Source organism: Pseudorasbora parva, chromosome 3 (assembly GCF_024679245.1).
Source record: "Pseudorasbora parva isolate DD20220531a chromosome 3, ASM2467924v1, whole genome shotgun sequence".
Classification (NCBI taxonomy): Eukaryota; Metazoa; Chordata; class Actinopteri; order Cypriniformes; family Gobionidae; genus Pseudorasbora; species Pseudorasbora parva.
This window is the reverse complement of record NC_090174.1, coordinates 6,289,378-6,361,466: the sequence shown is the minus strand read 5'-3', so window position 1 is coordinate 6,361,466 and position 72,089 is coordinate 6,289,378. Positions and strand designations below refer to the sequence as shown.

The 72,089-nt window shown below is 37.3% G+C and overlaps 3 protein-coding genes across 6 annotated transcripts in view; 2 read left to right on the top strand and 1 right to left on the bottom strand.

Annotated features, from left to right (window-relative positions):
* zgc:175280 (cationic amino acid transporter 2 family protein) overlaps nt 1-23,314 on the top strand; it is a 28,276-nt gene extending 4,962 nt beyond the window's left edge. The window contains exons 2-13 of one of the 3 annotated variants that reach the window (XM_067439903.1): nt 47-182; nt 3,342-3,712; nt 4,233-4,388; nt 5,250-5,412; nt 8,241-8,377; nt 11,902-12,124; nt 13,573-13,709; nt 13,962-14,064; nt 16,468-16,586; nt 19,516-19,682; nt 22,189-22,297; nt 22,557-23,314. In XM_067439903.1, coding sequence (XP_067296004.1) covers nt 3,343-3,712; nt 4,233-4,388; nt 5,250-5,412; nt 8,241-8,377; nt 11,902-12,124; nt 13,573-13,709; nt 13,962-14,064; nt 16,468-16,586; nt 19,516-19,682; nt 22,189-22,297; nt 22,557-22,714 — 1,842 coding nt within the window. In that variant the 5' untranslated portion in view covers nt 47-182; nt 3,342 and the 3' untranslated portion in view covers nt 22,715-23,314. The remainder of the gene's footprint in view (nt 1-46; nt 183-3,341; nt 3,713-4,232; nt 4,389-5,249; nt 5,413-8,240; nt 8,378-11,901; nt 12,125-13,572; nt 13,710-13,961; nt 14,065-16,467; nt 16,587-19,515; nt 19,683-22,188; nt 22,298-22,556) is intronic. The other 2 variants (XM_067439904.1, XM_067439905.1) reach the window with 2 other exon arrangements.
* Nucleotides 23,315-25,859: 2,545 nt separating this feature from the next.
* zgc:152816 (uncharacterized protein LOC777712 homolog) lies at nt 25,860-54,688 on the top strand. Its single transcript, XM_067437678.1, has 19 exons — nt 25,860-25,985; nt 29,104-29,669; nt 32,840-32,954; nt 33,350-33,396; nt 33,502-33,618; nt 35,372-35,497; nt 35,609-35,770; nt 37,102-37,223; nt 38,956-39,298; nt 39,621-39,705; nt 41,996-42,012; nt 42,139-42,261; nt 42,923-43,048; nt 46,781-46,921; nt 47,024-47,154; nt 49,280-49,397; nt 49,683-49,812; nt 51,995-52,116; nt 54,369-54,688. Exons 2-19 carry the CDS (start codon nt 29,145-29,147, stop codon nt 54,417-54,419), a joined length of 2,601 nt encoding a protein of 866 aa, XP_067293779.1. The 5' UTR covers nt 25,860-25,985; nt 29,104-29,144; the 3' UTR covers nt 54,420-54,688.
* On the bottom strand, nt 54,459-70,256 carry tagln3a (transgelin 3a). 2 transcript variants are annotated; one of them, XM_067437682.1, is made up of 6 exons: nt 70,087-70,256; nt 69,811-69,870; nt 69,411-69,628; nt 65,575-65,749; nt 61,900-62,002; nt 54,459-56,992 (listed from the first exon to the last, which is right to left on the bottom strand). In XM_067437682.1, the coding sequence occupies exons 3-6, from the start codon at nt 69,600-69,602 to the stop codon at nt 56,809-56,811; spliced, it is 654 nt and encodes a 217-aa protein (XP_067293783.1). In that variant the 5' UTR covers nt 69,603-69,628; nt 69,811-69,870; nt 70,087-70,256; the 3' UTR covers nt 54,459-56,808. The 2 variants fall into 2 exon arrangements, with proteins under 2 accessions (XP_067293783.1, XP_067293782.1); XM_067437681.1 differs by lacking the exon at nt 69,811-69,870 and having other exon boundaries at nt 70,087-70,251.
* Between the last annotated feature and the right edge of the window lie 1,833 nt (nt 70,257-72,089).

Below are 72,089 nucleotides of genomic sequence, written 5' to 3'. Positions count from 1 at the left end.
GTACATGTCCTCTTCAGAAATCACACATTTCTTCTAAATGTAACAGAGTCTGTCAAAAATTACACGTGAAGGTTATGGACACGTGAGAATGTACAGGAGGAGCTCTGATATGGACTGTGCTCAAGAACTCTGCAGCCACAGCACTCACACCTTCACGCACCGCTTGGAATCTACACATGCAGGTACGTTTCTTGATTACTCCTTTTAGGAAGATGCTGTGAATAACGTGAAGATTCCAAGTTGGAACGTTTGGATATTCCATTTTGTATGCTTCACTGTCATAATTAAGGAGACGCTTTGTGGTTCTGTTTTAGTTAAGAGTGAATACAAACACATTGTAACAATATTTCATGACCGGCATAATTCCAAAACTAAAATGATTTTTATATGAAAAAGAGCCTTTTGTAAGGCATCATGTTGGTTTTACAGAGTTTACAAGTTCCCATTATATAGGAGCACATGTACATTAGTTTGTTTAACCGAACATCATAAAAGCAAGATAAGAGTATGTATGTGCTTATAAGGGATGGTTTGAGATAAGTAATATGACTTTTGAACACTAAAAATCAGAGGAATGATATGTAAACTATGAAAGATCAGGCCTTTTTTTTTTTTTTTTTTTTTTTTTAGACATTTAGACATTTTTAGGCACAGGCTCTAAGCGTTTTGTTCCATAGCCTTTAATATATTTTAAATAGTAATTGTACCCCCCACCCCCATTTCCTCTCCTTTTTTTCATTTTCTTGTCGTAGTTTTTAATTTCTTTTTATGTATGAAAGGTGGTATGCAAATAAAACTTATCATTATTATTATTATCGCCTGATAACGGAAGCACTATAAGTCTTCCACAAATGAATGGAATAAGAAAAATGAACGGTTAAAAATTAACTAGCCCTTCCACTGTGTCCCACCCACAGAGAACTTGTGTGCTTCTTTAATTGCCTTTTTCCCTTATCACATATTTCAGTAATTATCATAAATTAGGTATCAATTGAAAGCTTAAGAAAATAGTTTACCTCAAATTCTGTCATCATTTACGCACCCTCGTGTTGTTCTAAACCTGTAAGAATTCATTTGTTTTGCTGAACACAAAAGAAGATGTTGGTAACCAAACTTGATGGACTCCATTGACTTGAATAGCATTTTCCCCCTGCTAAGTCAATGGGGTCCATCAACTGTTTCGGTCGCCATATTCGTCACTTCTTCTTTTGTGTTCACCAGAAGAAAGACATTCATACAAGTTTGGAACAACTTAAGGGTGAATTATAACTTCAAACCCTAAAAATTCATCCAATTGGACATTACATGAAAACAGTACTTTAAAACATTTTAGCAGGCTACATTTTTGTAATATTAACTTCAAATTTGGTCAGACATATGGCTTTGGTTTTCTAGCAATTTCAGTGTCCAAATTATTTAAGAAAATTCACATTTTGTATAAATAAATAAAAAATGTTTAGTTCAGTTTTTCTTTACAGTAAATGTAAACGTATATAACTTCTTTGCACTTTAATTGTTGCTTTTTTCCTAGGTATTAATCCTGGGTGCTTTAAATATACATAAAGAAGAAAACAAGAAAAATATTTAGCATGTTTTAAAATTTAAATTGTACTAAGAAAAATTAACTGATGGAAATTCAAAAGAATGGTTAAAAAAGAAAGATAAAATATTAATAAAACACTATCCTGCTGTATTATTTCTTTCCTAATTTTCTATTCATCTTTTGTTTTCACTTTTATTGTTGGTTTTTATGTTTTTATGTCTTTATGCTTTTTTCCTAGGTGGTTTATGGTCTGACCTATAAGTACTTTGAGCTGTATTTTATGTATTAAAGGTGGTATATAAAAATTAAAAATGTATTATTATTATTATCTCCTGATAACAGAATGACTGTGCAAATGTAAGACTTAAGGCAAGGAATGTTTATTTCATACATGGTGCTATTAGAGCAAAGAAAATTAACAAAAAAAAAACTATGGTTTAAAAGAATGATTAGTAGCCTTAAGAAAAATAGAAGTGTTAAAGTGCAACACAGTGCTTAATTAGAGAATGCATATCTGTTTCTTTTAAGTACACTATATTGCCAAAAGTATTGGGACACCCCTCCAAATCATTGAATTCAGACCATCATCACTTCCATGTCCACATTGGTATAAAGTCAAGCACCTAGGCATGCAGAAGCTTCTACAAACATTTGTGAAAGAATGGGTCGTCTCAGGAGCTCAGTGAATTCAAGTGATACCAAGATAGTTTGCACCTGTGCAATAAGTCCATTCGTGAAATTTCCTCACAACTAAATATTCCCTAGTCAACTGTTATTGGTATTACAACAAAGTGGAAGCAATTGGAAACAACAGCTATTATTTGCTAAGCCACATAAAATCACAGAGAGGTGTTAGCGCATACTGAGGCACACAGTGCACAGAAGTCGCCAAATTTCTACAGAGTCAATAGCTACAGACCTCCAAACTTTGTGTAGAGAGCTTTATGGAATGGGTTTCCATGGCTGAGCAGCTCATCCAAGCCTTACATCACCTTACACAAGTTCAATGCAAAGCGTCAGATGCAGTGGTGTAAAGTACGCTGACACTGGACTCTAGAGCAGTCTTCTCTGTTTGGCTATCCAATGGACAAATCTGGATTTTGCGGTTGCCAGGAGAACGGTACCTATACTTGCCTGACCGCATTATGCCAAGTGTAAAGTTTGGTGTAGGGGGGTTGGGGTGTGGGGATGTTTTTCAGGGGTTGGGCTTGGCCCCTTAGTTCCAGTGAAAGGAACTTGTGTGATTTAGCACACCAAGACATTTTGGACAATGTCCTGCTCCCAACTTTGTGAGAACAGTTTGGGGATGGCCCCTTCCTGCTGTGCATAAGTGCACAAAGCGTCGGTCCATAAAGAAAGACATGGATGAGCGACTTGGTGTGGAGGAACTTGACTGGCCTGCACAGAGTCCTGACCTCAACCCGACAGAACACCTTTGGGATGAATTAGAGCGGAGACTGAGAGCTTCAGGTGTTCTCGTCCAACATCAGGGCCTGACCTCACAAATGCGCTTCTAGAAGAATGGTTAGAAATCCCCATAAACACACTACTAAACCTTGTGGAAAGCCTGCCCAGAAGAGCTGAAGCTGTTATAGCTGTAAAGGGTGGGCCAACTCCATTTTAAACCTTACAGATTAAGAATGGGATATTATTAAAGTTCATGTGCATGAAAAGGCAGGCGTCCCAAACTTTTGGCAATATAGTGCTGTAAAACAATACATCTGCTATAAACATAATTCTAAAGAGTGATAAGAGCGATAATGATTTATTACATAATCACCTATTTTATTTGTCTCAGGATGCCCTGTAACGTGGTACTGTCCTTTTTGAAGAGCCTATCAAGGCGAAAGCCCCTGGAACCCGATGGCGAAGAGTCCAACTTTAAGCGTTGCTTAAGCACACTCGACCTAGTGGCCCTCGGGGTGGGAAGTACACTTGGGGCTGGAGTCTATGTCCTTTCTGGAGAGGTTGCCAGAACAGTGTCTGGCCCCAGCATCATCGTGTCATTCTTCATTGCGGCAGTGGCGTCTGTGTTTGCGGGGTTGTGCTATGCAGAGTTTGGCGCCCGGGTGCCCAAGACAGGCTCTGCCTACCTATACAGCTACGTCACCGTCGGAGAAGTGTGGGCCTTCATCACCGGCTGGAACTTACTGCTGTCATATGTCATAGGCAAGAACAAACATTATATTCCCAACACTAATTGACAAAGGATCCCTGAAAATTCTGGGAATCGATGTTGTAATAAAAAAAAGTGTTATCGATTTGACCTTCCGCTTTGATAAAACATCCTGTACCTGTTTCTGATGCCTTGAAACACACAGCCAAGACACATGCTGTTACATAATGTAGCTTCAATATATTTTAAGTATAATCACAATTTATAGACGTAATATTGCAGAATCAAACAGGGCTCTGATCAAACAGGGCTCACAATATTGCCGAATCCTCAAACAGGATTCTTTCCCAGAAGAATCGTAAAATAGTAGACCGTTGGCACTGAAGCTCAAAATGCTTTTGGGAAACGCAGCCCTTGATCAAAAGCATTTCACAATCATTTTTTATCAGGGATATTAATCTAACAAAATGTATTTATGTATTTCATGATTCACTAAATAATTATATGGCCTGTAAACTTGCTTATCAAATGCCTGTATAAATGAACTGCTTGATCTGAATGACTTTATGACAGGCACATCCAGTGTGGCCAGAGCATGGAGTGGCACTTTCGATGACTTGATTGGAAACAAGATCGGCAGTTATTTGAGTGAAAAAACACCAATGAATTTACCTGGCCTCGCTTCCTATCCAGACTTCTTTGCTGCTGCACTTATATTGGTTTTGGCAGGCAAGTAAGATTTACAGTCAATTTATTGTAGTGTGTTATGCTAAGACACTGTAATTCAGTTCAAGATATGAACACAACAAAATTATTGTTGGCTTAACTTTAAAAAAGAAAGTTACCTGGCTGCCTTGAAATTTTGAGTTTATTCAAATTAAAAATTTGAGTTAAAGGGATAGTTCACCCAAGTATTAAAATTAGCCCATGATTTACTTATCCTCAAGTCATCCTAGGTTTATATGACATTCTTCTTTCTGATGAACAAATACAATCAGAGTTATATTAAAAAAAGTCCTGGTTAATCACACGCAAAGTGTGTCCATCCATTATAAAAGTGCTCCAGGGGTTAATAAAGGCCTTCTGAAGTGAATCGATGGTTTTGTGTAAGAAAAATATCCATATCTGACACCTTATAAAGTAAAATATTTAGCTTCTGGCGGACCTTCTGTATTCAACGTACAGAAAAACTGGTGCGACGATGACGTTGGAAGTAGTGTAAATGTTTTGAACTGCGAGAGACGTTACACTTTCTGCTTCAGTTGAATACAGAAGGCGGTTATTAACCCCCCGGAGCCGCCGGAGCACGTTTATGATGGATGGATGCACTTTTTTGGGCTTCAAATTTTGGGCTGCCATTATAATTCTTGGCTTAGCCAGAAAGAAGAAAGTCATATACACCTAGGATGACTTGAGGGTGAATAAATTATGCGATCACTTTTGGGTGAACTACCTCTTTAATACAATGAAGGAGATTGGTTTAATTCATATAAACTCAAAATATTAGCCTATGTTATCTGAAACACATTAATTTGATTTGACAGTTAATAAACATGAGTCAGATTTGTGTTAATTGTTGTAATTTCTCAGGTGTCCTTGCATTTGGGGTGAAGGAGTCTGCCATTGTCAATAAGATCTTCACAGCTGTAAATATTGTAGTTCTGGTTTTTGTCGTCATTACTGGATTCATCAAGGGTGACATTGGGAACTGGCAGATAACACAGGAGGACATTTTGAACTACACAATAACCGCGTATGTTGCTTTATGACATTTACAAAGCATTTGTGTACATACAGTCCATTTACATGATAGCTGTGTTTTGCAAATGCAATAAAACGGGTTTCAAAGTGCAAGTTTTTAAAAATGATACCATTATTAGCTGTGTCTCATTTCAGAAGGCTGCGCCCTCTGGAGGTCGCATTCGAAGGGTGCATACGTCATAAGCCCGTCTTATTTCAAAAAAGTGAGTAGGACACTCCAAATGCGACCTTCGAATGCATCCTTCTTTCACAGGATTTCGGAGTGTGCACGAGGAGTATCCTTCACGGCTGGAGATAACCCACAATTCTTTGCGTCTCCGTTAACAACCGTCATATTTTTTGAAAAAAACGGCACCACCGCCAGATACATGCGAGCGTAGGTGTGGTGTTTAAATTAAGTAGTTCAAGCTTTTTTCTTTTTTTTTTTAAGCTCTATTACCTCAAACAGATAGTTGTGGTAAACAGGATTACAACTGTTTAGTGCATTTTAAACATTTAGAACAGTCAAGACAAGAAACATTTCATAGTCATTTTCATAATTTTCATTCATATAACTGGCGTGAGAGCGCAACGAGGCTGAACGTGTTGGCATAGCAACGTGATACTTCCTGCCTGTGTGGCCTACGAAGGACGTCTCGTTTAATTCTGATTGAGGACACGCCGTATACTGCATCCTACACAGGACGTGTCCTCCGGAGGACGCAGCCTTCGAAATTTAACGAAATGAGACACAGCTACTGTCTCATTATTAGCTGTGTCTCATTTCGTTAAATTTCGAAGGCTGCGTCCTCCGGAGGACACGTCCTTGACTATGAAATGTTTCTTGTCTTGACAGCAATGTACTGTTCTAAAGGTTTAAAATGCACTAAACAGTTGTAATCCTGTTAACCACAACTATCTGTTTGAGGTAATAGAAGTTAAAAAAAACAACAAAAAAAGCTCGAACTACTTAATTTAAACACCACACCTACGCTCGCATGTATATCTGGCGGTGGTGGCGTTTTTTCATATAATATTAAAAAAAATATGACGGTTGTTAACAGAGACGCAAAGAATTGTGGGTTATCTCCAGCCGTGAAGGCTGCACCTCGTGCGCACTCCGAAATCCTGTGAAAGAAGGACACATTCGAAGGTCGCATTTGGAGTGTCCTGCTCACTTTTTTTTAAATGAGACGGCCTTATGACGTATGCAGCCTTCGAATGCGACCTCCGGTGTCATGACAAATCCTGTCCGCCAGTGAAATCGTGTCAGCTGGTAGCGGTTTTAAATGCCTGATCAAAAGTTGTTATACATGGTTCTGGACAAGCAATTGATTAAACATAAACTATGAATTCATTGCCATACTAAGTACACACATACGCACGCAAAACATTTATTTGAAATATGTAATTGATTGAGCAAAAACATGTTCTGAATAGGCCTACAGGGTTTTTAAAGGGGGGGGGGGGGGGGGGTGAAATGCTGTTTCATGCATACTGAGCTCTTTACGCTGTTAAAGACTTGGATTCCCATCCTAAACATAGTCAAAGTTTCAAAAACTAATGTTGGACGTTTGATGGAGTATTTCTGTGTCAAAAATACTCCTTCCGGTTTCTCACAAGTTTCGGAGAGTTTTTTTCGAGTATGGGTCGGCTTGACGTTAATAGAGCGGAAGGTCCTTGTATGGGCCGTACGGGCTCTTCTCCCGGTAGGGTGCGCGCGCGCATCACTAGCGCGAGAGAGGAAATGCACGCTGTAAACAGTCTCTCAGCTGCAGATCCAGTCGTCCGTGAACACTAATGTCGGTTATAGTCCGCGCCGCGCTCCACTTCATTCCTCCACTTTGACATTAAGCGACTTCAATGCTTCAGCACCGCATTCCGGGAAGGCAGCGCTGCATTTGAACCGATTTGAACGCAGAAATGCTTCAGTCGCATCGCAAAGTGGATCTCCACACTCCAAGAAGTGTGTTTTTGACGGAGCGGTCCCAGCGATAAAGGTTCGGTCCTGCTTTGGAAGCAGCCGGTGAGTAAAACTGCTTCAAATGTCTGTGCTGTGCTTATCGTCGCGTATGTAAACATAAGTAAACGACAAGATCGCGTGCTTCGTCATTCAAATGCGCTAACGGACTTCATTGCTGTTCTATGTAACTTATAACGTTACACTAGTCTGACTCTGACGTGCAAAACCGTTTTGCTTGCTACTAAGGTTTGGTCGCATACAATAGTCCATAAACCGAATCATGTCATGTTGACAGGCCTCTAAATACAGTACATACCACAGAGACGGACGTCCTGCTGTTGCTGTTTCTATTTCAGCCTCCGAATTAGATTCTGGATCATATCTATTAGCTGAGATAGCTGAGATGGGTTTCTCCACGCTTGAAGACGTCACCGCTTTGCGCATATGTCATTCTTTAGCTCCGCCCACTCGATACGCCTCCAGGCGCTCGTTTTTTTCCGGAAAGACTGGGTACAGCCCATATTTCTTTTACAAATATAATAAAACGAAAGACTTTTCGGAGATATGAAGGATGCAATACTACTCTATAGGTACTCAAGATTGACATGAGATTGACTGAAACTGAGTGTTTCACCCCCCCTTTAATAGTTTTCGAGGATCTATGTGAACGGGGATCGTTTTGTCAATGGTGCCCAATTTGTCAAGGATTTTGTTACATCTTTGTCATGTAAACGTACTCTTAGATGCATGACTCAGCAAAAAAATGTAAATTGAAAAACTGAAAGCCTGTTTGAAACATTTGTTTCTTTTTCATATAATTTGTATGTTTTTAATTAGCATGCTATCTGTAACATTGAAACATTGCTTTTTCTGTTTAGAAATCTGTCAGTTTCAAATGAAACTTTATCCAGTTTTGGAAGTGGAGGATTCTTTCCCTTTGGTTTTGAGGGAACGTTTGCTGGAGCTGCTACCTGTTTCTATGCCTTTGTGGGATTTGACTGCATTGCAACCACAGGTAGGCCTACTTCTGGAAGCAAGATCTCCATTCACTTTCTCCATAGGGACACGGCTTTTTAATGAAACCTTTAAAGACAGCCCTATACTGTGAATACAGAAGTTCATTTAAAAAAATCATTTAAAAAAATGGCCGTGATTTTAACGGTAAAAAGACTGTAAAAATGCTACAGTAAAAAAAAACTGTTAATTGGTTTACAGAAAGTTTCAGAACTATAATATATAACTGTAATAGATTGAACCATACATTTAATGCAAGTTAACAGTACTGTTAAATTTACAGTTTTTGGAAAACTGTCAAAAAAAAGAATGTCAATGTATAATTTACATTTTTGAAAATGTATGTTGTACTTTCTCATCACCACAGAACAGATATTGATTCTTCAATAGTTTGGTTTATTAACATTCAGTTAATGAAATCTGTAAAACCTAAAATCTGTAAAACCTATAATGTTGCTACCATATTTTTTTTTACAGCAAAACATAATCGAGTTTGTCTTGCTTTTTCTGTTCTCAAAATACTGAAATATTTATATATATGTACAGTATAAGCATATTTTGCAATAAATTTAAAATATGTGGTATCTACAGATATAATCAACAACTTTAATTGAATAGTTTTATTTTTCTCTGTCATTTTTTATTGGATTATGTCACAATGCTTTATGGGATTGTAGTTCTTTCACTAAAGCCATAAAGTACAAAAATCCTTAAAAAAAAAAAAAAAAACACTTTAGAAACCAATGCCGCTGAAAAAGTAAATAAAAATTCTGCTGTACACACCCACATGTTCCAAAGGCAAATGCTGCTCATTTTTTTCTGCGGAACACACACATCATATATTTTAATAATCTTTTCACACTTTTCCACATAATTCCACAGTGACTGTTTTTACTATACTATTTAATATTCAAAAGTCTTCTGATGTCATACTGTATAAGAAACAGACCAAACTAGAAGCAATTATTTACTGATTAGCATCCTCTCCATAAAGGTTTTATTGTGAAGAGGAAGGTTTGGCCATTATTAGATTCTCTTCCGCATTTAGGGCCCTATTTTAACGATCTGAGATCCACTTTTTGGGCCAGGCGCATGGTCTAGGGTCTCTTAATGAGCCATGGGTGTGTTTTGGGCATAATTTGCAATAAACCAATCAGAGTCTCATCTCCCATTCCCTTTATAAGCCATATGCGCTCGCACCATGGGAGATTCGCTATATTTACATGGTGGAATTTGCAAGCGGAAAAACTGAACGCTTCTCCATAAGAGGAATCCTTTTATTTTTAATATTAAAAAATGTTTGTGTGGTGCTGCGGAGCGCTGTGTGTGTAATAGGCAATACTTGTTTTGTACACCGCTTAAAGGTGCATATTACTAACACACTCTTTAAATAATATATTGCGACATTGACTTTACACCAGGTTGTTGTTGGTCAATGGTGCTGTCGTTTTGAGTTTCTCCAAATAGCAACCCACCAACAATACGCCTGAACACACCTGATTTTCAGACCAGCACATAATCGAGTTTGTCTTGCTTTTTCTGCTCTATACTTAAATATTTTTTTATATGTATATGCATATTTTGCAATACATTTAAAATATGCAGATGGGTACAAATGCATTTGCTATGTAAATGGCCCTAATTAAATTTGCTATTTAAATGTGGTGCTGGATGTAAAAATGATAACTTCATCGGGCTGAAACTAGCAAAAAACCCTTGTGATGTGACGCCCCGTGTCGCATTGCACCGGGTGTATAGGGCCCCTAGGTTCCAAAAATGAATCTGGCCTAAAGTGTGTGTCAAAACTAAGAAAACAAAAGGTTCACACTTTAGATTAGGGTTCTATCCTCACTATTAACTACAACTTTTTCCTCAATAAACTCCTAATTACTGCTTATTAATCACTAGTATGGTAGTTGTTAAAGGTATTGTGTAGAATTAATGGGTGTTGAATATGGCCATGCAAGGCATTAATATGTGCTTAAGTAATAATAAACAGCCAATACCTTTGTGATATGCATGCTACTTAACAAGTAAATTGTGAGAATTGTAACTTAAACTAAAGTGTTACCAAAAAATGTAAATGTATGGAATGGGGAATGACATTTTAGAGATCCTGCAGTGAAATTTCCCATTAATAATTGATACTTTGGTCCGTTCATCATGCAATACCTCAGAAGTCTTGAAATATAGCATATAAATATTGACTTGTGTGTATGTGTATATATACAGTACAGGCCAAAAGTTTGGACACATTACTATTTGTAATGTTTTTGAAAGAAGTTTCTTCTGCTCATCAAGCCTGCATTTATTTGATCAAAAATACAGATTTCTTTTTCTTTTTTTAATATATTATGATATATTATTACAATTTTAAATATTTGTTTTTCAATGTATTATACTTTAAATTATAATTTATTTCTATGATGCCAAGCTGAATTTCCAGGACCATTCCTCCAGTCTTCAGTGTCACGTGACATCCAGTCTATCACATGATCCTTCATAAATCATTCTAATATTCTGATTTATTATGAGTGTTGGAAAACGTTCTGCTGCCTAATATATTTGATGAATAAAGGTTCAAAAGAACTGCATTTATTTAAAATAAAAACATATTTTCAAATAATATTAATTTCCTTTACTATCAATTTTTATAATTTTAACACATCCTTGCTCAATAAAATTATTGATTTATTTCTACAAAAAAAAAAGAAAGAAAAAAAGACTGACCACAAATTACTGACTGTAGTGTATATTGTTTTTTACTTTTTATTCATCAAAGTATCATAAAAAATATCACAGGTTATGAAAAAATATTAAGCAGCAGAACTGTTTCCAACTTTGAAAATGAATCATCATATTATAATGATTTCTGAAGGATCATGTGACACTGAAGATGGGAGGAATGATACTGAAAATTCAGCTTTGCATCACATAAATAAATTATCATTTAAAGTATAATAAATTGAAAAATTGTAATCATTTATCACAATATTGAATTTTCTTTCTGTATTTTTGATCAAATAAATGCAGGCTTGATGAGCAGAAGAAACTTCTTTCAAAAACATTACAAATAATAATGTGTCCAAACTTTTGGCCTGTATATATATATATATATATATATATATATATATATATATATATATATATATATATATATATATATATATATATATACAGGGCCGTTTCTAGCCTTTCTGGCACCCTAGGCAAGATTCTTATAAAGACACTGTATATATATATATATATATATATATATATATATATATATATATATATATATATATATATATATATATATATATATATATATATATATATATATATATATAAATACAGTGTTGTTTATAAGAATCTCATTCTTTCATGCTATATATATATATATATATATATATATATATATATATATATATATATATATATATATATATATATATATAGCATGAAACATGGCAAGAATGTCTAATTCAGTCTAAATGTGATTTGTGTGCTTTTATTTTAAATCTCTGTCTCCTGTATCTATAGGCGAGGAAGTACGAAACCCTCAGAAATCGATCCCTATTGGAATTGTGGCTTCTCTTCTCATCTGTTTCGTGGCTTATTTCGGAGTTTCGGCTGCTCTCACCCTCATGATGCCTTACTACCAGCTAAATGTTCAGAGTCCCTTACCCGTAGCCTTTTCCTATGTGGGCTGGGATCCTGCAAAGTATGCTGTGGCTGTTGGATCTTTGTGTGCTCTCTCAACAAGGTAAAGCAACACACATGGCCTATAAAGCACTTACAACACTAGACTCCTACTAGGATTATATAGATGCTCATGAACCGAAAAGGAAGTGTGTCCATCGGTTTGGTAAAATTAGCATCATAAAGTCAAATGTAGTATGGCTAATGCAGAACTCTATGACTGTCAAACACAGTTGTCAAGGATGGATGTTGATGCAGGATACACCAGGACAGAAGTTAATTATTTAACACCTGTGTTGGAAATCCAGGTTGATCATGTTCTCTATATGAGATACATTTTTAAAAACTAGTTTTTTTTAAATATATTAATAAATTAAAATGTGCACTATGTAGTATTTTTTTGCAGTAAAATATCCAAAAACCACTAGGCCGGTGTTATATATTTTGTTCAGTTGAGTACTTATAATATCCCAAATGTTTCCAACTATTTGTAAATTGTGAGAAATTGCTATTTTAACTAAGGAACGGGACGTGTCAGCATAGCGTTTGAGCAAGTCGCCTGACAATCGCGTCATATCTGCGCTACCCTTGGTTTTATTCTGCAGAAGCGCTTTACTCTTAGCAGTGTGAAAAAGTGTCACAGCAGCGCCGAGCGAACGCACAGAGTAACGTCATGACATCATTTTAAACACACTTAAATGTGTCTGATATGATGAACAGAGCTGCTTTACCTTATAATCATGACCGGAAAAAGCGGAAGTGCGCGCGCCCGGCGACTGTGTCCCGTCCCGTCATAATAAACGGTACTCGCGAGCCGTGTGTTTGTATATCAATCGCTCCAGACCACACCACATCAGCTCCACACCACTCGCATCCATCAACATGATTTCTGCCTGAGTCCTATTTTCCACCGGCTGTGAGGTGAAGACCACATTTCCCAAGATACTTAGCTCACACATTTTTGCGTCATCAAACTACGCCATTGTTTTGAATAGGTGCCCTCCAGTGGACGGAAAGTTGCATAGTGCACCTTTAAACAGAGATTGCAATATATTTTCCGTCCCTATTATTGCATACGTATACTGTTTATGAGTGAAGCTGCTTCTCAAACTAGAAAAAATGTAGGACAGGACTTAATTTTGTTCATTGTGATTTGATTGATTGTGATTTGCTATTGGTGGATCTCATGTGAGTGACAGGTTGCCCCGCCCTCATGGCAGAAAGCACGTAATCAGAGAAAAGAAGACGCTGCAAGATTGAGGGAAATTTATTTTGATTAAAGATATAGACACATAAATTAAAAATAAATAAATAAATATACATATGATATAAAAAAAATAAGAATTGTCCATTTTTATTTCATGGTGCCTTTAACAAGGGCCTTTTTGTTTTTGGGGTTTGACTAGAATAGGTTTTCATGGTTGAACTAACCAACTCAACCAGACCCGTCCCTATATTGTACGGGGATTTTTAAAATGAGTAACATTGTGACTTTTCTTCACTATTCAACAGTCTGCTGGGAGCCATGTTCCCTATGCCCCGTGTGCTTTTTGCTATGGCCAGAGATGGGCTGCTTTTCAAACCACTGAGTAAAATGAGTTCCAGACAGAGCCCTGTCATCGCCACACTTGTTTCTGGAATAATAGCAGGTAATTCTGTTTGAGAACACATCCCAGTAATACACCAATATAATAGTAACTAATCTAAGTGACATACCTTAGACACATAGCATAAACATCTTTAGGGCCTTGTTGCTAAAAAGGCATGAAGGGCTGTCCCAAAGGTCATTGAAATTGGATACTTAGAACAACAAAAAATATTATTTCGTGTACTACATGTACATTTGGTTGTCTTGAAGTTTTGCCTCTGAAATTTTAAAAGTGAAATATTTGTGATTTTAGCAATAATGGCCCTGGTGTTTGACCTGAAGGCTCTAGTAGACATGATGTCTATTGGAACGCTCTTCGCCTACACCCTCGTCGCCATCTGCATCTTAATTCTCCGGTAAGATACAGATAAGATACATTATAATACAAAGAATAATCTATGAATGGTATTATAGATTGTACAATATTTTTTTTTACCCAGATGTTGTTACAAAGCACACATAAAATACATTAACACTGAAATATGTTAATCCTGTAAAATTCTGACATATGAAATAAGAACAAAATATATATATTTTTTTAAATGAGTACCATATTTGATACATCAGGCTTTTATGCCTCACTTTTATTTGTGAATACTGAACTTTATTCAGAGGCCCAAACTGAACAAACAAATACACAATTTGGTGCAGTTGCTGACATTTATATGGACAAAAGATAAAATTCTGATAGCTTGTAATATAAATCACTGAGCACGTTTACCTGCAGAACAATACGCTGGTAACTCCCAAAAATTGTCCCGGTTTACATGCAAACCGATATCCAGGCATCGCAAGTAAAGGCGTTTACATCACTTCATTAATAAATCAGGTTATTTCCCAGGAGTGACTTAAAAAAACGTAATAAATTGGGTGTCTCATAGACTGTAAAAAGATATGGACGTAGTGCCCATGACGCCACCTGTAGATTTCTGAAGAGCATTTTTGAATCCCAAAAGCGTGCGGAGCTGGCTGTTGCCATCTTACCAGTGCGTCACTCCCCGATAACAGAATATGGGCAAAGAAGAAGGGCGTGAGTGGACTAACAGACAGCAGACAAACAGATAGTAGTGACAGCAGTCCACCTGTCACTAAAGTAGTTATGCTCTTTATTATGCAGAACTTTAAAAAATGTACCCCTTTCAGAGTTGTAAAGAAGGGCAAAATTTGCTATATAGAACAAAACCAATTTTTGTACCAGGCTGTAAACATATTTTTTTTATTCAGTAAAGTTGGCCATTTTAACATGGGTGATGTATGGAATTGACTCCCTCTTAGAGCCTGTCTTTAGCGGCCAGTCGATGAATTGCAGTTTAAAGGGTTAGTTCACCCAAATTTCTTTCATTAATGACTCACCACAATGTCGTTCCACGCCCGTAAGACCTCTGTTCATCCTCGGAACACAGTTTAAGATATTTTATAATAAAGTCGACTTTATAAAATACGACTTTATTCAGCATTGTCTTCTCTTCCGCGTTTGTTTTCAAACCTCAAATAAAGAATCAAACGGTCATGATTCAAGATTCGGATCGTGTGTCAAACAGGCAAACTGCTGAAATCACGTGACATTGGCGATATGAATCACAAATCAATCTGCTGATTTGCGACCGTTTGATTCTTTATTTGAGGTTGGAAAAGAAATGCGGAAGAGAAGACAATGCTGAATAAAGTCGTATTTTTTGTTATTTTTGGACCAAAGTGTATTGTCGACGCTTCAAAAGAGTCTAACTAACCCACTGATGTCACATATGGACTACTTTGATGATGTTTTCATTACCTTCTGGACGTGGACAGCAAGTGGGCATACACTTACATTCAAAGGACAGAAAGGCCTTAGATTAAATATAAAATATCTTAAACTGTGTTCCGAGGATGAACGGAGGTCTTACGGGTGTGGAACGACATTGGGGTGAGTCATTAATGAAAGAAATTTCATTTTTGGGTGAACTAACCCTTTAAGTCACATCCGTGTTGGCTTCAAGAGAAAGAAAGAACTAGAAAGGTTGCTGCTCAGTCTGACTGAGAATTATATTTGTTATGCGATAGTAGTGATGTTAAATGAATCTTTTTAAACATAACAGTTTTCCAACATGTCAGTGTGAAACACAGACTTCTATATTTTCCTCTCATGCAGTTACAGATGCAGCATTTTCATGGTATACTTCGGCTCTACGAGATAATACATTTTTATATTTTTTTGGGTCATGATGAAACCTTTTTTATTTTTTATTCAGGAAATAAGCTTTCATATGAAGCTTATGACCTTACTCCAGTAAAGGAAACAAGGAGTACTTATACACGTTCCTCAAGCCTGATGTATCATATTTTATATTCATGATTTTTCCAAAATAATTATCAATGGATAGTAAACCTAAGTTGCTTCAGCCCAGTAATTGTTCATCTTGAAATATAGCTAACAATAGTTATACTTAACAAAAGATATTCTAAATAAATAAATATGTCACATAATGGAATTGATGCTATCAACAACAATCCACATTGATTTTACACTCCTATTAATGTTATATTGAGGACATAAAAAGTGAATGACAACTAAATACAGCAAATAGTCCTCCACAGTATACTCAATAATTAGTATTTTCCTCAAAAAGATTTTTGCATTGGTAGTACTGACAATGTGCAGTGCTCAGTAAACCATTGCATAATATCCAGAGCGAACAAAAATATTCAGACAGCAGTTTGATGTAAAAATGAATAGCAATAGTAACAGTTGTGCAATAAAAGTACTCTTGTCCATGCAGGTACCAACCAGAGCCAGGCGAGATGAATGAGAAAGTCCAGAAGTGGAATCCTTTTTGCCCTCCTAAATATGCTTCTGCTACAAGCTCTAAAGCTGTGTCTCTGCTTACTGTTCTTACCGGTGAGTTTCGGCTTTTATCATTTCATGTTTGAATGTGCAGTGATGTGTATAAGTATATATAAGAGGAGCAGAGGGCACACCACAACTATGGCGAAAACAGCATAGAGAAACAATATTTTTTCCCCTTACTGATGAACGGTAAAAACTTTGACAGCCAAATAGAATCCATCCTGCTTTAAGATCTTGAGTATTTAAAGCAACAGACAACATTACTTCAGGTAGCGTGTGCTTAGAACAAACAGGATTATATCATTTTTATAGTTATGACAGTCAATCAGAATCCATCCTTCTTCAAAAAGCTTAAGCATTTAAAGCGGCAGACAAGAAAAAATCTCAGGTTACAACTGTAACCCAGGTTCCCTGAGAAGGGGAATGAGACACTATTGATTCCCCATAGCGTCAATACCAAGACGCAGATTCAAATACCCACAATGCCATGTTGAGGGAATGCCTGCCTCACTAGGCTGTGAATATGTACAAACATAGTGGGTGTAGCATAAATCGATTCTACGATACGCTCAGCTCTTACTGGCTTACATCCATTACACTCACCCCCCTAAAACCTCACTTCTATATGGGTCATGGCACCACATGTAACCGGTTTTATTCGACCCGCTCTGAGTGGGATTCAAACCAAAGTCTTTGGGGTGGGAGGTGGGCACGTTAACAAGGATGCTAAAGACTGCAATGTCTGTTAAACCCCAAGGAAGCTGCAGGGGAGCCCAAGCCGTACTTAAAGATCCCAGAGTAACTGGGGGAGGGCAGCCCATACCCTTACTTGAACCAAGGCATTCTACCCAAGACCCCCTTTAGCTAGCATTCCATCTTTTTCTTTTAGTACTAGACCATAGTATGGGACAGAGATCGCAAGGTAGGATGCCCCGCAGGTGAACTTACTATACTTCTTAACTTTGTCAAACCAGGGCTACAGTAGAGCACCCATCCAAAAGGGAGCATACATCCCTACTTCAAAACCCAACAGTAATTGGGGAGGGAGGTAAATTAAAGGGTTACTTCAGCAATTAGCATATGGCTTTGTATCAGTAGAAACCCTGGAGTATATTCAAATGATCATAATGATGTAGTGTCTCTTCTCTAACTGAACTGATTTTATGAAGATGAACGCGGTGGTGAGAAAGTGATCAGTGATTCAGTAGTGGTGGCTTTGGGAGTGGCTTCACAGGGCAGCGAAGCATTTTGGGAATTGTTGTCTTTCATCCCCATGAGACAAAAATACATTATCTGTCTTTTCTCAGTCTAGAAGGCAACAAATTCAAAAATAATTTCACATTTCTACTACATTAATGGCCAAATTTAAATACAGATTCATCTTTCCAGCGCTGAAGTACCCCATTAAGTTGAGGGAATCTATACTGTCCTACACAACTCTGTCCTACACAACTCAGGGACCCCCAAAGAGAGATATATCTCTAGCCTGACAAGCCAGACCCACATCAAGATGTTTGGTCTGGAAACTCACCATAGACGGGGCTCAATCCGAGGGGCGGGATAAACGGTTGTCTTTCAAACTCCCTCTGCACGCGATAGGATAGCGCTACACCAACCAGAGCAACGAAGGTGAAGCAGAGCTCGCTGACTGATTAAACATTCGCTGTATCCGGTCAGCTAAACTACGAACACATCTTCCCGTTCTTTGTTCCTTTCTCAGAGAAAAGCTTAACTCCAAGTCTTCCAGAGTCGCGGTCAGAGCTGATTCGAAAGACCGCCGCCGTTCGCCAGTTTCTGTGTTAACTAGAAGCACGCAAACGCAACTCGGCCGTCGTCATTATGGCCCCGCCCGCCGACTCTATACATGATGTGATTGGGCCGTCCAGATTTTGAGGAACACAGCTCAGAATGGTATTGAGAGTGCCTAGACGACACTTGCGGGCAAATTAAATTTGCTCCCGCTAGGGTGCGTCTAGATTTCTAGGCTAATATATCTCCAGAAAGCTGCTGACTGAGATATAGAAGGAATAAAAAGCTTACACTTTTATGACAGCAAAGGAGGAGGATTTCTAATAACATGCCTCGTTATTAATTATTAATAATGCCTCAACTTGCTCTGCATCTAATCCCTCAAAATTAAACCTGTCACATTAATCAGTCAGGTCGGAAGCGGCCATTGAGTGGCTTGCTGAACCGACATGAAAACACCCGTGACCATGAAACATCAGGAGAAGCACAAAATTGAAAACTTCCATCAGGCTCCTCCCTATATGCTCTGCTTACATTCCCAGCAATCGATCCCATCCTGCCGCCTTGGCAGCTGTGGGACCCGAGCCGCGAGGTGCAGACACATTTGACTCTCAAGAGAAAGTCAAGGATGGGTGAAGCTTCCCACAGTGAACGAATCGCAATGAATGGATTCAGCTCCCTTGAGAGCCAATTGCACTCCGTGCAAGTGCTTGATTCTTATCTCTCTAAAGGAAATCAAGCACTAACAGAGCCTCTTACCACAAATGCATGCCTTCATCTCCCTCAAGAGCCGAATGCACTCAATGTATACATAAAAATTTTATCCCTCGGGGGAAAATCAAGCAAGAACAGAGCTACTTACCACGAATGCAATGTAATGACCGAATCCATCCAGCACCCTCGAGAGTCGCACGTGCTCCAACGGACTCCTATCTTCCACATGTATACCAACAAGCAGCTCCTGAAGACAAAAAAAAGAGAGACAAAAACAGATGACTTGTAACTGAGGCTCCCTTTTATACTCACAAGAGCTCCACAAATTGTCATGGACTACCGTCTGCCAATGATTATATGTGTTTGTTTACACATCCCTCAGACACTGATCATACTGATGGCATGGATGCTAATATAGTTTTTGAATAAAGATTTTTTTTCATCTTTTAATAGTTGTAGTTACTCAATGGGTATTTCAATGTTTTAATATTTCTCCACTACTTAATGTTCTTTCTAGTTGTGTTTGCGGTTATCCTGAGTGTGATCATCACAAAAGGTGTCCAAGCTGGTCTGATTGAGGAGTGGTGGATGATTCTGATTATCACTTTGGTTTTGGTGGGATTTATCATTACTATCATTATTATTTGGCGACAGCCGCAGAATAGGACCAAGGCTGCATTTATGGTAAGTTTTCACTGGGTGAAAAAGGAACATTTTTACTTTTTAAGTAATGCATAAAAAAGATGTTGCAGCAGTCATTCTCAACTCGTTTTGCTTCAGAATCCAGATTTTACATTTGAGAACTCAATACAGTGCCAAAATTGCTGTAATTAAACTTTACTTGTTTATCAAAAACTATACATTATATTAAAAATACATTGAATTCAACTTCAGTCCTGGAGTGCCACTGTCCTCCTGCATAGTTTAGATTCAGCTCTAATCAATCACAGCTGAACAAACCAATCAAGGACTACAGCATTACTAGAAAACTATGATCTTATTATTGGGAAATACGAGGGTCCAAGGCTCTACCACTGGAGACCGCATAATGGCTAACTTTGATCAGGTGTGCCTTGATAACCAATCACATTACAGCATATAGGAACTCTAAGGCCCCATTTAGGCTGCATTTACACTGCAGGTCTTGATGCACAATTCCGATTTGGTGACTATATCCGACTTTTTTGACGACCCACTTACATCATCTTTTAAAAGCGACCCGTATCCGATATTTGCATTTACATTGTACACTAGTGAAACGGCCCAAGACGTTCTTAACCGGAAAAGGAAGTAAAACGCTGCGATATGCAATGGACGCAGACAAAATGATTATACAATGTTTTGCTTGTCCGTCCCTTTCTCAATGACGTATGATTCGCATTTACTGGGCAATATCCGATTTGACTGCTTACACGGCAGACGCAAATGCACGTATCCGATTCAAATCGGATTTATTGCCACATATGAGTGAGGCCTGAATCGGAATTGGGTCACTTGAACCATGCAGTGTAAATGGGGCCTTACACTGCATGGTTCAAGTGACCCACTTCCGATTTTTTCCTCTCATGTGGCACAGATCGGATATGACATGTGAACGTGTAAGCAGTAAAAAAAAACGCATGAATTCCGATATCCTCAGATCGGATTCAGGCCTCCCTCATATGTGGTAATAAATCCGATATGATTCGTATGCGTGCATTAGCGTCTGCCATGTAAGCGGTCAAATCGGATATTCCCCAGTAAATGCGAGTCGTACGTCGTTGAAAAAAGGATGGAGGCGAATGACGTCAACTCAGGTGGACACAAACTGCGATCCAGTGTTGCCAAGTCTGCGGTTTTCATGCGGAATTGGGTTACTTTAACACAGTTTTGAGTTGCAATTGGACGGGTTTTGTTGTGAAAACCTGGCAACCCAGTCAAGGGCTCTCCTCTTTTTATCCGCCTTAAGAGAGAAATGTTTTGCCGACTTTAAAGATTTGTGGAACAGTGCAGGTAGCAAAACATTGTGCAATCATTTTGTCTGTGTCCATTGCATATCGCGCTGTTTTACTTCCTTTCACCGGTTAAGAACGTCTTGGGCTGTTTTCCCAGTGTACAGTATAAATGCAAATATCGGATACGGGTCGCTTTTAAAAGATGATGTAAGCGGGTCGTCAAAAAAATTGGATATAGTCACCAAATCAGAATTGTGCATCAAGACCTGCAGTGTAAATGCAGCCTTAAACTCTAAAAATAGATCAATCCCAAACTAATGTTTAAGAGCAAACAGGTTGAAGATTAGCCAATGGGCTGTCGATTAATTAAGTGATAAGCTATTTTGTTACAAAAGTGGTTTAGTCATCATAGTGAAGCTTCTCAGCCATTAACATCCGTTCAAAAATAAAAAAAATAAAAAAATACACTCTGGTCTCCTTCTCTTTGTACCGCAACGTGAGCAGGCGCTACGCTTTTTTACGGTTGCCTTCAAGTGGCTTTGCGATACAGGTAAACAGGTACACACAGTGTGGCTGGCAGGTTAACTGCACTTGCAGATATAACATTTATGAAATAAAAGGCCACTTAACTGTACTTAAAGATGTATACTTGCATTACTGTTACTTAACTTCAACTTATTTAAGTTGAATAATATACTATCAATGCAAAGGGATATATTTTCTTTTACAGACTTTTTTAAGAACTACAACAAACGGCTAATAGGGACAATTGTCCGACTCTGCTTTAAACATAAAAGGCTGGATAGTTTCTGAGTGCGTTTAATTTTCAGTGTGTGTCTATGTGAGGTAATCAGAGCTGCTAACTTAAGCGCTTGAAGCTCCGCCCTCTTTAATAAAGTGAAATTATATGTTGGCTATTTTAAGCTTTACATCTTGTAAAAATGGGCATAACAGGACCCCTTTAAATAATAATAATTTAAAAATTATAATAGATTGCATATTATTGCAATTAACATGCATTTGTTTCCACAAGTGTCCAAAAACATTGTGTTAATTTTGCACTTCAGTATATTCTTTTTAAGTGTATTATTTTTAAGTCTTTTTAAAAGTATGCTAGAGTGTACTTTATAGAAATGTTTGGGTTGTGATACACCTGTTGAGAACTACTGTTGTTCAGAACAATTGCCATTGCCATTGGAAATTATATGTTTTAAGGCTGCTTTGGACCTCACAAACATTTTTACATTTTTCTTTAGGTTCCACTCCTGCCAATACTTCCTATTTTCAGTACATTTATCAATGTCTACTTAATGGTCCAACTAGGAGGTGAAACATGGATTCGATACGCAGTGTGGATGGCAGTGGGTAAGACAACAAGACTATTTCTTAAGAGTCATACATACAGTGTCAGTTAAGAGTTTGAACACACTTGACTTATGCATGATAAAATATATAATTCGAACTAAAAGACAAATACACAGCATGTTTGTTTGATATATGTGAAAACATAAATATAGCATATTTGATTGACTAATTCATTTATAAGTCCAACCACTTACATTAGAAGATTTCAGGATCTGTATACTTGCTGAAGTATAATTGTCTTTCCTAATGAAACACACAGGCTTGCTCATCTACTTCTGTTATGGTGTACACTTCAGTGTACAGAAGGAACGAGATCGATCTCCGAAACATCCCACCCATGTTAAGACAATTGATGGTGAACTGGAGGACAAGCAAAGAAATGGATCCATCACACCGACAATACAAACCAAGTTTTAAAGCTAACATTATTGTCTACTGCTCTGCACCAAACAGGGAAATTGTATTTTAGATATTCTTTTTATTGAATTAGTATGAGGATGAATTTGTATCACATATTATAAAACAAAATGTTGTACACAGGATGACCGAGACTGAGTTCACTCTCTTTGTGATAAAAGCCTGAACCTATATTATATATTAGTACCTTTGAGGGTACTGCCCTAGTGTGAGTAGTTATTATTAAATTATATATTTATTGTTATTGTTAATAATCATTAAGCCTATACAGATAATATATCTGGTAGCACTATGCATCAACCCATGACATTTCGCTTTCTTTGTCACCGCTGTTACGTTCAATGTTTGGCTTTTGAAGATCAATGCAAAAATGTACAAGCTAACAAATATTATTGCACAACATCACATTATTTATAGTTTATTGTGCTTTTTGACAAGAGCAATATTTTCAAACAACAATTATTACTATGATTTTTTTTCTGTGTTTTTCCAGTTGAACTATTAAGCTTGAAGAGGTTGTGTAAGTGTAAGAACAATGAAATACTGAAAAAGACTTTAAGAGGAATTTCTTCATGCAGCTCTGTAGAATTAAAAGCTTTTTCCAGGCCTCTGTTATTACTGGACTTTTTTTTCATCCGAGTGCACAACTCACCATTAAATAGCATTTTGAAAAAATATTTAAAATAAAAAATATTCACATTTAAAATATTCACATATAAACATTGAACAACGAACATGCTGCGTAACACGAGAATGAACCTCATTGGTTCTTGCTGAAGCTCTAACGTGCTGCATAACACGAGAATGGACCTCATTGGTTCTTGCTGAAGCTCAAACGTGATGCGTAACACGAGAATGGACCTCATTGGTTCTTGCTGAAGCTCAAACGTGATGCGTAACATGAGAATAAACCTCATTGGTTCTTGCTGAAGCTCAAACGTGCTGCATAACACGAGAATGGACCTCATTGGTTCTTGCTGAAGCTCAAACGTGATGCGTAACATGAGAATGAACCTCATTGGTTCTTGCTGAAGCTCAAACGTGATGCGTAGCATGAGAATAAACCTCATTGGTTCTTGCTGAAGCTCAAACGTGATGCGTAACATGAGAATAAACCTCATTGGTTCTTGCTGAAGCTCAAACGTGATGCGTAACATGAGAATGGACCTCATTGGTTCTTGCTGAAGCTCAAACGTGCTGCATAACACGAGAATGGACCTCATTGGTTCTTGCTGAAGCTCAAACGTGATGCGTAACACGAGAATGAACCTCATTGGTTCTTGCTGAAGCTCAAACGTGATGCGTAACATGAGAATAAACCTCATTGGTTCTTGCTGAAGCTCAAACGTGCTGCGTAACACAAGAATGGACCTCATTGGTTCTTGCTGAAGCTCAAACGTGCTGCGTAACACGAGAATGAACCTCATTGGTTCTTGCTGAAGCTCAAACGTGCTGCGTAACACGAGAATGGACCTCATTGGTTCTTGCTGAAGCTCAAACGTGCTGCGTAACACGAGAATGGACCTCATTGGTTCTTGCTGAAGCTCAAACGTGCTGCATAACACGAGAATGGACCTCATTGGTTCTTGCTGAAGCTCAAACGTGCTGCGTAACACGAGAATGGACGTCATTGGTTCTTGCTGAAGCTCAAACGTGCTGCGTAACACAAGAATGGACCTCATTGGTTCTTGCTGAAGCTCAAACGTGCTGCATAACACGAGAATGGACCTCATTGGTTCTTGCTGAAGCTCAAACGTGCTGCGTAACACGAGAATGGACGTCATTGGTTCTTGCTGAAGCTCAAACGTGCTGCGTAACACAAGAATGGACCTCATTGGTTCTTGCTGAAGCTCAAACGTGCTGCGTAACACAAGAATGGACCTCATTGGTTCTTGCTGAAGCTCTAACGTGCTGCGTAACACGAGAATGAACCTCATTGGTTCTTGCTGAAGCTCAAACGTGCTGCATAACACAAGAATGGACCTCATTGGTTCTTGCTGAAGCTCAAACGTGCTGCATAACACGAGAATGGACGTCATTGGTTCTTGCTGAAGCTCAAACGTGCTGCGTAACACAAGAATGGACCTCATTGGTTCTTGCTGAAGCTCTAACGTGCTGCGTAACACGAGAATGAACCTCATTGGTTCTTGCTGAAGCTCTAACGTGCTGCGTAACACGAGAATGGACCTCATTGGTTCTTGCTGAAGCTCAAACGTGCTGCGTAACACAAGAATGGACCTCATTGGTTCTTGCTGAAGCTCAAACGTGCTGCGTAACACGGGAATGGACCTCATTGGTTCTTGCTGAAGCTCAAACGTGCTGCGTAACACAAGAATGGACCTCATTGGTTCTTGCTGAAGCTCAAACGTGCTGCATAACACGGGAATGGACCTCATTGGTTCTTGCTGAAGCTCAAACGTGCTGCGTAACACAAGAATGGACCTCATTGGTTCTTGCTGAAGCTCAAACGTGCTGCGTAACACGAGAATGGACCTCATTGGTTCTTGCTGAAGCTCAAACGTGCTGCATAACACGAGAATGGACGTCATTGGTTCTTGCTGAAGCTCAAACGTGCTGCGTAACACAAGAATGGACCTCATTGGTTCTTGCTGAAGCTCAAACGTGCTGCATAACACTAGAATGGACCTCATTGGTTCTTGCTGAAGCTCAAACGTGCTGCGTAACACGAGAATGGACGTCATTGGTTCTTGCTGAAGCTCAAACGTGCTGCGTAACACAAGAATGGACCTCATTGGTTCTTGCTGAAGCTCAAACGTGCTGCATAACACGAGAATGGACGTCATTGGTTCTTGCTGAAGCTCAAACGTGCTGCGTAACACAAGAATGGACCTCATTGGTTCTTGCTGAAGCTCAAATGTGCTGCGTAACACGAGAATGGACCTCATTGGTTCTTGCTGAAGCTCAAATGTGCAGTGTCTAGCCTACTGACTGAGAAGCATGATATTGATGGTAAAACCCCCAAGGCTATTGGGAACCTTTATTTCAAGAAGAAAACAGTACCAGCAGCACTAGCTACTTGGTAAAAATAAAACTTAAAGAAAGCTTTGTAACTTACTCCATCGTGTTTTGGTTACTGGTGCCCATATTAACAGACCTTTCCTCCTGCCTCCTGCGCTTTTTTCTTCAGAGCGATAGGTGGCGCTGTTTGCACCATTCTCGTGAATTGCGACCAACACATTTCAGAAGAAGAAATCCAGGGGTCCTATCAGTACACAAATTGAACAAGGAGCGCTCCTTGACGGACATTTTGGTAATTATTAAACTATTTGTTTTATTTTGTCGTGTAAGAGCAATTCCAGAATGCCCTGTTTTAGTCGGTTTATTCGTTATAGGTGCAACGTGGTGAAATAACCAACAGTACCAAAGTTAACCAAGCCATCGGGCGAAGTTGCCACCGGTAGTTATTTATCAGCGTGCGACGCGTTTAATGCTCGTGTTTACATCTGAAAGAGCATACGTGACAAATATAATCATGTTTTGAAGATGCATGTTTTGTGTCCGTGCAGATGCTTTTAGCAAACTTCATATTGAGCTATTGGTTAGCTATGGGGCTAACTGTTGTCATAAGGAGGGTGGCTACGGTCATGTTGATTATAAATGTAAACCATTGAAACATAAGATATGTCGAGTCAGCTAAAACTGCTAAAATAAACAGTATTATCTGCATTGACTAATAAGTTAATAACCGTCTAGTAGTTAACATAATTGTTGTTTATTAATCGTTTATTAACCATCATCAGTAAATCATTTAACATAAATTATATCACTGTACATATGTAAAATTTATTTAGTATTTGCACAATTCACAATAATATTTTAAACCAATTTATCCTTTAAAGTTTCATTAGCCTGTATTTTTTATGGACAGTATTTCAGAAGTTCATTAAAAAGTCCTATCAGTTAATCACTATGGTCTGGTTTCACAGACAAGACTTAGATTAATCCAGGATATTAGGACATTGAAGTAGCTTTTATAAACATGACTGATGTGCATCCTGAGACAAAACAATGGCACTAAGTCGGTGCAAGTTGCTGGTTGCAGGACGACTCAACCTCTGCAGACAGTTTTAATGTTTATCAGACAATAACTACTCAAGATTTTGCTTTAGTATAATTTTCGGGACAATTAGGGCCGGATTCGGGACAACAGTTTCGATTTCGGGACGTCTGGTCACCCTAATTTCAGTCCAGGACTAGGCTTAAGCCATGTCTGTGAAACCACATTTGTTAATCTTTTTCTGTTTCTGGCACAAGGTATAGCATAGTTATTATGGGATAATCTACATGGGTAGTTGATGCATAACATGGTGATTTTTAATCAATGTATATAATATAATATACCAGGGAAGTCAATTCCTGCTCCTGTAGGGCCACTATCCTACAAAGTTTAGCTCCAACTTCCCCTCGGGGGAATCCATGCCAGCATTTAAAAGTGTGTTCCACTTCATGAAGTGGACAAGGGACGCTTATATGTGCTGCGTTCCACTCCACTTTAAGACACGCACTTGCGAACATCCCTAAGGCACTTCCATTTTGAAGTGCGTTCCACTTCGTGAAGTGGACAAGGGATATGGACAGACCCTTACTCCCTTGATTTTGACCGAGCGAGCGAGTCTACTTCATATATACACTTCAGGCAGCTTCATATACCACAATGCAAGGCTATTGTGACATCACCGCATATCTCGCTTAATTTACCCCACCACAAACAACTCTGATGTTTTAAATATTTTTAAAAGCATTTAAAACAACCCGAATACACACACACACACACACACACACACACACACACACACACACACACATATATATATATATATATATATATATATATATATATATATATATATATATATATATATATATATATATATATACATACATATAGAATGTTGCATTAAACAATTTCGTAAAGTAATAAAAATAAATCATAAATCATAATGGGCTCCAAGTGATCAAGGGCTTAGGGCGTTCCAGTTCAATCCATTGCAAATGTTCTGCCAGTAGTGGGCACTCATGCAACGTAAGCAATGACGCACACCCGAGTGAACGAGACGGAGGGAAATTCGCGAGTGAAGGGCATGATAAAAACGAACTGGAACGCAGCAATGGACAGACCCTCGCCCCCTTGATTTTGACAGAGGGAGCAAGTCTATTTAGATACGTTTTGTACACTTCAAGCAACTCTATATCCCACAATTCAACTTGATTTTGACATCACATCATATCACAATTAACTGAAGTGTATGAAATATGATTTATTTTGGGAATTAACTGCATAATATTTAATACATATGTTTTTGCTACCTTATGTTGATTGTTTACACCAGGGATGTCAAACTCAGTTCCTGGAGAGCCACAGCCTTGCAGAGTTTATCTTCAACCCTAATTAAACACACCTGATCCAGCTAATCAAGTCCTTCGGGCTTATTTGAAAACTAGAATGTGTGCTGGAACAGAGTTGGAGCTAAACTCTGCAGGGCTGTGGGAGTGGCTGTGAGTTTGACACCCCTGATATACTATTGTTTGTTTGTTTTTTCTTTTGTATAATTGTATTTTTTTCCAACATATACCTATAGGATTTTTTATATTTTCTCCAACAACTTATAGAATGGTGTATAAAACACAAATTTATAAGTAAAACAGTGGTTTGAATAATAAATCAGCTCTGTGGTGAATTTCAAGTGCTTAGTAGTATGTTTCATTTTAACCTTATGTACAAGTTCGTCTATTAGTGGGAGCTTGTGCAATGGAAGCAATAACGCACATCCAAATTCACAAGATGGAGGGAAGTTAGCGAGTGAAGGGCATACACATTTGGAGTGGAATGCAACCCAGGATGGTGGCCCCTAAAATATATATTTATATGGTTCAGTGTCATTTTATATTAAAGTCAATAATTTTATCCCTTAAAACTCACAATTTGCTTGTAAATATTGTTATGCATGCCTTAAAATAGCTTGATTGTAACTCTACACCCTTGTTTTGTGGCCATGCAATATGCAAATAGTTTATGCAAATTAGCCCTGCCTGCTTCACAGTAATGTTAAAAGGTTACTTCAGTGATTTAGCATAAGGGCTGTGGAATTAAAATTAGAATTTCAAATATTCGTCAAAATGTATTAAAAAATGCACATTCGAATGCAAAAATTGTGCATTCGAATTCTTGGTAGATGTGCGAGACTCCGCTACCAAGTTAATTTGTTAAATACGTTTAATAAAAAATATATATTATTGAAGTATAATGATTTTTTAAAGCTATTATTGTTTCAAAAAGCAGTCATGTCATCTGCTCAATTTATGAAATTACATGCATAATCTAACTTTATTGATTTCCCTTTTTATTGTTTTTCTGTCTGAAATCTCAGATGACTGCTTGACTCCCTTTACTGTCTGTAAAGGCTTGACGATGGATGTGTTAGATGCTGGTGCCAGTGAAAACAAAAGTGAAGCAGAGACTGTAGGCGCGCAAAGCCTGTATACGGCACTCGGCCTGTCATCAGAAGATGTGGATGCACTTGCTCAGATTCCAGAAAGTGAAATCAGCGTAGAGACCCTCCCTGATCTAATTATCCAGCTCAAAGCGAAAAGAGCACAGAAAGATTCGTCTACCACAGAAACTGAGCACAGAAGCAAGTCGCAGGACAAGCTGAGTTCACCCGAGCATGGCAGCAGTGACAAACGCAAAAGCCCCTCGTCTTCCGGTTCGGCACGGCGCTCCGAGAGCCACGGAAGCCATGAGCATCACGGCAAAGGGGACGGTCATAGGAAGGTCGAGAGCTACACAGGGGGAAGAAAGGACTTGAGATACAGAAAGTCATCCCGAGAAAGACAAAGTGTGGATCATGTGGCTGGGGAGACAGAGTTTGAAGACACCCCAACGGTTTTCCCACACAAATGCTCTCTCTGCAAGTGTATGCTGAATTCCATAAAGGTAAGAAGCAAAAACAAAACAAAGTGATAATATTGATGTGTTTATTAACATATGAGAGTGCCACTATGATACATAATAAATAAATAAAGCAAACACCTAGAATAGGTTGAAAAATATTGTAAAATCACACTATACAGTGCCCATTTAGGCCATCTGTTGTCAGTTTCACCCCATTTGTTTTTTACAATTAAATCTTACTCCTCTTTCTTATCAATCCTTTCCCAGAGGCAAGATGCCGCCGAGGCTGTTTACACCTGGTGTTAAAGGTATCGTTCACCTAAAAAGGAAAATGTGATGTTTATCTGCTTACCCCCAGGGCATTAAAGATTTAGGTGTGTTTGTTTCTTCAGTAGAACACAAATGAAGATTTTTCCTAATTCTAATTAGACCCCATTTACATGCATTATACGAGCAACGGTTGGAGTTAAAAATCTTAATTAAGTAAGCAGATAAACATCAAATTTTCATTTTTGTGTTAGCTATCCCTTTAAGATGCTCTTTGGTCGATCTGATCACAAGTGGACGACACTAAATTAGGGGTTGCCAACTCTCACGCATTTGACACACGCTCACTCTGCCCAAGTAAAACTCACCGCAAATTGGCCAACCCTGCTTTTGATATTTAACAATGTCTCAGCTTTCAAATTTTGTACGTTTTAACAGGAAGTTTAAACAATAAATATAGTTTTGGCACCTAATGTGGCATAATGGATCCCTGTAGCGCCTCAGTTAATGCCAGAGCCGTTGAAAAACAGAGTTGCTCATGCTTTGATCTCGCGGTGGTGCGGTCATGTGGTTCTCAATAGTTCTAAACAAATCGGCGTTGTCAATATATTTGAATGGCTTTAACCGGATAGACAACAGCTTCACTGTACAGGTATTCGCAGCAGTTATTGGTAAACATTACAGTATAGTGTGCATTGATTCATCAAAGTGTCAAAGTGTTTGATGATAGTGCCATCAAAGACATTTACAGTATCATTTTACTATGGAGAGGGATGGAGAGGCAACATTGTTTTAGTATTTAGTAGGATTTCCTTACTTATTTGTCTCACTCATAGTTCAATATAATGTACAATATATTTAATAAATCATATATTTTTTAATATTAATATACAAGATCTTTTTGTACTAAAATACTATTTGTGCAATAAATATGGTCCATTAATGACCACTTTTTTTTTCTTTCTAATATTTGTATTATTTATATCACAATTAGTGTAGTATTTAAAGCTGCAGGCAGTTGCTTTTTTTTGGTTAAAAATTATCAAAAAAATTAATTTAAGCGTGTACATAATCAGCCAGTGTTCAAAACGATCTCCTTACATTAGTCAGACTCACAACGGTAAGCTTGTTTTAATGATAATGTGTTTTTTTTTTTGCTTCCGTACGTCTTCGTGATCTTTTTTGTCCATTAGATTGAAAGATCTGACAAAGCCCACACATTTACTCGCCTACTTCCCCTCCCCTCAAAGAGATCAGGACAGAGTGGTTGAAAAATTGTCAAGAGATTATTTAAAACCAGGTGTGAATGGGATGTCTTCCTCGTCCACTTGTGATCCGATCGACCAAAACGAATCTTAATACCAGGTGTAAACAGTGCCCAAGAGACGTGTATTTCACACTTCTTTATAATGGTTTGATATCTTTCACAGCCATCTCTGTTTTGATGGAAATCCCCTGGCTTTACAATCACTGCTCAGTGAACCACAAGACTTGGTCCTCACAGCTTCATAATAAGGCTGCTACAATTGTTTATTATATATAAACAATAAAAAATACTCTGACAATAGATTTGGAAGTGGAGGAATGCGAAAATACTGTGTGGAAACAAAATGTCCTAGACAAGACAAGACAAGAATGAAGATATTTTAAGGGGGTTTGTTAGGCACAACATAAAGATGAGTTTAGTTACTGTGCCCTCATATATTTAAAAAATTGATACAAAAATCAGGGAGGGAATTTCTGCTCAAGATTGCGAGTATTGTAGCAAAAATAACTCTTATAACAACTAAATTGATAACTAAATAAATAAATGATTCAGCACATAATAACATTTCATAACTAAATACTGTAACGACTTGTTTTATAGGGTGTTGGTAATGTTGTTCTCTTTTACCCTCTGGTGCTGGTTACATGTCAGTAAAAAATGACAGAATTGTTTTATTTCAATAAAAGGATTGTACTATTTTATAGTTCTAAATGATATGTCTACAGTGGTTATAATTCATTTATTCACTTTTTGAGCATAGACCTGAAATTGTAATTCTCGAATGCTTTGATCTCTTTTTAAAGGTAACATATGGCAGATTTTTGCTAAAGTGAAAAAAGTTTTAAGAAGTTAACATGAAACGATGCATTGTTATGAAAAATGAACAAAAATACCATTTAAAATTATGTGAAATATATATATATATATATAAAATCATAAATCTAAACAAGTTGTTTTCCAAATTTGAGGTTGATAGCTCAAAAATGTTCTGTTTCATTTCTATTAAAAATATGTCTAAAATAAAATATTGAACAGAGAAGGGACAAAAGAGATGGATATGCAGGTGTGAACAGACTGAGAACTTTATCTTATTAGATGGAAATGTATATGGACAGCATTTTCCTTTTTGGGACATTTGCAAAAGAAGAAAAAGTTGAAAAGTAATACCTTTAATTTCAATATATTGTATCACAATACTCAGCATAACACAAAATGCTTATAATTGCAATAATATTGTATTGTGGCTTAAGCATCGTAATACTATCGTATTGTGAGGTCTCTGGTGATTCCCACCCCCTTTTTAAAAAAAGATGTATTGGTTATGGCTATTTTAAGGCTTCAGATGTAAATTATACAATCTGAATTTTAAGAATTTTTTGACCCGGCTTTGAGTTTGCATCCAACAAGTTCAAATGAGAAGAGAAAATATTCATATGAGATCAGCCTTATGATACTAACGTATTTGATTTACTGGAATATCCAAAATGTCTACTCATACAATTATGTACAATTTTGATCATTCTGTCCACCTCTTGAAAAGTTAACCATAGTAATATAGGCCTGTATTTGATTAGACATTTTTATTTGTGTTTGACAACTGATTTGAAATGATCATAATCTGTCATATTATAACATTTGAATGCATTTTTATCAAGTGCTCTGTTCTTTTGACTTTCAGACATGGAACGATCATCTGTCAGGTTTCCGCCACAAATCACACGAGTTCTCTCCACGAAGCTCTCGTTCATTTCTACTCTCGAAAAAAAGATCCTACAGCTCTGACCCTGTCGTATGTAAGGAACATCCCTTCCACACAAATAAATAACAAATAAATAACAGAATTGCCCCTGTTGCTTCCACATAGAAAGAGAGTGAATTAGTAATTATGTTGAAAACATTAAAGAGAATTAAAGACCCCAGAAAAGGGTTTCGTGGCTTTTAGTTCAAACCTGATAGTTTGTGACATAAGTTAAAACCTATTGGCGTAAGCCCTTCAGTATCTTGCTTCCCAACGCCCTGTTTAAATAGAAAACACATTATCACATGAAAGAGAACTGGCTCATCAAGCCATTTCATGGGGCCTTAACATTTTAATGAAAGGCATGTAATTCATTTTAATACTTGCATAGGGTACTGTATAATCTTAATAACAACAAATAGTGATGATAAATTGATTTTCCTCTTTAAGGGGATCAGTTCATGACCACCACCTCAGACCGTCTATACCCTCCTAAGGTAAATGTATTGATGTAATACTGTTTTATGTTAATTAATGCAGTTTATTACTTTATTATTTGTGCAGTCAAATCTAAATTTGTCTTGTTGCTATATTGTCCACAGCCCAATACAAGAGTGGTCGTTGCCAAGTTTTCTATGGGCGCTGTGACCGTGGAGGAGCTTTTAGTGCTTGGAAAACCATTCGGCACAGTTGTGAAGCACCTAGTGTTCCCAGCAAAGGTAATAATAACACACCAGAAAGACATTCTGGATTTATACACAGTTATGAACCGTTTTGTAATTTCTTGCCAGCAACATTGTTTTGCTCACTATTGATTTATTGTATTGTGTTTGAGCTGTAGACGTTTACGTGTGCCCTGTGATATTGCCGGTTTCTGTGAACGGAACTTGACTCTTCCTATAATCTTTAACACAATTTTTTTTACAGAGTTTTTTTTTGTAAGGTTCATGATCAAACCCTGTTTTTATTTAACTGTTAGATCATAGTAGACACAAATAAAACCAAGCTCATTACCATGGGTATATGGTTTCTAAAATAAATAAATAAATAAAAATAAACTATAGAATTTGTAATAAAAAATATTGAAAACATGTAGAACATACGAAAACCAGCCTATATAGAAGTGATCTGTATTCCGCAATATTTAATGCAGCATGTTTTAATAAATAATAAATCAGCATATTAGAATGATTCTGATAGATCATGTGATGCTGAAGACTAGAGTAATGATAAATTCAGCTTTGCATTACAGAAATAAATTATATTATAAATGTATATATAAAATATAAAAATAAATATCAATTCAATAATTAATATAATATTTAAATAATTTAATATTTAAATACAATAATATATAAATAAGAAAAATATTATTTCAAATTGTAATAATATTTATAATATTACTTTTTAATAAAAAAAAATCAATGTTTTTGATTAAATAAATGCAGGCTGGATGAGCTTATGAGACTTCTTTCTTAAAGTTCCCAAACTTTTGACCGATACTGTAAGGCCGGGCGGTATATCAAGTTTGTACTAAATATCGATATATTTTTTAGAAACTATATGGAATAATGCAAGGCCGTTTATGAGTAATTTATTTTTTTAAAAAAGCTTTAAAGCCTGGATCCCATGAATTAAGTTTAATGTTTTATGAACTTTTTAATAGTTAATGAATTTTAATTTAAGTAAATTGTTCATTCAATACAAGCCTCAAGAAAGATAGATATCAGTATCTTACATAAATTCGGTGTAAACGGTTTATGTTATTGTTTTGAAAAGAATAGTTCAATCCAAAATGTCATCATTCACTCGCCCTAATGACATTCCAAACCTGAATGACTTTCTTTCTGTGGAACATAAAAGAAAATAATTTGAGTCTGTTTTTTTTTTTTTTTTGTCCATAGAATATAAGTCACGTGGAACCAAAATAGTTTGGTTGCCAACATTCTTCAAAATATCTTTTGTGTTTCACAGAAGAGAGTGAGTTATACAGGTTTGGAATGACAGGAGGATAAATCATGACAGCTTTTAAAAGCAGAACATTTACTCTACTTGCTCAAAACATCCTAGCTCAAAATCAGTGCTTTACTGTCAAGGGCATTTCAATGTGACAAAAGTGCAATATTAAGTTTTTATTAACTGAATTTGCAGTCATTATTTGCCCTTGTCCTAGTCCTGTTTACTATTTTTAATTAAAGGCCCTAACCCTAGCAAAAACATGAAATGTCATGGCCCCAAGCCCAGCCTTGATGAGACCCATTGTCTTCTATCATGTTCATCGTGCATAACTCAGGGTTTCATGACACTTTTAAAGTGTTAGTTCATCAAAAACATTGTCATATTGTTCCAAATCTTCATGTTGTGTTCCAGAAATCATTCACTCTCTCACACTTGCCTATGAAACCGGTCTTAAAAACCCTCTCATTGTTTTTGTTATTAAAGGTGCATTAATATTTGTTTGCTGGGCAACAGGGTTTTTTGGAGTTTAGCTCTCACAAAGAAGCTCAGAATATGGTCAGTCACTTCCAGTTGAAACCAGCCTTCATCAAGGAGAACCGAGTCGTCCTCTACTTATCACCAACAGTTGAAGGCATTCATGTGAGTACAAATCACATCCTATACGCCAAGTTTCACAATGTTTAAAAGTCTATCCATTTATCATGGATTTCCTAAACAGTTGCATATTTCTTGGATATTTCTGATTGGCAGGCACCACCCAAGTTTGATGAGCCTTCACAAAAAAGAACAAAGCGCTCACCTTCTGTGGTTTGTTTTTCGCGTTTGCCTCTCGGCGAGGGCGTCGAGGCTGAAGTACTAGAGCTTGCGGGCATGTTTGGTGAGGTGTGGCAGTCAAAGTTCACAGAGTGTAAGGTAAGATTACCATCCTAAAGAACTTGTGATGCCAGCTGATGTGTAGAAACTCAAGAGACTCTACTGTAGGGGTGTCCCCGACTAAGGATTTACACATTCGAATCAGAATTGCTGAATATTTCTATACGGCATTTCAGAATGTTTGTAAACAATCGGCACCAAGATACTTCCGGGTGGCAGAACGCGAGCGGCTTCTACTGACCAACTCAAGAGATCCAGCCGGCTACTGTAAACATAGTTAAATACATTGTTGTTGATTAAAGTTGAAACTATGACGAAAACGTGTTGTGTTTGAAGTTGCGCCGTCAGATATACAGCAAAAGTTGCAGGATTTTATTGATTTAATTCAGAAAAAAGTGAATATATCAGGCGGATCCTGTGGATGAGGAGGTTAAAGCGTGTGGACATCGTCAAAAGTAGTGCTATAGAGTAGTATTCTCAAAATGGTCCATCAACAAAATCATAGCAGAGCATAATTATCTTCATCTGGTGAAATTCAAGACTAATATTAGTAAACTTTAGATCTCTTTTAAAGATCGAACTTATTGCCAGTCACTGCCTGAAGTAAACGTATTAGTTGTCCAGTGTGTGAGCATGTTGTGAATGTGGTTTTTATGTTCTGAAGAGCAGGAACCTGCTGAAAATCAGTTTTATACTGAGCCAGGCCCGATTGTCCATAATCTTTTCCTGTTTTAAAAATAAATAAATAAATAAAAAGCTAAATTTTGAATCGACTTCTGACAGAAGAGCTGCATGGTGGGTGTATTTTGTAGCACAGGGTGAAATCAGTATTGATGATTTGAGGGAAATATAATATACATTTAATATAAAACCTTAAAATGGCGCTGTGTCGCGCAGCAGGATTTTAAACAACCTTCTGAGTCGCTGCAGACAGGCATTGAAAACAATGTTTTCAAATTTTAAAGACGTGGCACGGCGCAGCACTGAGCTTCGTGTCTGGTGTGCAACCCCTTTAAAGGCGCCACGTCTCTAAAATATTGAGCACCCCCGTATTGCCAAAATGGTATGATCCTCGTTTTATAACTCCCGCGAAGATTAGACTGTGAGGTTGGTGGTCGAATCCGACTCCACATATCAATGCCTCGAATCTTCGACTATTCGGGGTCACCCGTACTGTACTGTAATGAATTTTGTGCTCTCTTTTAAAGTACAATTATAGGGCTGTGAGATATGCATTGACGTATTTTTTGATGTAAGTGCATAGTACTTAAGGCCACCTAATATAAGGTGGGGCCATTTTACTTGTTCATTTTGAGAGCACTTATGCAAACACATCACTGTTCTCTTTGTGTTGTTGTGTGTGTGTTCAGGCTTTGATAGAGATGGTTGACTGGCGTGACGCCGACATCATGGTGAAGTATTACTACAGTAACCCACTGAGGATTCAAGGCAAAAGTGTCAAAGTGGCCATGTCCCACATCACCAGCCTGCAGTAAGTGACTGCTGATATCCCAAACCCTATTTAGACTATAGGTCTGTTTTGAATGTGTCTTTCCAAAACTGTGCATTCGATGAAACTCGGGCCCTGTCTACACTAACACGGGTATTTTTAAAACCGTAGCTTTTTCTATGCGGTTTGGCTGTTCGTCCACACGCAAACGCTGTATCCGGTTACTGAAAAAAAACTTAGATCAGGGTGAAGATTTTTAGAAACTCCGGTTGCAGCATTGTCGTGTAGATGGTGAAACCGGAGATTATGCCTTGTGAAGTCTAAGTGTGCGGCGTTCACTTTTTTGTTTGAAAATGATCGCCCAACTAATTGATTATCAAAATAATCGTTAGTTGTAGCCCTACAAACATATAGCTTTTACTCTGATTAAAGACCATTTCTTCCTACAAAATAACTTTTCACATATTTTTATTTAAAGTCAAGGCTCTCTGAGGCATGCCACCATCAATTACATTTTCCCTTCCTGCTGTTAAAAGCATTTGACCCACGTTAACTCTTTGACCAACACTACAATCGTGATAACGCATGATGTGCATATAGTTTAGTATAGTAGTTTAGTAGATATAATAAACAACATGGGGTCCTAACTCATTTCAGAAACTAAATACTTTAAATGTAACCAGTGTTGTGTATAAAGAAGGCGTAGAAGTGTCATGGAAATGAATAAGTAATAGAATTTCGATAGTCAATATGAATTCTTGATTACTGGAAAAGTCAATCCATTGGTCAACAAAATTGGCAACAGCCTCGGAAAAACAAGAAGTTTAATATTTGATATCACTTATATAATTTAAAATTGATTTGAAAAACTGATGTGTGCATTTTTTTAAGCACCCATTTATGATCATCCAGTTAAATAATGAATATAACAATGAAATGTTATCTTGATTTATTTTATTATGCTTTTTTGATTTAATTAGGTGTTTTTCATTGATAAAGGTAATTTTAATTATAGCATGCTAGTTGTTGTTGTTGAGGTTCTCTTTGGGAGTGACGAGGATGGATAGGATCAGGAATGAGTACATCAGAGGGACAGCACATTTGAGATGTTTTGGAGACAAAGTTAGAGGCCAGGTTGAGATGGTTTGGACATGTTCAGAGGAGGGAGAGTGAATATATTGGTAAAAGGATGCTGAGGTTAGCGCTGCCAGGCAGGAGGTCAAGAGGAAGACCAAAGAGGAGGTTTATGGGTGGGACATGAAAGCAAGCGGTCTGGGTCTGAGAGAAGAGGATACAGAGGATGGGACTAGATGGAGGCAGATGATTCGCTGTGGCGACCCCTGAAGGGAACAGCCGAAAGAAAGTTGTCGCTCACTAAATCCTAAAAGTTACTTTTGATATTCACTGTTTTGCGGTGTTAGCACTAAAGATAAACATTCAGAACAAAAGGTTTTTCAGACTATGAGTTTGTTTGTGCAAGACTACTATAAAAAAGATTTAAAAATTGTAATTTATTCATGCACGATTTATATTCATACCTAAACCTGTAAATGAGTTTCACATGAAGCGTTCATGTCAGATGCTGTATATTTTGGGAAATTAAGGAAAAGAAGAGAATAATGCCTTCACAACTGTCTGTGACACATTACCTGAATATTGAGTTATGAATAATCACAGAGGTTGTCAGTAGAGCTTATAATGAAAATTTCACTTACAAGGAAAATTTTGTCCTTATTTGAATACCAATCCATTTGTTTGTCTTTTTTTTTCTCAGAGAAAACACTACTGAGCCTCTATCCAGAAAATCAGACTCAAGCAAATACAATAGACCAAGAGAGGAGTCCACATCTAGCAACAAGGACAAAAGCGACAGCTCAAACCTGGAAGCCACAGAGAAAGAAAACAAATTGGAAAGTGAAGACAAGGTGCTCGATAACGAGGAAGGAATTCAGTTGGAGGATGAACCTGGGCTGCTTGATGAGGGGACAGATGACACTGGGGTTAATACAGAGGGGGAAGATAAAAAGGGGGAGGAGGAAAGGTTGGAAGAGGACGAGGCTACTACTGCTGAGGAGGAGAATAAAGAGAGAGATTCAGAACAGAATCCAGATGAACAGGTTAGTTTGACACTTTACCACATGACATTTTTAAGTTAAAATATGAAGAAACTAATATAAGTAAGGATAGCCCTGTTACCTGATTATGATCTCAGAACATTGCTCTGTTTGTCTGTGCAACCAAATGTGTATGTTTGGGATGCGAGAAGTACTATTCATTAGTATTACCATTCCCATCCAATATGGCTGCCGGCCATCATCCAGGTGGATGCTGCACATTGGTGCTGGTTGAGGAGATTCCCCCCCTTCTATATGTAAAGCGCTTTGAGTACCTAGAAAAGTGCTATTTAAATATAACTAATTATTATTATTATTTCTCCAGGACGATGCAGAATTTCCAGAGAACATAGAGGATTTTGTGACATTAGATGAGCTGGACAACACTGCAACGACTGATTCAGCTTTAGGTTAGTACAATTCAAACCACTCCTGATATCTACTTAAATCACTTTTTTCTAACCTCCTATTGACACTTATAATTAAACTGTTTTTGCAGCTTAGTTTTGATAAATTACTTTTTAGACTGCAAATAATTTTGCTGCAAAAATACAGTAAAGTCCCAATTTAAAATCTCACATAAAAAGGAGATTCCTGGTGTTTGTGAAAGTAGTTACATATGTGCATATTTACCAGCAAAACAAACACAAAATAACAGATTTGCACAAGAGCACACTCTAACAAATCAAAAACAAGTATAAAACAGCGGTACACATCAGATGAGAATTGAAACTTGTATATATATTCTGAACATTTTTATATATATATATATATATATATATATATATATATATATATATATATGTATATATATATATATATATGTATATATATATATATATATATATATATATATATATATATATATATATATATATATATATATATATATATATATATATATATAGTGTCACTTTTGCTTACGTGATCTGTTATTGTGTGACAATGTTTCTATTTACTTTACTTCCTGATATTTTTTTGGACACATCTACATGGTCAGTAAATAAAAAACACATTTTTTTTTACTGAAAAGTGTCTACAATAATCTAATAAATGGCCATAACTTGCTTAGGGATTGTTACATGTAGACAACATTTCATCTGGAAGTCTAAAACATCCAAGTATAATTTTCTAAAGAAAAAAAAAAATCCAAACTACAGGAGGTTCTGAAAACCACCTACATTTTGCTGGTGTTTTCATTAATTCTGGTAAATGCATTCATTCTCAGACAAAATAAATGTATAATTAGGATTGGAAATGAGCTAGATTAAAACTTCAAGCCTGTTTAAAATGATATATAAATGTTATGCTGTACAGGTGATTCAGGTGCTCCAAAAATGTTCTAGGTCTTTAAGTGTTAAATATTACATAAATATTTATAGGGCATAAAAAATAAAACATATGCAGAATGAATTGTTCACAACAAAATCACTAATGTGCATTTAAAGGTGCAGTGTGTAAATTTAGGGGCATCTAGCGGTAAAGTTGTAAATTCCTGCCTAACGCTCACCCCTCCCTTTCTAAGCACACAGAGAAACTAGCTAGCGCTCTGACAGAGTGACTAGCGCTCGGTAGAAAAGTTTGTCCATTTAGGGCTATTGTAGAAACATGGCGGCGCAAAATGCTGACTTCACTGTAAGGGTACCCGCGGCGTATGGAGATAGAAACCGCTCATTCTAAGGTAATAAAAACATAACGGTTCATTATGTAAGGTCTTTATACTCCACTGAAAACATAGTTATCCATATTATATTGCATTTCTGTCAGTAGAGCCTCAATAAATTCTACACACATTAACAAATAGTGACTTTTAATTTTATGTCAACTTTTAATTCATCATGGAAATTTCTTCATGATATGATCCCTTTAAAGGGGTACTTCAGCGCTGGGAAGATGAATCTGTATTTAAACTGGGTCATTAATGTAGTAGAAATGCGAAATTATTTTTTAATTTGGTGCTTTTCTAAGAAAATGTATTTTTGTCTCATGGGGATGAAAGACTACAATTCCCAGAATGGTTCGCTGCCCTGTGAGGCCATTCCCAAAGCCACCGCTACTGGATTACAGAGACTGAGTTCCTACAATTAAATACTGCACGTGTCTGTTCAATATAACGATCGAGTTGCCGCGTGAGTTTCACAGCTGACTCAGATTAGGAGTCAGATTACATTTAACGTCATAAATGAGTTGATGAGCTCTAGTGATGAGAGCTGAGGTAATCGCGACCACATTCACGGCATACATTCACAACGCGTTTTCAGTTCATGCCTTTGGAAGCTTAACTTTCATAGAAATTAATTTGAGAAGTTAAAACACTTACATTGCTTAGCATCCGTTTAAATTAATGCCTGTAGCTGAGCTGTGCTGTAGGTGTGATCTCCATTCCCCATGCACGAAATGAAAACATGCGGAAATGGCTCCCTCTGCTGGCTGTAGTCTTTAGCCTCTGGGCAATCATTCCTCTCGTGACGCAAATATCGTCAATTTGCGTCACGAGAGGAATTTTTCCAGATATAAAATACATAAATCTCTCGTCTCAGGGGGATATAAGAGGGGGGAGCACGATCATTTGAATATATTCCCGGGTTTCTACTGATACAAAGCCATATGTTAATCGCTGAAGTAACCCTTTAAGATTTAGAGTTCTCCCACAATGAGTTTTTAATCTATAACAGTAACGCTTTTCCCCATTTATTCCAGATCCCCCTGGGTTCCAGGTAAGGCTCACATCTCATTTTTCTTGCTTTAGTTGGTGGATATTTTTGAACATAAACATGCTGTATATATTTCCAGTTTAACAGTATGAGCAAAAGCAATGTTTATTTGTCTGCACATGCTCACAGGATGGTAAAGTAGTGGTGGTTTGGCCCGTAAAGAAGACAATTAACTTGATGAAGGATCTTTGCAATCTGACTGAACCCTTTGGCAGTATGGTGAAACATGCTTTGTCCATGTACAAACAAGAGGTCAGTGTTATGTGTTTGCATTTGGTTGGGTAAATGTTTTCCCCTTTTAAATAACATCTTTATTTGAACAGGTTTTCCTGAAAATCCTAACTTGTTTATTTCTTTTTAATCCACTGTTTTCAGTGGATGGGTGAAAAATGTTTACTAAACATTATTTGTATTTTCAGTAATTTGTAATATTAGCACAGTATATTAAATAACCATAATATGTTGTACAATAGTGTTTGTATTTTTATTATTATTATTATTAATACAGTAGTACACAGGATGTGAATTCATAACTAAACCTAACGTTTGTGTGAATTTTCTTACTTGCATAACACTTTGGGAAAGGTTGAATTTTTTAACATTAAAAATTAAAAACCATACCTTAACTATATTTAACCGTGGTTAATTATTTTTGTACTTTCTGCATGTACTGCATTTTTAAAAGCACTTTTTAACATTACAAGTTAAAAACAAAGGATATGTTTACATTAGGGAATGCACTAAAATAATATTGATGAGCTAATAATGAGCTAAAATGATAATAAAAAGCCAGAGGCCTTGTGACTAGCAAGTTGTGGGTATTACTCTCACTCATTATTGTGTCTTTTAACCATAATACTACAATTGTGAAGTTTTGCCTTTAGATGTCTTGTGTCTATGTGTGTTCTTGTAGGCTATGATTGAACTGGAAACCGTTGAAAAAGCCAGAGAAATGGTCCAGTACTACAGAGCGCACAAGGCAAAGCTATGTGGCAGACCGGTGTCTATTTCCATGTGCCGTTCCATGAAAACAATAGAGGTATTGTGCTATGAAAACATACTTGACAGAGAAACATGCCATTAACATCCAATGTACTAGTGATCACAACATTCTTTCAGCCAAAGACTTGGTTCACTACAAAAAAAGAGAAAGAAAATTCTGTTTTTTATTCTCCCTCATGTGCTCTCAAATATGATTTATTTTCATAGAACACAAAAGGAAGTGTTTAGAAGAATTTTAAGATTGCAGTTATACACAATCACAAGAAAAACATGAACATTTACAATCTAAAAAGTGGAGTATAACAAAAGGATAAATCAAACTTTGGAACGCGGTGAAATGCGAAACTTCTTCACGTGCACTTGCGTTTCCGGGCTCCAGCATTTGTATGCATAGAAATGGAACAAAAAATGTAGTGTGACTGCATCTTAAGGGCTGCAACACAACTAAATATGAAAAAAGGAAGGGGTCTGAATACTTTCTGAATTCTCTCTGTGTTGGCTGTAGGAAATTGTGGGCAGTGCTTTTTTCATATGTAGCCTCAAGCTGCCACAAGCAGCAGCGATCCAAAGTATGTGCAGGGTATACATTATAAAGATTGCTCGCAGGAAGCAAACTTCCCGAGGAAAGAATATATGAAGAACAGCAGACTTATTGAATTTACAGCAGCCTAATTATTGAATTTGCATCTGACTTTTTTTTTTGTGGACTTTTGTGAGTAAATAATGACATCCCTGACATTCGTTCAGTGAACTGTTCCTTTGCTTATATTAATGACTGAAAAATGCAGTCAGGGTACAGGGAAGTGTTGTAGTGATGTATTTTTTTAGGCCAACCTAGAAGTTTGTATCAACCTGGTACCCTCAACAAGTCAAAAGCTAAATAAAGGCTATAAACAAACTACACCATGGTCACATGACTTCAACATCACCACCATTAAGCCAAAACCATTTCTCTGGAAGTTTTAAATTGACTAGTTTATAAGATGATGATTATAAACACAATGAGGCTGTGAAAGCAACTAGTGAGTAGATGAGTTTATCTGTTCGATGTGAAGTTTAATGTTCCCCCAACCTCTGGAGTCACATCAAGTTCTTTTAGATATATTATTTTTTGATAAGCATCACTGGTGGCCCTCTCATCTGCTTTAGATTTTATTCCTCCGGCAGCTCTCAATTTGCCCAGCTTAAAAATTTCAGATCATACTATTCATCTTTTACCAATGGTGTTCCTCAATGCTCTGTTTTAGGCCCCCTTTTATTTATAATTTACTTACTACCTCCTGGTAATATTTTTAGGAAATACTGCATTATTTTTATTGCTATGCGGATAACACCCAGCTCTATTTGTACTCCAAGCCAAATTCTACTTTTCTTTCTTCTCTCTTTGACTGTCTAGAAAAGATTAAATCCAATAAAATGTTTTTTATGCAATTTTTTAAAGCTGAATTTTAATAAAACAGAGGATCTCCTTGTTGCCACTAAATCCAATTAAACAAAATCCAACAGCTTTTCACTCTCCATTTATAATCTCTCCATCTTCTCAGTTTAAAGCCCTATTACGACGGGATTAGTTTAACATGGGGAGGTAGAGGTAATTTTACCTCAGGACGTCCGTAATATTGATGGCCAATTCGCACAGGATAAGACATCTCAGTAAAACTTACAGAAGTAGGATGGGTAACTCACTATACGCACCACAGTAACCTCCTTGTTGTCATGTGCGTATGACATTGCTTCCTGTTATCACGTGAGATATTACACTCACCTAAAGGATTATTAGTAACACCTGTTCATTTTCTCATTAATGCAATTATCTAATCAACCAATCGCATTGCAATTGCTTCAATGCATTTAGGGGTGTGGTCCTGGTCAAGACAATCTCCTGAACTCCAAAGTGAATGTCAGAATGGGAAAGAAAGGTGATTTAAGCAATTTTGAGCGTGGAATGGTTTTAGTGACAGACGGATCGGCCTGAGTATTTCACAATCTGCTCAGTTACTGGGATTTTCACGCACAACCATTTCTAGGGTTTACAAAAAACGGTGTAAAAAGGGAAAAACATCCATTATGCGGCAGTCCTGTGGACGAAAGTGCCTTGGTGATGCTAGAGGTCAGAGGAGAATGGACCGACTGATTCAAGCTGATAGAAGAGCAACTTTGACTGAAATAACCACTCGTTACAACTGAGGTATGCAGCAAAACATTTGTGAAGCCACAACACACACAACCTTGAGGCGGATGGGCTACAACAGCAGAAGACCCCACCGGGTACCACTCATCTCAACTACAAATAGGAAAAAGAGGCTACAGTTTGCAAGAGCTCACTAAAATTGGACAGTTGAAGACTGGAAAAATGTTGCCTGAAAATGGAAGAAGCTAAACATGACAGTCAATCTCCCTCGGACTGGGGCTCCATGCAAGATCTCACCTCGTGGGGTCTCAATGATCTTAAGAAAGGCTAGAAATCTGCCCAGAACTACACGAGAGGAGCTGGTCATTGACCTGAAAAGAGCTGGGACCACCGTTTCCAAGGTTACTGTTGGTAATACACTAAGACGTCATGGTTTGAAATCATGCATGGCGCGGCAGGTTCCCCAGATATGACAGAGTTCAGACTGGCGCTCATGTTGTGTTTGCTCACTTGATAAGAGCAACATCATATGCACATGAAGACGAGGAGGTTACCGTGGTGTGTAAAGCGAGTTACTCCTCCCACTTCTGCTAGTTTTACTGATGTGTCTTATCCTGTGCAAATTTTCCATTAATATTAAAGACGTCCTGAGCTAAAATTACTTTACCCCCATGTCCCCATGTTAATCTAATCCTGCCAAATAGGGCTATTGTCTGTAATGATTTACTGTGAGATGGCACATTTGGACGGGACTAAAATCACAGAAGAACCTCTGGTAATAATTACATTACCCCCACCTCCCCATGTTAAACTAATCCCGTCCGAATAGGGCTCAAGAGTCTGGGTGTTGTCCTTGATAGTTCTTTCTTTTGATACACATGTGAACAATTACTCGTTCAGCATATTTACACGTACGTAACATTTGCCGTCTTCGTCCATTTATCACATCCAATTCACAGTCATTCTTGTACCCACTTTAGTCACGTTGCACATTGATTATTGTAGCAATCTCTTATTTGGGTTACATCCCAAACTTCTTCATAAACTTCAGTTGGTCCAGAACTAATGCCCGTATAATTACTAGAACCTCCTTCATTGAGCATACACTGGCTCTTCACAGTCTTGCACCCTCACATCTTTTAGACTTCATAATTACACCCCCAAGCGTACTCTTAGATCTTCACCTGTTTCCCTTGTTGTACCCTCCGTTTGTATATTCACTATGGGGGTCCAGGGGCGTTCAGCTGTGCGTCTCACAATTTATGTGAAAGGGATCATCTGACTACTTTAAAATCATGTCTTAAAACGAATCGATTTAAAAGAGCTTTCTCTGATCAATTATAAATGATCTAATGTTATACAGCTGTTGTTTTGTTGTATATATGTCTTGTTTTTCATGACCATCACTCAGCTGTAGTGTCCTTGAGTGTTTCACTACTGACCTTAATTCAGGCATTTAACTAAAAACCCATAAATAAAAACATTGAGTTTATGGAACCAGAAGTGCTAAAATGCTACATTTCCAGGTTTTCCCTAGACAAATATGCCATTCCTACAGCGCACTATTGAATGATTGTCCTTTTTTTCCTGATTGAAAAATGATTGTGGTGGTTTCTCAATCCCTTGTATCCTTTTTAGAGCCCTAGTGGGAGATCCATTTTCATCAGCGGTCTTCCCAACCAGAGGTTTCAGCATAAATACACAAAGGAATCCCTTTTAAAGCTGGTTAAGCCCTTTGGAAAACTGACTGCCTACTCTCTGTCCAAGCATCAAGCAACGGTACATATACACACATTTTCCCCTCATCATTATCTATGATGATCTGCACCGAGAAGTTTTTGCTATTTATTTTTCCTGAGCTGTCACCTTCTTCCTCCTCAGTGTTACATGCAATTGGATAGTGTAAAGGCAGCTGAACTAATGGTTGCGCAGTACAGTCGGCGGCCTTGCAAATTTTGGGGGTCGGTGCTGAAGATAGCCATGAGCAGGAAAGGGGACTCTCTGATTCCATGGTAGGTGAATGTGTCTGTCATTTCAGTGCAACTCGTGTTCACATTAACACCGTCAGTGAATAAAGTGGATGCCCAATTTACACAATACATTTCCATCCTTGTCTTTGGAGTAGTATAGGCATTAGCAGGGATGTACTGTTGGCCTCAACAATATTTGAGTGCACTTATATCAGAGCACACAAATATTAGAGCTAGTGAAATCTGCAAACAAAACATGCTATTTCAGTAATAACACTTTTCTGAAGTTCAGCACATTAACTGTAGACATGTCCTTTTTTTATTATCAGTATTATCTGACAATTATCTGACTATTTAAAAATATTATCAACAATATGAATGATTGTAGGTGTGTATAAACATATTGTGTAAATGACTACCTTGACTTTTAAAAATTACTTTGGTGAAACATACACAAAAATTGGAAACTAACTCTGACTCTGTACGCAATTGGATAGTTCCTCAACCAATCAGACAGAAAGAGGTGTGATCAACAGGCAATGACCCATCGTTTCTCTAGCTGTCATTGGGCCCTATTTTAACGATCTGAAACGCAAGTGTCAAAGCGTGAAGCGCAAGTAACTTTGTGGGCGGGTCTCGGCGCTGTTGCTATTTTCCCGGCGGGATAAATGGCTCTTGCGCCCGGCGCAAATCTAAAATGGGTTGGTCTGAAGTAGCTTCATTATTCATAGGTGTGGTTTGGGCGTAACGTGAATAAACCAATCAGAGCGGCATCCAACATTCCCTTTAAAAGCAGGTGCGCAAGTTCCATTATGGATTGCTATTATCATGGCGTATTTACCAGGCGCACGGCAGGAGCGGTTCACAGCCGACGTGACTGATGTTCTTATAAAAGCAGTGAAAGACAGAGGAGTTGTTGTATGGGGATGGGAGAAACCCACCAAAATAGCGTCGGTTAAACAGTTTTTTCAGTCAATTTTTTTTTCCTGGTTCTTGACGGACAAACCAATTTGTCAGATGTCCTTATATACATATATGTCTTGCCACTATTGGGCAAACAGGTCTGATCCTTAATTACTGCAATTAGCCTGAATAATTTGTAAGCTAGATTTATGCCTATTTTTTCACATCTTCGTGGCACACCACAATGATTTCCGTCATCTCATGTGTTAATATTTTTTTAGTGTAACAATTTATGATTTGCAAAAATAACTGTTGCATCTGTGTAGATTACATGAGCAAAGTGTATGCGCGTTGTGCACGCTATACATTATGGTCATGTATGCGCCCTTAAAATAGCATAATGAACAACGCGCCACTGACTTTAGACTAGGTTTTTTCTGGTCAGTGGCGCAATTGTTTAATGGAACAGCAAAATAGCACCAGGGATTGTTTGCGCCGGAACACGCCTCCTTTTTTGCGCTGAACCGCCCAGGGAGCGCAAGTTCATTCACTAGTTTAGCGACGTGCTTCTGTGGAGGGAAAAGCGCGCTTTGCGCGGGTGCAAAATAGGAATGACACATGCGTCGGTGTACAAAGTCAATTGTGCTGGTTGCAAGATAGGGCCCATTGTGTTAAACCCGCCAAGGCGGATAAGCCAGTCTGTGATTGGTAAATTTTTTTTACCAATCAACACTGTACCAATCAATCGGTTGATTGTGTTTTACCCTAAGAAGCCCGTGTCTGAGGTGATGAATTAGTGAATGTGTGTTACCTCATGAAGCCCGTGTCAGAGGTGATGAGTGTGTGTGTGTGTGTGTGTGTGTGAACCGTCAAGATTTACCAATCAACACGGTAAATTTTTTATTACCGTGTTGTATTTGTATTGTTTATGTGCACTGGAAGCTTCAGCACCAAAAAAAATCCTTGTGTGTGAAAGGCACACTTGGCAATAAAGCTCTTTCTGATTCTGATTCTGATTGGTTCCTGCAAAAAGGAGTAAGCAGTAGAAATCAATGTATTGGTTGAGTAGCAAGGCAAAATCATATCGCCGGCAGTTATGGCTGGGTTTACCCAGTCTACAGAGAAACCACGTCTGAATGAAATGTGCTGCTTTGAAATGCTTCTTTTTCATGAATCTTTCATCTAACTTGTGACAACCATTGTGCAAGTAACAGCATTTTTGTTTCAGTAGTGACCTCTTCATATTTTTTCTCTATTATTACAGGAGATACATTGTAGAGCAAAACACTGAGGAGAGAGAGTTGAAAAAGGAGGGAAAAAAATGTAAACCAAGCTCTGAAAGAACAGGAAGTTCCAAGGAAATCAAGAATGGTGCAAAGGAGGTGAACATCTCATGTTGGACACATTGGACTAGATCTATTCTCATGATCTCAGAAACGGTTGACTGATTGATTCATTAATTGTAGGCTAGTGTAGGCTTAAAATTGATCCACCCATTTTAATTTTTTTCATTTGGCTTCTTATAGAATTTTTGATCTGAAGAGTCATGCTTGTATGCAGAAATATTGATTTGCATTTTTAAATGATTTGAAAGGAAAAGCAAGTGTCAGGCAAATATATAGTATCTCTTTCAATACTGGTTAAAAATATATAATACTTGTTTGCAGAACCAGCAAAGTTCTTCACCGGATTGTGAAGGTGTTGGTGGGGATTCAGTTTGTGAAAGAAAAGGTTTGGAAGAGGTTAATAAACAGGACACAGCCCCTTTGAGTCCTGATCAATCTGACAGCATTGTGGGTAAGTCCATCATAATAGATTATACATTATTATAACCACTGGTTCTTCATTTACCCACTTCAGCTCTGCATCCCCCATTGGACCCACCCGTGAGTCTAATATCGCATCATCTTTTAAAAAATATAACTCGAGCACCACAAACCTAAACATATATGGCATCATTTGAAAGATTAAAACCTCAGCTTTCTTAATAACCCAATAACTTCTGCATTTATATTACATAGAAGAAAATAATACGGTCTGAATTCAACCCCCCCCCCCCCCCCCCAATTAAAATGTAATTTTTTTTATCACACAAACTCACCTAAAATAGACAAGTCATATATCAAATGAAAGCTATCGGCCTCAGGAATATCGCTGAGCCGATAATATTTATTTCACCGATCCAATAATTTACAGGAACTTTATTATCAAAAGAATCAAAAAGTTGGAAATGACTCTTTGAACAAGCAAACACGTCATATTCCTGTTCGGATCACAAACTCGTTGTAAAGCTACTAGCCTCAAACGCTTTATCAGCTTGTTCCTTAGGTTGTTTGCTTCAAAATGAGACTATTTTCACATGTCTGTGAGCAAGCAACAGTAATATCTGTCTGCTGAGCTGCAGTTTCACCTGCGGTTTTGCATGCACAGTTTCACTACAGCGGTTTCACGCTGATACATTTGATTTTTAATTCTGTGCTAAAACTACCTATTGATTATTGTTGCTCCTGCTGTATTTTTTTTTGCATCTGCTGTTGCCCAGAGGCCTTCAGGCTCCTTTACTGATACAAAACAATGCTGTCATGAACACTTAAATATTTCTTTTACGTTTTTTTTCTTCCAAAAACGAACAGCCTGGTATAGTAAACACAATGTATTTTCAATGCCTGGTATAAAAAACAAACTTTCGAATAGACATTTCAAAGGTTTTTATAATTATTAAATTATTAGTCAAGATATTCCTCAAGTTGATTAATTCTGCCTAGGGTAAATGCATTAACTTGAACACAAATAAAACGTACTTTTAAACAGGCTGAAAGTGTGAGCATATTATTAATTTGTTGGAGACCTATCCAAGAAACAAATTTGATTTGCATTTATTTATTACATTTACAATTTACATTTTAAATATTTCGTTATTTTACCATTACAGTTGATCACTAACTAATAACTATAAAATCAAACAAGTTCAATTACAATAAATAAATAAATAAAATTGTAGTTGTATTCCCTTCCAGGGCCGTAACATGCATCGCAAAGACATAACGACGCAATGCGCATGCGCAGTCAGAACCGCTGTGGTAAAACTGTGGTTGGGGAAAACTTTGGCTCTGCAGTCAGACCCTTCTCGCAAGCATGGCCAAACGACACTGTAATGTCACCGATGTCCAGATCAAAACGTGATGCAGACAAATACTCTTATTATCCTTATGATTGTCGCATATATTTGATGACGTCATCTCACATTGCGTCATATGACAAAAAAGCTGAGAATCTCAGCTCTTTATAGACATGTAGGTCATGCTTCTAGACCAATCAGAGCCCGAGATCTCTCTTTACAAAGTTGAAGAGGCAGAGCCTTCTTTTTGATTTTCTAGTGGCAGGCTTATGTCAATGCAGATGTGTAGGAGTTATTAGATAGTTTGGACAGATAAATCTCAATAACTTTTTTTGGAAGGAAATATCAAGAAAATAATTTTTTCCCATGTTTAGTGACAAATAGTTGAATCAACAGAAACTTTCAGAAAGGATGTAGACCAAAAAGATTAAAAATAATATAGATTTTTAAATAACAAATTAATTAAAAATAAATCAAAATATTATTTTTTTTATATATGGTTATCATAAAATTATGAATAGATACAATAGAATATATGCAGTGTTCCACCACTGTGTTAAAACTTAGTGTTTTCTGTAAAATTAGACAATTTTTATCAATTGACTCCAATGTATGTGGGTAGGGCACTCTTTTAAATTCCGATATGCCTAATTCTCTAAAAAATGCAAAATGTGCTGCAGAGCTGAAGTTGTTTAAAGCTGGCAAAAATATTAGTACTACTAAAAGTAATGCACGTAGTGTGTTAACAGTTTAGTCTTTCTAATGGTTTAAAATGTTTAAACGGATTGCCATTTAGTGTGTAAGCAATTGAGGGAAAACTGTGAATCCTACTTCAGAAAACACTTCTCTGGATTATTTCAGGTCTGAACTACATCATCCCAGTAACTGGTTTCTTCTGCAAGCTGTGTAACATATTCTACACAGATGAGAAAAAGGCTAAATCCGAGCACTGCCGCAGCCAGGAGCATCACAACTGCTTCAAGGTGACTGCAGTTAGAATAGAGATTATAAATCGCCTGTGAAAAAAATATTTTCTTTTGTAACCCTGCTGCCCCAGTGAGCCTTTCTTATCCAATAATCACACCCTAATTTGGCAGTTTTTGTAGTATTGCATCCTTCTCGTGGGCATTTTTGACTTTTCAGTGTTAAATCTCTTTTTGATCATTTTACCTGTAAAAGAAAACCTGCTTAATAATTATACCATTTTAACTTATAACTTCCTCTTTAACAATTAAATATCACTAATAAATGACTGTATACAAAATGAATAGTAGTTATTAAGATATGGTTTGAATATCAACTTGACTAATAATTATGCATGCACTGTAAGTATAGTCAAAAAAATTCAAAGCTTTTGAAACATCATCTGCTCACCAAGGCTGTGTTTAGTTGAAAAAACAGTAAAACTGTGTGAAATTACAACAATTTAAAATAACTCTGTTTTCAAATGAAATATATTTATATTGATTATAAGGCTGAATGGTAAATTTTAACCATCACTACTCCTGTCTTCAGTGTCACATGATCCTTCAGAAATCATTCTAATATGCCGCCGAAGACTGGAGTAATGGTGCTGAAAATTCGGCTTTGACATGACGGAAATACTAGCTATTTAATAGCTATTTTAAATTGGAATATTATTTCACAATATTACAGTTTTTACTGTGTTTTTGGTCTAATAAATACAGCCTTGTCCAGCTTAAGAGATTTCGTTCAAAAACAATTAAAACTCTTAACTTTTCTAAACTTTTGACCGGTATGGAAAATTTTGTATGGAAAGTTTCCACCTCTTAAATTTACTTAAAAGTCAAAAGGCCCTATTTTAACGATCTGAAACGCAAGTGTCAAAGCGCGGAGCGCAAGTAACTTTGTGGGCGGGTCTCGGCGCTGTTGCTATTTTCCCGGCGGGATAAATGGCTCTTGCGCCAGACGCAAATCTAAAATGGGTTGGTCTGAAGTAGCTTCATTATTCATAGGTGTGGTTTGGGCGTAACGTGAATAAACCAATCAGAGCGGCATCCAACATTCCCTTTAAAAGCAGGTGCACAAGTTCCATTATTGATCGCTATTATTATGCCGTATTTACCAGGCGCACGTTCTTGTAAGAGCAGCCCTTACGAAAAACAAAAATATATTGCAGTATATTGGAAAATTTCATGCAATACATTAGGCAATATATTCACATATATGGGAATTAACATTATATCTTTCAATATATTGAAAGAGGCAATCATTTGTATATTTTGCAATATATTACATGAATATATAATATATTTTATAATACCATCAATATATTATTCCATATATTTACAAGATATTAAAATATATTTCAAGTAATATATTGGTAAATATATTTTCCTTTCGTAAGGGAGTGAAAGACAGAGAAGTTGTGTTGTATGGGATGGGAGAAACCACCCAAAATAGTGTCGGTTAAACAGTTTTTTCAGTTTTTCAGTCGATTTTTTTTTTTCCTGGTTCTTGACGGACAAACCAATTTGTCAGATGTCCTTATATACATATATTTCTTGCCACTATTGGGCAAACAGGTCTGATCCTTAATTACTACAATTAGCCTGAATAATTTGTAAGCTAGACTTATGCCTATTTTTTCACATCTTCGTGGCACACCACAATGTGTTAATATTTGTTTTAGTGTAACAATTTATGATTTGCAAAAATAACTGTTGCATCTGTGTAGATTACATGAGCAAAGTGTATGCGCGTTGTGCACGCTATACATTATGGTCAAGCATGCGCCCTTAAAATAGCATAATGAACAACGCGCCACTGACTTTAGACTAGGTTTTTTTCTGGTCAGTGGCGCAATTGTTTAATGGAACAGCAAAATAGCACCAGGGATTGTTTGCGCCGGAACACGCCTCCTTTTTTGCGCTGAACCGCCCAGGGAGAGCAAGTTCATTCACTAGTTTAGCGACGTGCTTCTGTGGAGGGAAAAGCGCACTTTGCGCGGGTGCAAAATAGGAATGACACATGCATCGGTGTACAAAGTCAATTGTGCTGGGTGCAAGATAGGGCCCAAAGGCCAAAAATACATAAGCATATCTTATTACATATTATGACAAAACATTATTAGAACAAGTAAGTGTCATGTGGTCCAGTCGTGAAACTGCACAGCACAAGCTTGTATCTAATCTGCCAGCCAATGAGCTCGCATGCTTCCTATACCTCTTGTGCTGGTGTGTGGATGAACTTACATCTTTGCTTTAATTTTCAGCTCAAACATGCTGAAGTTGTGGAACCGGCAGATGGACACCCAGATGGCTGAGTGAAGAAAAGGATGAACATGAAAAGACACACATTGTACTTTAGATTCATTGTTTTTTATTTGTTTTCATTCCAGTTAGTTTCCATATTCTTTCCGTTCAAATGTTTTGTTTTTGAAAGCGCTTCAGGAGTGACAGTGTGTGAGAGAGAGAATTGTGTGAGGACAAAATTGTAAGTCATTGTAATGATTTGGATGTGTTTCAGTAAACAGAATGAAATGTATATCAGGAGTGTTACACTATGCTCTTGAAATAAACTCAAGTTTGTTTACTGCTGGGTTTTCTGTCCCTATATCATAGTATGCAAGCTTGTCCATTTCCACCCTGATAAGCAGAATACCTTTAGTTATGCAAGCCTCTCCAGTGGTCATGATCTGTAATCAAATACACGGTGTGTGTGTGTGTGTATATATACATGTATATAAGGATCAGCATCTAAAATGGTTAAACCTCACAATAAGTGCAAAGAAATTAGCCATGACATTATTAATGAATGCGTGTACAATTTTCCATCAGTTTAAAAAATGTTACAAATGTATCTTACCACAATCCAGTGCATTATGCCATGCAATTTGTGTCTGTGATTTAAAAATTAAATTAAACGAGTGTGCAACGATTTGTACAAATAGAGGCACATATGTGAATAGTTATTCTCTCTTGTGTATCGTCGTGATTTGTGCTGACAGCAAAAGGACGGTTTGCCTAGCACAGACAAAACAAACTACCACCAATGAACCGCAAGATACAGATGCAAGAGTTATTGTATTGATGGATATTTGTGCACGCATTTAAAAGTCGACTAATTTCATCCTACGTCTAGTGCTCTCTTTTCAATACAATCAAACAGTCAAAATAGCTGTTAACGTGCAAGCAAATATTCAGATTCTGTTCGTAATCAGATTGACACCTCAGTGGGATTTAATTAATATAAATGCCACAAGCGATCCGACTGAGCTAGAAATTTTGGTAGGATTGAAATAATCTGATCATTAGGGAAAAAAAATAAGCATTTAATTGCTTGAATTCTTCTATATTCTCAAATGTAATTAAAAAAAATATGTAGAACATGTGTGTATTTATGATGTTTTTTTTTTTGTTATGCACATGTAAATCAGATTGCAAAATTTAGGGTTATGTATAAACACTTCTTGAAAATGAAATCTGATTGGATGCATTCAGTTAGCGAAACTTTGTGAACATACCTAATGAAAAACGACTACATTCCATTCCATTTTAAACAGATCAACTAAAACGAATACATTTACTAAATAAATTATGAAAAACAATCAGAGGTGTGATACAAGAATAAATTACATGTAGGACTATTCCATTTCCATTAACAAATAAATGAAGCGGATTTAAAATCGAACCACAAAAGTAAAAACAAGAAACATTGAACTAAATAGCCAAACATCTTGAACTATTTCAATCATGACAATTGTAAAGCGTTTTGATTGTCAAAGGTACTGTCTGTGTATAGATAAAACGTGAAGCTTCACAAGAAATAATGGTGTAATCTGCAATACAATCTTAGCATCAGAAGCACATTTACTTTACATGCATGTTAGTTAATGCATAAAAACAAAAGCGATTTGACGCACTCCATAAATACCACATTTTTTGTATCAATTTAGACTCAGAACACTTTCTTTTCTCACATTACTGGAATGTATAGTGTCAATTCTTTACAGTGACATCAGAAAATTATGCACAACAATGAGATTTTAGGCGCGTTTTGCTAGCAGGACAACACCTTTATAGTTAGATGGTATACATCAATAATAGTGTACATTAGATATAGCACAGTATTACCTCAACCAAATACATTTAAATCTTGAGCACAGTATATCTTGACACACTGATTGGTTACATATGGCTTTAAGTTGAAAATAGATTTTTCTTTTGACAGCATGCACAACTCGTCTACTGTTGCCCAACTGCTAAAGCATGGCGCTCGCAACACCAGCGTCATGGGTTTGATTCCCAGGACACTATACCTTGAGTGCACATTAAGTTGCTTTGGGTAAAAGCATCAGCCAAATATGTGATTGTAAATGGACTTTAGACGTTCAAGAGGTACCAGATTGTCAGCTTTGTAAAGGGCTAATAGTTGATAGTATTTCATAGTTGAGCCTTGTGATACTAATATTCAATTTATTTTTTCACATTTGATCTTAATCTGGAGCTGGTCTGAGAAACGGTAATAGACGGCACTGGTGCATTGTGGGTGAAGGGACAACACTCTAATATGTGTAATTCTAGGACTGGTGTAAGCAGCCTTAGTTCACTGTATATCTATATATACACATGTACACATTCCTCCTACATCTGGAGCACTAGTTTTGGCTGTTCGGCTCCAGTAGTGATGGTAAATACCAAACGGTGTAGTGTTTAGGGATTGCTCTGGTCTCCATTGTGTCGAGGAGAGTCGTACCGCATGATTTGCCGTGGGGTGCCGTACCCTGACATGCCAGATTGAGATGCTCCACGATTGCTTCCCATCTGCATGCCGATGAGACTCCGACCTTGACGCAGCTGCTCCTCTGAAAACTCCCGCTTGTGGCCCTTGGTTTTCCTAAAACACAATTCAAAAATAATAAGGGAACACTCAATCATCACAGTATAACTCCAAGTCATTTAAACTTCAGAGATATCAATCTGTCCGACCTGAAAGCTTAAGTGTTTATGAATCAGTTTCACTCGCTTTGGTGCACTGGAAGAGGCAACAGCTAGACAACCCCCAAAAAGGGAATGCTTTTTCAGCTGCTGGGCATAGACAATTGATTAGTGATGGGGACACTGTATTGTCAACGAGCACTGTCCTTCGGATGAGACGTTAAACCGAGAACCCGACTCTCTGTGGTCGTTAAAAATCCCAGGATGTCCTTCGATAAAAAGTAGGGGTGTAACCCTGGCATCCTGGCCAAATTAGCCCATTGGCCCCTGTCCATCATGGCCTTCTAATAATCCCCGTGTCCTGATTGGCTTCATCACTCTTCCTCCTCTCCACCAATCAGCTGGTGTGAGGTGAGCGTTCTGGCGCAATATGGCTGCCGTAGCAATATCCAGGTGGGTGCTGCACATTGGTGGTGGTTGAAGAGATTCCCCCCTTCTATGTAAAGCGTTTTGGGTGCCTAGAAAAGCGCTATATAAATGTAATGAATTATTATTATTATTATTATTATTATTATTATTAATTGTTCTCTCTTCTTCCTGACTGATTTGTCTTCAGTTTTGTAAAGGTCCTTGTCGCTCTCTGTAGCATGAGGCAGTACCTGCTCCTCCGTATGGATAGCACATCCATACGTGCTGTCGCAAGGAGGTTTGGTGTGTCTCCGAACACAGATTCAATAGCATAGAGGAGATAGACGAGGAGAGCTGGACAGGGACGTAGAAGGGCAACAACCCATCAGCAGGACAAGTACGTACACCTTTGTGCGAGGAGGAACAGGAGGAGCACTGCAAGAGCCCTACAAAATGACCTCCAGCAGGCTACTGGTGTGCATGTTTCTGACCAAACTGTCAGAAACATACTGCATAAGGGCCCGACGTCCTCTAGTGGGACCTGTGCTGACAGCTCAGCACCACACGTCTTGATTGGCATTTGCTGGACTTTCCATTAGGCGAAGGTAGCCGACTGACTTTTTCATTTAAATTTGTAGTTAAAATAATTACAATTAGATTTTTAAGTTTAGAATTACAGCCTCTTTACTTGTGTAAGCAGTTGTAGAATGAAAATCAAATCAACCCCAAAGCACCACCTAGTGTTCAACCTACTCTAATGCGTCTATAACCTGTTATTGTGTGATTAAACACGACTACTGTAACTGCACTGAGGGGAAAATTTTGATATGGCAAGTCTAAGCCACACCACACAGCTCGGACAATTCCATGTGTCATTCATTTCACCCTATAGCTTACTGCTGCTGTTTCGGGGACTAAAACAAGAATAAAAGCCGTTATAACATGGTAACAATAACAGGCTACATGAAAAATATAGAAAAATTGGACACAACTATGGGACACAGAGAAAGGAACATCAAGGATGATTCAGGTAAGTGTGTGCAATTGTATAGGGCCCCATTCCTATATTTTGCATTGGGCCCCCAAATCACTAAATCCACCCGTTTGTCAGAACACCAGAATTCCAGTCCGCCATTGGCACTCCGTTCTCTTCACGGATGAGAAGAGGTTCACACTGAACACACGTGACAGAGTCTGGAGATGACATGGGCAATGTTCCCTCTAATTTCTTTTCTCACTGGGCAAAACTTTTTTCTCTATTTGGGCGGACATTTTGGTCACCTGAGCAAAAAAACTCTTTATACCAGACCTGTACAGCATACGTAAACACACAAAAAATTTGTTTTTATCATGCCGTTATAACTTCTAACTTTGATGCGCCATTTCTACTTTATTTAACCCTTGATGTAACTTATATATATATTCAAATTTTGAATATATATTCAAAGCAGTTAATTCAGAAGTCACTAAATTAAGCACATTTTTATTTTATTTTATGTGATTTCTATTTTTTTATTTTTTTAATGCTGTTAACAATGCGGTTAACTTCATTACCAATACATACTATCATAAATCTTCCCCCAAACAGTTAAATTCTGTTAATTATATAATATAATATGCAGTTACACTGATATTGTTTTTATTGGCGCCAAGCAGCATTAAATCATCACACTTAAATGTTTGTTTATTGCTTATGAATTTCTAAGATTCTTTATATCAGGGTTTAAAAAAAAAATCCTTAAACATCTTGTGAGATCAATTCTTTATTAGGTGACAATATAATATAATTATAACATCCTATAATATAATATAAAAACAAATTGAAATATTTAAACTGATATATTATATCAGTTTAAAAGCTTCAATTTGTTAAACAAAAAAAATAAATAAATCCAATTCCAATAGCTAAGTATGTTCAAGGGAACATGTGAACTCTTTTATAGTTATCTAAACATCTCTGAAACCCAAACCACACACACACACCTATTTAAACTGACGTGTGTTACTGGTGTTTTGAGTTTACAGGCTACACTAGTGGTGTGTGTAACTGTAAATGTGTTTTGTCAGTGCTGTCTGTGCCCATCATCCGTTATTTCCACCACTTAAGCCACTCTTCTTTAAAACATTATTACTGCAAACATGACTCACTGCCACTGACACACAACATCATTCTCTCTCTGAAACCTGTAAACCGCAATCACTGGTTTAGACTAACACTACACCGATACTAACTCTATAGCATTTAACCAGAGCACTGGAATTATTTCTCATTTAAACTTCAATCAAATGGATTTCTCCCCTCATTTCGCATCTGCACAGACCTTCACGTGCTAGCCAATGGTTCCCATACTGCTGTTTTGAGGTACCGAGATGAGCTCCTCAGAGCCATTGTCAGAACTTATGCTGGTGTAGTGGGCCCTGTGTTCCTCCTGGTGCATGATCATGCCCGGCCTCATGTGGCTAGATTTTGTAGTTTTTAGATGACGAAGGCATTGACTAGCCCTTACGTTCCCCAGACCTTAATCCAATTGAGAATGTCTGGGACATTATGTATCGGAGCATCCAAAGCCGCCAAGTAGCACCACAGACTGGAGCTCACTGATGCCTGATCCAGGTCTGGGATGAGTTGCTGTAATGAACTTCATGCAAGTTGGATGAGCCCTCAGTGTGTTGATGATCTTGGTTTCTGTAATGGGTGTATGCCTTTAAGAGAACGTGATTACATTGTAATTACGGAGTTAGAGCATGAGCCTGGATGACGTGTGTGTTCACTTTACCGGTGAGAGAATGAAGTAAAGGTGCTCTGTTCAGAAAAGTGTGTTCAGTAAAAAATTATTACCGTTTCCATTGACTGTTAAAATGTTGTTCTTAAAGGTGTGGTTGCATGCGATTTCACTTTTTTAACTTTTGTTAGTGTGTAATGTCGCTGCTTGAGCATAAACAGTATCTGCAAAGTTACATCGCTGAAAGTTCAATGCATATTGTCTTTTAAAGTTATGGCAGTTTATTGCCAACAAAAACGGCCGGTTTGGACTACAACAAGCTTCTTCCCGGGTTGGTGACATCATAAACCCTCGCTAGTCTCCGCAGATGTGACTTCTGCCCGTAATGGGAAGGGGCGTGGTGTTTCCGGACAACCTGTGCTTGGCACTTCAGCCAATAAAAATACAGGAAACTACATTTGGCCATCTAACCAATCTGAGACCATTACGTTTTTCGGAGGGATGGGCTTCATAGAAGCAGGAAGCAAACGAGCCGTTCAAAGGACAGTGGAGACAGCGGTGTGGAATAAAGGTCAAATATAAGAAAAATACGGCATTTGAAAAAAAAGAAGTATTAAGACATGTTATACTGCGCCCCATAAACACTACCAAGCCTAGAAAAAAACCACGGAGCCATCCCTTTAACAAACTATAGAATGTACAACTCAAATATTTCATTCATTGAGATCTAATGTGTGATTTACGTTTTCTCTTTACTTTTTTGGACAGTGTATTTACAGAAAGTGTGTTCTTACAGGTTGCATGAGATGCTGTAGCTGTATTTGATTTGATTAATCCTTTAGATCAAGACTTTTAAAAACTGGCATTAAGTCTGGGTTCTCATAATGATCACAACCTCAAGTCAGGACTGGAACTACACGTCGTAGTGCTGCACACAAGTAGATCATACATTGGCACTAACCAATAATTATTTAAATTGAAAAGAATCCCTCCTTTCATTTGTAATATATCAGCAGTTCTTACAGAAAGTCTCTTGTGCTGTTCATACTCTAATTAGCTACATCTCTTTAAGCACGATCGATTTAAAGCCAGCTAGACAGCCTCTGCACAGACTACACCAAACAGGTACAAATAAAACAGTCTGACTGACTGATTCATCTGAATTTAGATGTGATTCGTTTGCACACTGTTTGCAGTTCTGCAAGCTCTAAGTGATAGATAAATTCAGATTAGATCAACTTTCCATTAGTACACTGACAAAGACAGAATCTGGAGCTGAAAGTGATTGGGAATATATAGGCGAATAAAGATAAAGGAGAATAAAATGAGGAAAACTTCATTTATTTTTAGACCTTTAACACCAGCAGAGAAGACTTTGCTAGGTAAACATGATTTCATCAAGTGTAACGTCCGTGGATCGACATCTTTGTTGATTCTGGAACAACATTCCAATCAACCAATCAGATTTGAGGGACAAGTTTAGAGTTTCTGTAAAGTTTACAACCGGGATTATGAGCTTCTACGTCAGTGTTATGCCCCCTATAATTTCTCTCTGATTTTAGGGATAACATGATTAGGGTTAGGCAAAATTCTTGGACAGGAATTTTGTTCCAGGATCAACAAAATAAGTGGACGCAGGAACCAATCACGGCACAGCACTGAATGTTTGCCCACTGGGGGGCTCAGACCCTGGGAAAAGTGCGAATGAATAACACTCTTTCTCTGTTCAGCTCACCTGTGAAACCAGTCTTTGTCTCCACGGTAATGTCCATCATCCTTTGTGAGAGCTTCACTTCCCAGAGCCATCAGTGTCCTCTGGACTGCAGCCATGTCCTTTCCTTTAAAACAGACCGAAAAGCTTGTGAACATGATTCCTGTGACAACGTCTGGCAAAGGCATCTTGTACTTTCCATTATACACCATGCTAATGACAGCAGAACCTGATTTCACCAAGTACAGCATGAGATCGACATCTTTGTTGATCCTGGAATAACATTCCAATCAACCAATGAGATCTGAGAGACGAGTTTACAGTTTCTGCTTAACCAGGGTTAGGTTTATGGGTCGGGATAGGGACTACATTTTCAGACTGTTTCAGATGTTGTTCTAAGATCTGCAAATATGTTGACCAAAAATCAGGACATTGTTAATGACAATAGCTAAATTCTATGCCCAAAGTTAAAGTGGTAGTAAAACACGATTTCACTTTTCTAACTTTAGCTAGTGTGTAATGTTGTTGTTTGAGCATAAACAACATCTGCAAAGTTACAACGGTCAAAGTTTAAAGCAAAGGGAGATATTTGCTTTTAAAGAAATCAATTTCTAAGGACTACAGCAAACAACCGGTAGGGAACTACAGACATTCCTCCAGGGTTGGTGACATCACCAGATCCAATATTTACATAAACCCCTCCTCCCAAGAATATTAAGTAAGGTGGGCGAGGCCTTTTTTTTTTGCTGTGGAGTGTGGTATAGTTAGTAGGCTGGAGTATTGTTGCCACAATACCAACGAAACGCTTTCATCCGGATTGCAGGTCCAGTTTGTTCAGCCTTCCTAGGGACGGGGGAGTTAGGGATCAATGGTTAAAATTTATTTTTAACTCGGTCCCTCATAATTATTACCCAAATCTCGCTCTCTGTGCTGCACATTTTATGGAGGAAAGCTTCCACAATCTTCGCAAGTTCATTGCAGAATTCGTACAACGGCTTGTCCTGAAAGATGGAGACGTTCAAAATTTAAAAACAGGCCACAACCTGTAAGTATGATTTATTTTTCATTGATGTGTTTTACTGTAATAGTTCGTATTGTTAATTGTACCTTGTAGCAAGGAAGTAAACAAATGACAACACTGTTTGGCTCTGCAAACCAGTTTGTTAAAAGCTCATTCATACGTAACGTTATCCGACAAACACTTAACGTTACAAACTTTTTAAAATCTCAACAGCGAACTTGGAATTAGAGTAAATTATTCTTTGATTAGAGCTTTTATATATTGTTTATCTACACAGGCATGATAAACATGGTTCTGTGTTTGATTTGGCTACTATAGTAAAGCCAATGTTTAGTGTTTGTTTTGGGTTAATAGTTCTTGTGACAGATATTTGGCTATAATCATTCTAAAAATACAAAAGGTACCATTCAGTAGCGATCACTATAGTCTGCAGTCTTTACAGACTACTGGTAAAGGTAAGGGGTTTCCGAAAAAAATGTGCACTAGGAGGTTAGGCAGTAACAACTCACTGGGCCAGCTAAGTCCATTGTGTATTTTTGAGGGACCGACTTCATAGAACCAGGAAAACATCAGACCGTTTTACAAGGAGTGACAGAGCAGTGTAGAATAAAGGTACAATATATGAAAAATAATGCAATTTTTTTTTTTTTTTTACGAAGCATAAACACATATTACAGTGCATCCCACAAACACAATCAAGCCTTTCGAAAGAATGTGTTTTACCAACCCTTTAATGCAAGTTTAATGTATATTTAATGTAAGGGATAATGTACAGTCAACCGATCATCGCAAAATAAACCCTGACAGGAAAGGTGAATTTTCAGCATCGTTACTCCAGTCTTTAGTGTCACTTGATCCTTCAGAAATCATTTTGATATGCTGCTCAAGAAACTTTTCTGATAATTATAAAATTGAGAATGGTTGTGCTGCTTCATATTTTTGTGTAAACCATGATATTTTTTTCACCGGAATTTTTGATGAATAGAAAGTTCAAAACAGCATTCATTTGAAATTGACATTTTTGTTGACAATGTAAAAGTCTTTACTGGGACTTTTGCTCATTTTAATGCATGCTTGCTGAATAAAAATGTTTCATTAAACAAATGACTGACCCCTAATCTTTGAATGGTGGTGTATAAAAAGAACAATGTTTGAGATATACAATTCCAGTATAAAGTGATGTTATATTACAGTTATATTAGAGTTATCTCTTCTGAAAATATAAGTACAAACTAGTTATTTAATCTCATAAAATTTGGTAGTTAAAAGAAGGGCAGGCAATTTGCTTTATAAACACTTTGTTGTCTGGTTGAAAGTCTCTTCACATCCTAAAGAAGTGGACTGCACATATATCTTCTGTGGACGTCTCAGGACCAAAAAATGTTGGACCAATCATTGCATTCGTCCTACCTGCCTGTCAACATATGTATTTCCATACCTCCACACACCTGCTCACGCAGACATCACGTCATCAGCGAGTTCTGTAAAGCTGTGTCCCAAATGACGCACTATACACTATGCACTTATACACTATGTACTCAACCGTGTAGTGTATGAACTTTCCATGGTTATTTAGTCATTAAATGTCAGAATCTGGTAGTACCTCCCCCTCCCCTACGTAATTAAAGCTGCGACATATGAGTGCATGAAGAGTCAAAGTTTCCATAGTCTTTTTTTCGTTCATTTAGTGCATCATCAGGGTGTTTAAAGTGCACTTCTTCTTTTGGGAATTTTGGAACACACCACTTACACTATTTATACCTCAAAACGTTATAGAATAGTGCACAAGTACACGATTTGGGACACAGCTTAAGACTATGCAGTTTTAGACACAGTCACTGAGCGCCACAAACAAACAGCAGCCACCTTTTACAGTTCCTCCTGAACCAAAACAACGAGCTTATGCTGCGTTCACACCATGTCATAACCGTAATTACGAGATGGCAACCCATGACGTTCTACCCAGAGCGATTCACGTCCTCAGACTCAGATTTAAGCATTTCTATGTCAACACTATCAACGCTGAAATGAATCTGCAGCAGTCAGGGGGTGCAAGTAAGAGCTCTGTAAGTTGTTTATGTTCATTATTATTGTAATATAACATATTAGCTATCCACTCCGAAATTGCCTACCCTACCTTTAACACTGTAATCTCAAATGCGCTGAACATTTAAACACACATACAGATATGCAAATGATTAATGGTTTAATTGGTTTAAAAACTGTTTATCTTTAAAACTACTGATGTACAGTTTGTGTATAAAGGTTCCAAAAGAGGGTTTTCAAAGCAATGCCATAGAACAGGGTTCCTCAAATCCAGTCCAGGATGGTCACTGCCCTGCAGACCCGCAGAGGTCCAACCATAATTAAACATACCTGAATAAGCAAGTCAAGGTCTTAAGAGTTAAAAGAAAAAATTGCAGGTAGGTGCATTTGATCATGGTTTGAGCTATACTCTGCGAGTCAGTGGCCCGCAGGGCTGGATTTGAGGAACCCTGCCATAGAGGAACTATTTTAGTGTGAATTCTTTATTTTTTATTTTATTTTATTTTTTTTACAATTGAGACAATCTTTTCCACTATAAATAACCTTTTGTGGCTTGGAAAGTTTCCATAGATAATACAGAATATTCATGGAACCATAAATACCAATAAAAAACGTGTGTGTGTGTGTTTTACCTTCCCAAAGATCAACAGTTTGGAATATGTCTCCCCTGTTAACGCCATAATCTTCAGCAGCCTGCAGGAACTGAGAAATCTTTTCCATTTGTTTGAAGACCATTTTAGTTTCTGTAATTTTCTTAATTGGTTCCTCGCCGCTGGGGTACAGACTGTTGATGAGCCGGCAGAGAATCTGGGATGGGGTTAAGAGATAGGGATAAAAAGGGAAATATATATTATTTAAGTTCTGCCAGATTCTTAGTCCTAGTTATGACTAAAACAATAACTAAATACCAGAAAAAAGAGACAGAAAGGGAGCCTATTAAATAAATAAAAAATATATCTCCTGTATAAAATCTCTGCATGCCATACTATGTCCTAAAAAGTAGGAACATGCTTACTATTAGTGCTTCACTAAACAAGATGCGGGGTATCTCAAACATGCATGGATGGCGTAGTATATCTGGTGGATCTGTGCATCCATGTAGTGTGTATCCCAAAAGCCCTTGCACAAATGAAGAGACTAAATGTTGTTGGTTGATTTAGTTTTCACTTTCTTCAAAAATATAAAAGTGGCGAGGAATGTAAGGCCAGTGACCAGTTTTTTTTTTTTTTTTTTACCAAAGTAAAAATTAAATAGTCCTAAAAAAGAAAAAGATATTGTAAGCCTGGAATACACTGCATGGCTTGTGTACAGATTTTTGTCATATTTGCAGTCTGGACGAGTCAACACTAGTTGATCTGCAGACTAGGGGGAGTCAGAGATGACAGATTTCACAGAAAATGTATGATGGACAGAGATTTTTCAGCTTCAGACTTTGATATCATCCAGTTGGAGAATATCAGACATGCTTGATATTTTTTGCCGTTTTTAGACAGAGGTGGACATTACTGAAGTATTTTTACTTTCCAAGTAATTTTATTTTCAAGTATATGTACTTTATCTGTGATCTTCTTCGTATAACTTTTACTTCACGACATTCCAAAACACAATATTGTAATTCTTACTGCACTGCGTTTCATATTGAATATCGTATGTAAGTATGTTATACTTAATTCCATAAATTCCAAAACTCCATAAATTTGCTTCAGAAGGCCTTTATTAACATCCTGGAGCTGTGTGGATTACTTGTACAAACACCATGGACATGATAAAGCTTGGAAGCGTCAGGATTTTTGTTGTTTGTTTTTTGTTATATAACTCTGATTGTGTTCATCAAAAAGAAGAATGTCATATACACCTAGGATGGCTTGAGGGTGAGTAAATCATGGGGTGTTTGTGTTTTGGTCGATCAAGTAGATGAGGGAGAGACTTCACATTTACAACTTGTGTTTCTTTTGTCCACTTTTGACCACTTCTGTCCTGTTTTCTTCAAGGGGAGGGTCTATGGGAGGGTAAATGTATTGGCTTTTTCATATCTTTTGATCTAATAGATAAAACAAGCTTATGCAATTTACACACGAAAGCGCCTGGAGATGGCGGACATACTAAGAGCATCAGCTTTTGTTTCTGCTTTGACAGCCGCAAGACCCGCCGAACGCTGTGAGTGTGTGTTAGAAATCATGAATGCTGAGAGAACATTGTGCTTGGTACGTTTTTCCTCTTCCAACTAAACTTAGGTCTCCAGACGACAAAGTTTGAATCCCATCTGGCTAGCACGCTTCCCATAATGTTTACGCCTGTCACGATAACTACTTTTTGTTTCGAGATATGTTGTCCCAGAAATAATTGCGATAAACGCTATCAATGTTATTTTAAGACTATTTTATGCCAATAAATATATAATCCTAATATAAAAGCATAATAATGCAAGTAGAGCTACACACTGTCAAATGACAACCTTTTAATTCTTACGATCATGGAAATTAAGGATAAAAAATATATTATTTTTAATAAAAAAAAGGAATAAATAGTAAATAAATATTTCCCCTTGTGAAGCGACTTTAACACTCGTCATTCTGCATTGACATTTATATATGTGCAACGAAACAGGAGATTGAAATCGAGTCCATTTGGGCTTATTCTTCCAAACTGTTAGTAGTTGTCAAGAAAACACTATAACTCCTCAAATGGCGCCTTTTTTTCACCTGTCGATAACCGCTCTGTGTGTGAAGGAACTGCCCGAGAATCACTTTCGCCTCCGTCACGGAAAACATACAAGATAACAGCACGATCAAGTTAAATGTTGGTGACGTTCATTATCATGTAAACATAATGGGCGATACATAGCATCACAAAAAATGATTGAGGTCATGTACATATATTGTGCTATATAACGATGCGCTGATTATTGCAAAAGGCATATTTACGCATTAGGTCAGTAGGTGGAGAGTGGGCATCTTTTGTGGCTGTTTCAACACATTTGACCACATGAGCGTTTACACTAGGAAAGCAATCCGGTCGAATGCATTTTTCGACTACCTCTGGAAGTGGGCAAAAGTGGACAAGCTTAAAACGTTTTACCTGTATTTGGCGTCTTACACTTGGGATCCGATCGACCAAAACACATATACCAGGTCTTAACTGGGCCTATGGTGCAAAAATATCACAACAACTCTGTAAAAAAAAAAAAAAAAAAAAAGACGACAAAAAAAAAAAAAAACTTGGTTTGTAAAAAACATTATTGGAGTTTGTTTCTAAGGATATACTATTTCAGGATTTAAATTTAAATGTTTAATTAAATATGTTACTTTGCCATTTGTAATTAATTGTGAAACGTACTAGCAATTTCTGAGTGAAAACTGTTTCTAAACCAAATTATTCACACATCAACGAAGGCTTTAAAGGGTTAGTTCACCCAAAAATTAAATTGATGTCATTAATGACTCAACGGAACACAGTTTAAGATATTTTATATTTAGTCCGAGAGCGTATCCAAGTGTATGCACACTATACTGTCCATGTCCAGAAAGGGAATAAAAACATCATCAGAGTAGTCCATATGTGACATCAGTTGGTTAATTAGAATCTCTTGAAGCATCGGAAATACATTTTGGTCCAAAAATAACAAAAACTACGACTTTATTCAGCATTGTCTTCTCTTCCTTGCCTGTGTTCAATCCTCAAATAAAGATTCAAATGGTTATGAATCAGTGAATCAACCAATGATTCGAATCGCCAGTGTCATGTGAATTTGGCAGTTTGGCATGCGATCCAAATCATTGATCGAAGAGAAGACAATGCTGAATAAAGTCATAGTTTTTGTTATTTTTGGACCAAAATGTATTTTCGATGCTTCAAGAGATTTTAATTAACCAACTGATGACGCATATGGACTACTCTGATGATGTTTTTATTCCCTTTCTGGACATGGACAGTATAGTGTGCATACACTTGCACATGCTTTCGGACTAAATATAAAATATCTTAAACTGTGTTCTGAAGATGAACAGAGGTCTTACAGGTGAGGAACGACATTAGGGGGAGTCATTAATGACATCAATTTCATTTTTTGGTGAACTAACCCTTTAAGGAGAGATAATATTATTGTGCAAGGTGGTTATTATTCCAGTTGAGATAGTCACTCTTGAAAGATAAAGATACAGCAAAACAAGATTAGAAGTACCACTTTGAATTCTACAAAGAACCTTTCAGTTCTTATATAACCATTTTACATTTTAATCATCTATTCTAAAGAATCTTTTCCCACTCTAGAACCTTTTGTGCATGGAATAAGTTCTATGGCTGTTGAAGGTTCGTAATGGAACCATGGATGCCAATAAAAAACCTTTATTCTAAAGTGTGTATCTGATGACAAACGTTATGTTGTTTCAGGCTCCCCTTGTTAAAAATTAGTTGCTGACATTACAAGGTTATCGTATTTCCTTTCCCATATTCCTTTTTCAGCACTTACTGTTCCAGACATGAGCCATTTCTGGAAGTTCTGTTTGCCAGGTTCAGGTCGCTCCAAGTCGTCACCACACTGGACCAAGATCCATTCCACAAGCCGAGTCTCCAGCTCCGCATTATACTTCTGGTCAATCTTCTCTTGGACCTCACGGCTGAGCCCATAGCTTGGCCCTCTGTTTGCCATAGCAGCACTCATTAACACGGACAGTCAGTGGTGATAATCTGAAACACACACACACAGCGTATGTCTGAAAAGACTGGGTTTTATTTTCAAGCACTATAGACCATGTTAAATAGATCTGAGCATTGTCTACTGCTCACTCTAACCCTATAGACAATGATTTTTGTCTGTTTAACTAGAGCTAGATTGCATGTCGGGTATTGATAATTTGATAAAGCCATACAAAAAAAATGATGGGCTTTTAATCCTCCATTGATTTCCATGCAACACGCGTCGAGTCACCCTGAAACATGAAGGAGCAAAATCATCATATTATTTGCGCGCTGATTCATATAGACTACAATGACCAATTTTATCGACATCAAACTGACCAAACCGCCAACTTGAGCCTGACGCACTCTAGTTAAAAATGTCAGTAAGCAACTGCGCATCACTAACGGATTGTTTAATATAGACTCGTTTACCGACAATATCAATAAGACATAATGCATCTACTCACTAGTGATGGAGGCTGTTTGTTGTTTTCCTCCTCCGTGTAATGTCCGTCTGTTGGCACCATGGATGATCGTTCGTATGGGGCAAGGGGGTGGGACGCAGCTCAGCATCCGTCACTTCATGGAAGCAGCCAAACCAGAGCATCACGCGTCCTCGCTGATGGAAACGGGGTTGGCTAGGAACTGTACAGTAAGTGTTACGTAAAGCTGGGGGTTACGCGCATCATTGGCTTGACATGTTGCAGTAGCCTATATAAAACGCGTCCAGCACAGAGAGAGAGAGAGAGAGAGAGAGAGAGAGAGAGAGAGAGAGAGAGAGAGAGAGAGAGAGAGAGAGAGAGAGATAAATGGCTTGTGTGCAAATGAATTGCATCAGTGCGCACATGAAAAATAGGCCATGAAAAACACGATCTCTATATGCTAGGCTATATGCAGTTCAGTTGGGCATGATGTAATAAGGTCGCGCGTGAAATGATGCCATCTTTAGTTTTACTGTAATTAAGTCTATCCTCAAATGCATTTTTTTTAAACTCTTTTGAAAAGTTAATAATTATTTGTATTTCTAAAGACATTTTCAGTGAGTCCAACATAAATGTGAATCAAAGAAATCATCAAACAATTGAAAAAAAATGTAAAAAAAAAAAAACATTAAAATGTTTATTTTTTGGGAAAGAAATATACAAATTAACTAATGCATTAAAAACCTTTAAAGGGGGGGGGGGGATGAAATGCATTTGCCAATCACTTTTGTTTATCTAATGTAATAATTACTTAATAAACCAATAATGGAGTTTCAGTGAAAAAAAGCAGTTTTCAGTGAATCCAACAAAATGTAAAATGCACAATTCTTTATTGTTAAGTAGCTTAATTGCAAATGCACTCTGAATATATAAATATAGGAAGTTGGCAAATAATACATATGATCAACTTTTCAGCATTAAAACATAGGCTAGCCTATGTAAAAAGGGAGAGAAACAGCATAAAATATTTTAGTTGCTAACGTGGTCTCCATTTCTAGTTGTTTTCTTTTCAGTTTTTAATTACATTTAGATTTTTTTGGCATTAACTGTCAGTCCTCCAGTAGTCCAGTCGTGGTCTGAATGATCGGCAGCCCTAGTAAATATGATCAAAGATGGCTGTAAAACAATATCTGTTTATCCTTTTGGTCTTTTACTTAAAAACATGCAAAAATCTAACATTTCATTGAAAATAATTGAAAGTAGGGGTTAAATCACCCTATGAAATAAGTGCTTTACTCTAAAACACATTGGTCTTAAACATTTGCACCCCTAAAAAAATGTTATGAGTAAAATATCTCTCAAGTATGTTTCCATTATTATTTAGATTTTTTTTACCACACCAAGGTGACTAGGAGCATGAAATTGTCTCGCTATTACTTCTTGTTTCACAGGAATATTAATATGAGGAAACACAAAGGCCAAATTCCCGTAATCATCATCAGTTCTAATGTGCAAAAGATGATTGAGCTTCACAATAGAAAGTGGCTGTAAAAAACAAAACAAATTTAATAGATTCAGCACTGAAAATCCCCTTTTCCACCATCAGGGTAATAATTAAGAAGCTCCCATCAACTAAATATGTTACAAATCTGGAAGAGGAGGTGTGTCTCTATTGTCCTAACGTGCGGTGATCAAAAATTTTGGTTGTTTTTTGTTGGTTTAACTTAAAAAAGTAAGTAACCTGGTTGCCTTAAAATTTTGAGTTTATTGAAATTAAAATTTTGAGTTGACACAATGAAGGAAATTTGTTTAATAAATAGAAACTCAAAACATTTTTGTATCTGAACCACATAAAAAAAATAACAAATCATGAAAATAGCACTATTTGGCATGTTTCACTGTGTAATCAGAAATAAAACACACACAATTACCCAATATGCTTACAAAATCTTTTAATAATATTTTAATAAAGGTTGTCGAATCTTAACATTTTTTCATTGTATTAACTCAAAATTTAAATTTCAATGAACTCAAAATTTTAAGGCAAC

What these genes read in the sequence shown, in the direction of transcription:
- zgc:152816 (XM_067437678.1), top strand. Translation starts at nt 29,145, where the DNA reads ATGGATGTGTTAGATGCTGGTGCCAGTGAAAACAAAAGTGAAGCAGAG. An exon ending in ACCGTCTATACCCTCCTAAG is followed by an intron (nt 33,397 to 33,501) that starts GTAAATGTATTG and finishes TATTGTCCACAG; the next exon opens with CCCAATACAAGAGTGGTCGT. An exon ending in GGGGACTCTCTGATTCCATG is followed by an intron (nt 47,155 to 49,279) that starts GTAGGTGAATGT and finishes CTATTATTACAG; the next exon opens with GAGATACATTGTAGAGCAAA.
- tagln3a (XM_067437682.1), bottom strand. Translation starts at nt 69,602, where the DNA reads ATGAGTGCTGCTATGGCAAACAGAGGGCCAAGCTATGGGCTCAGCCGT. An exon ending in AACTGTTGATCTTTGGGAAG is followed by an intron (nt 62,003 to 65,574) that starts GTAAAACACACA and finishes TCTGTTTTAAAG; the next exon opens with GAAAGGACATGGCTGCAGTC. An exon ending in GACAAAGACTGGTTTCACAG is followed by an intron (nt 56,993 to 61,899) that starts GTGAGCTGAACA and finishes ATTGTGTTTTAG; the next exon opens with GAAAACCAAGGGCCACAAGC.